Source organism: Poecile atricapillus, chromosome 13 (assembly GCF_030490865.1).
Source record: "Poecile atricapillus isolate bPoeAtr1 chromosome 13, bPoeAtr1.hap1, whole genome shotgun sequence".
NCBI classification, from domain to species: Eukaryota; Metazoa; Chordata; class Aves; order Passeriformes; family Paridae; genus Poecile; species Poecile atricapillus.
The window spans coordinates 11,695,674-11,766,882 of record NC_081261.1 but is presented as its reverse complement, the minus strand read 5'-3'; the positions used below and the strand labels follow the sequence as shown (position 1 = coordinate 11,766,882).

The 71,209-nt window shown below is 37.2% G+C and overlaps 1 protein-coding gene across 1 annotated transcript; it reads right to left on the bottom strand.

The window, feature by feature from the left end:
• Nucleotides 1-11,059: 11,059 nt before the first annotated feature.
• Nucleotides 11,060-52,081, bottom strand: GABRA1 (gamma-aminobutyric acid type A receptor subunit alpha1). The gene is made up of 10 exons (XM_058848573.1): nucleotides 51,853-52,081; nucleotides 49,466-49,553; nucleotides 45,692-45,804; nucleotides 35,948-36,015; nucleotides 31,168-31,388; nucleotides 29,513-29,595; nucleotides 24,897-25,040; nucleotides 19,188-19,340; nucleotides 14,919-15,121; nucleotides 11,060-11,519 (listed from the first exon to the last, which is right to left on the bottom strand). Exons 2-10 carry the CDS (start codon nucleotides 49,537-49,539, stop codon nucleotides 11,211-11,213), a joined length of 1,368 nt encoding a protein of 455 aa, XP_058704556.1. The 5' UTR covers nucleotides 49,540-49,553; nucleotides 51,853-52,081; the 3' UTR covers nucleotides 11,060-11,210.
• Nucleotides 52,082-71,209: the final 19,128 nt, after the last annotated feature.

Here is a 71,209-nt window from a genome sequence, read left to right as displayed (position 1 = left end):
GGCAAAAGCAAGAGTGAAACAAAAGCACACAATTGGAGGTTTAGCAAAATTGAGGGAATCTGCAAGTAAGTTCTAGCTCAAATGTTCTGTTAATACCACTGAGAACAGAATTTCCATGATTTATTATTTTAACAAGATCTGTCAAGAGTGAAATTCAATACATTTCAGCCTGCATGGGCCAAGACCCCAGACTGGTATAGGCACCCACATTTCAGTGGTTAACTGTGGTTAGGATATATCTGGCCACCATGTGCTCAGTCATCACATTTGACTTAACTTCCCCAGTTCATGAGAACTCAGCTTGAAAAACAGCTTTGTAGAAAATCTCAAGACTGTAAGGCAAATGATGCCAATACAGTAAGAATTTGTGGAGAAAGGAGGAGAAAAAGGTGGCAAGTGAGTGAAGAGTTCTGCCTCTGTATACATACTGAAATATCCACTCAGAATCAGAATTCCAGGTTATGTGCATCAATGTCATTTACACATTTGAGTAGCTCACCATTTATCTCCATGGGAAATTGGAACAAAATTTTGGGGGTTACTGGGATGGACATCACCCATGAGGAGCTTGCTCTGGCTCATTTAAAACCGTGGTTATGTTCTACATATGGCTTTAAGTAAAAAAGAAAGCTTGAAGTGAGTGTCAAACCCCAAATTTTCCATTGGTTTCCACAGTTGAGGAGGAACTGTGGTTCTGTGGTTCTGTTCATCCTTCTCAGGAAATTCTGTAGTGTGGTATCCTGTGCATGAATCCTGTTGTGTTGCAGGTGTCTAGACATCAAACTCTAAGTGCAAATTAAAGTTATGGCAGAGAGAAGAATCACTTGAACTTTGGGAGAAAATTCATACATATGTGTATAAATTTAAAAAAAAAAAAATTAGCAGCATTTTAATTATTTGATTAGAGATTTAGAACTGTTTCATTAGGGTTGAGAGTTCCTCCTCATCATACCACAATTTAAGATCTAAATACACACATTTAAAACATAGTTATTTTTCTTCAATGACTTTGTGCCCTTGGCAGGGTCCCAGAGCTGATGCAAATTTCTCTAAGGGTCAGCAGGTTTTGCACTCTTTCTATTATGTTAGCCATATAAATACTGTATTTTATAATGTATTTATAAAATACAGAATGTATTTTATAAACAGTCTACCATGGCCCCCCCACCCCACCCCAAGCAAACAGTAATTAGGAGCAATGAAAATAGAAAAATCCAAACTCTAACTCACCCTAACACTGTGTTTCATATTTATTGAACAGCAGCCTCACAGTGTCTTCCTTGGAAGATTCAAGAGCCATAAGGCAACTGGTTGTATTTAGTAATCTTCTGCATCAGTAGTTTTGCCTTTTGGGCTCCAGAATTGATTTTCCTCATCTTGGCATGGTTTTACAGCTCTGCCCCTTGACCTCTGTTGCTCTGTGCTGGCCAGCAGTGACATGAATGGCAAAAGAAATGAAAGTCAGACTGGTGGTTTCTGGAACATCAGAAGTGACAACTGTAAAGCGTATCTGATGGGTAGAGTGAGTTAAGACAGTTATTTTGAAATATATTACAGCTGGGAATCAGTCACCACAGAGAGACCATTCAAACTTAGGAAACTTCCTTCTTTATGAAGAAATTCACTGCAAGAAAGGGAATGTGTCTACCCTGCAACCACAAAACCCAAAGGTGTTGTCATGACATTGTAAGCTTCCACTAACAATTCCATAAACTGTGTGAGAACCATCTATCTCAAAAATCCTAATGTCTTTGATTTTTCACTAGAAACATGCTGGGGTGAAAAAGGTTTCTACAAAATGTACTTCTGTTTAATTTAGAATTCTCTTTTAAAACTTACTTAGCCACAATGTGCTTGTATGCTATTGCCTGGTACAAGGTGGAATTTTGGGTATTAATAGCACATTCCAGTGCTGAGACTTCTAATGTACATGAACATTACCATTACTGTGGTGAGGTTTCCAGCTTTTCCTGCCTTTTTCTCATTACCTGCCTCTTAGCTCTTTGTACAGCATTCACTGCTGAGAAGTTCCAATTACACATCACAGATCCTAGCTGCTGTTAGAGCTAATGGCAGTAATACCTAGTTGATACCTGACTTTTTTTTCTCAGCAGAATATAAACGTCATTGAAGAAGCCTGGGAGAGCAAAGTGAGTAGATCCTTGAATGATTTTTTCAAATCTGGTGAACTGAAAACAATTCTTCTTCTTAAACTCTTAAATTCTTCTTCATTTTTTTTAAAGAGGGAAATATAAGCATCCATTAGCAGCTCAACTTTATTATTTACATTTCACATTATTGAAAAAATGACTTGTCCTCATTCACCCAGAAAAAGACTTGGTAATTTGAGTCCTTGGACAGTTAAACCATAGCTAAGCCTTTGGGTTTTATCACCTAAAATATGGTATTGTGACCATGGTGAATATTTTTCTCTTGACTGTGCAGAAGTGGGCTGAAAGTTATGTTCAGATGAACAGTTTCCTAAATCTCAGCCTGTTGCACTCTGGGGCTGCAGGATCTTGTGCAGGGAGGATACAGTGACCAGTGACTGACATGGGACTCCATTCAGGTGGCCTTCTGCTCAGGAAACCATTCATTCAGCACAGGAACAAACCCAGCTTAAATCCAGAGACAGAAAGCCCAGAACAGAGGCTGGGTGGTGGGTTTTATGGGACAGAGCCAGGGTGGAGTTTAAGGTCAGGACTAATAGGGGCAGAGCAAGGGAAAAACCCCAGGGGTACAATCCCAATGAGAACCCCTGGGCTGACACCCAGTTACCAGTTATTGCAGCTGTGGTTTTTTGCCTGCAGAAGTCTGAGTTTCTTGTACAAAAAAAAACTGTTGGCATACATCCAGTCTTATTGGTTTAACTGTGGAAATAATCAAATTAATCCAATTAATACATTTAAATCAGAATTATTCAGAGATAAGGAGTGGTATTTCCTGTGAGAACAATTTGTCCCCCTTAGGAACAAAGAGTGCCCAAGGACAACTTTGTGTCCTTGTCAAGCTCACTGTTCAGTGGTGCCACAGTGCTCCTTCAGAGAGGACCACAGAGACAGCCCCACACCCAGGCTGAGGATTCTCCCCAGAAATCTGTGGCCAGACATTCCTGCAGGGAGACTCTTTGGGTCAGGGGCTGCCAGGCAGGGCAGTGGGCAGGGGGACATTGTTCAGGTGGCTTGGGCATGCAGGCACTGGTTCCTGATGAAACCCAGGAGTTACAGATCAGCAGCTGTGCCATCATCTCCTCCTCCCTTCTTACAGGGGCACATTTGCTGCTTGCCAGCCTCCTTCAGCCTCTCTTAAGCTGCTTCAACTCTGACTTTACACCTTCCTTACTTCCAATTATTCCCTCTGGTGTATTACAGGCAAGGTCTTTTTATTTTTCTCTGTGTGCACTGAGGAGAACAGGGTGTCCATTCTAACTATGCAAAGAACACTCTGTAATGGGTCAAGTACCAGAGCTGAGATCTCAGGCAAGATCTTTGTTCCAGTATAGAAACTAACAGTAGTAGAAACAAATTATGTTTTCCATCTGAGATTTTAATGTGATTTGTTGCAGTTCTGTTTGTTCTGTGGTGGTTTCTGTTCAAGATCCTTCACCGCACTGCCCTTGATGTAAGCTTGTTCTCCTTTATTCTTGCTCACCATCCAGCCACAGTTATGGTGTGAAAACAAATTGGTGATTATTTGCTTTTGCACTGACTGTGCTTTCAGATATTATCAGTCGTTTTATCTTTTAAATATACATTCCCAGCTATTAAATGCTAGATATAATAAAACAAAATAATAGCTAATAATCTGTGTAGCCTGCTTGCAATACAGAGATATAATAACTTGTCTGACATTTTTTAGAGCCAATATTTACCTTTATCACTGGAAAGTGCCTCCTGAGACTCATTATTCATGTAATTTCCATTAAGAGGCTGTAGTAAAACAGCCTGTTGTCTTACAACTCTTGTTTCTAAATACATTATTTTTAGTAATAAATACGTCAGCTTTTGTTACATCAGAGAACTATTATTATTTCTTATCCTAGACATTTATAAATAAATTAATCATGTTTATTTATAAACTTGTTTACATTTATTTATTGCACTAACCAGATAAAAGTGCTTTTCTTTAGGTAGATGGTTATATCTCTTGAAGCTTACTTATTGCTTTTGAACCTAAGGCTGTAACAAAATTAATATTCTTGCTTTTTATGTCTTTTACTTTTCAATTAACCAAGGGTGGTATTTAGGAAAAATAAAAGTTGTATTGAAAGATAAATTCTGTCAGTTTTGAATAATGTGATAAAAATAGCACAGAATTGAGTTACTTGAATATCTGTTATTCCTACTGCTACGACTAATGCCTGATATAGGAACATAACAAGTAACTTGTGTCTTTAATTTTTCTGATGAATGGTTCCATGCAGATCTATGAAAACCCTCAATATAAATTTCAAGCTCTGTTATATAATTAAGAAAATGTTTTGCAGCATTGTGAATATAACCTAGAATTCTTTGTCTCTTTCAAAGTCTTGAAACCCATGTTTCCATGGCTGGCTACCTAAGTATTTATGGCATTGTTCATCTAGCTGCAAGATGAAGATTTTTAGCTTCATGCTCTGGTAGAATTTTGTTAAATTTTGTTAGCAGAACTTGCTGCACAGTCTAGTGTTTTTCATGTTATAATTGTTTTTAGCATCATCAGTATGCTTTTAAAAGTCATTCTGTACATGGATAGAAATAATGAAGTTTTCAAAAGCATCAGACTCCTGCTTAATTCTGCACATCTCCAGTTGAAAGCATTTTTGTTGTTTTATTAACTCATTTGCTAGGAGCAGAGCAGCGCTGTCAGGGGATTGAATGATGGATGGTTAGTTATCAACTAAAGCTATGATAAGGATTTTCTCCTTTACCAGTTCTTTGTATTGTCCATAATGACCTTTCTCTTCAGTCTCAGTAGTCTTAAAATTATTCTTCTCTATACTCTTTGGGAGTTGAAAGCCAAAAATCTGTCTGTTCAAAAAACTGTTAAATGGACACAGAACTATTGGCCCTGCAAACTTTGTTGGAGAGGAAAGCCTGAGTTAGGATCAGAAATGAACACAAGCATTGATATTCAGAGCTCAGTGACCAGAACACAGCTTCAATACATTTTTAGAAAGCTGCTAGTGAAGTCATGGATGGCATCCTCTGGAACTGGAAAATACTTACCTTTTCTAAAAATCTGGCAGTCTTTGGAGGGATTAGATGGCATGTATGTAAAAGAAGTTTTTGCAGGCATGAACATTCTGGCCTTGTGGCCATTAAACATTGCATCAGTACATTCATTACTCTCATAGGTCACACTGTCCTTTAACTGTTGGAATGGAATACATTGCTCCAGTTACTTCATTAAAATTTTCTTTGCCTTCTTCAGAGCAGAGTTTGGTCAGGAACAAACAGGTAAAGGCCCTAATGGCCCAAAGCCCCTTTTTACATGGTCTAAATTAGCAGAGTTCCTACAAATCAGGGCTGGTGAGGCAAGGTAGGGATGTGCACATCAAAGGAAACCAAACCCTATCAAGCCATGTTTTTACAGTAATCTATGTATTGTTTTGTCATGTCCATGAGGTGTAGCTGAGCATTATGTGTAGCTACAAAAATACTTTTTACATGACCATGTTAAAGCTAATGTTTTTTGTAATTCTTCTATTTCCTGTCAAATACATCACCACCTTGGAGAATGGCGTACCTCACCTTTTCTTGCCTGCCACAGCTCCTCAGGCAGGAGAAAGATGAAACCAGAAGTTGAGTTTTGTGGTGTTTTGTACAAAAGCAAAATCAAAGCAAAACCCCTTCTGAAATGTCTCCTGAATTATTAACAGTTTCTTCCAAGAAAATAGATGAACTCTTACTTGATTATGTTTAACTGAAAAATGTTAGTTTTCTTTCTTAAATTTGTGTGCCTACAGCAGGTCCTAATAATCACCAGTGGTTTTTACTATGACCTCCATTGTCTTTTTCTCTGATTCAAAAGGTGTATTCATTTTAAAAATTCTTGGCAGATGTCCATTTTACTGCTTTTATAAAACATTTCATAAAAAGATAATTCAATTTAGGCAAAAGATCTTTCTATTTTAATTTCACTATGTTTTATATTTGGTTTTAGATAACCATAAAAGATTTTCTTCTCTTTCATTTTTTTTTTCTTGAATTTTTCATATCCTTGCAGCAAATTTGTTATATTAATAAATATCACTACGGAGAGCCATCCTAGAAGCTTACAAACCATTTCTTTGAAGTGTGGTTCTGCTGCTATGGGCAGTAATGGAATAGGATCTCCCAGTATGTGAGGTCTTTAAATAACTTTCATTAATTCTGTGGCAGCTTTATTATTTTTTTCCTATGAGGCACTGCAGGGATCTGGTGCTAATCAGATGATACATGTAAAATCAAACAAAGAGTGTAGCAAAGGTAGTGTGCTGTGCAGCCAACAGCAAATCACTGCTAAACAAATTTAACATCTTGGGGCTGGTTTAGATCCTTAGGCTTGTACCACTTGAGGCTGATCAGATAGTGCATATATAAGGACACTTGAAAAGAAATTAATTGTATCTGTTTGCATTCAAATGTCCTTGGCTGAGGAAAGAGTTCAGCAAACACATCTTTGCTCCCTTGACAGCACATTCAGAAAAGCTGTGCCCTTTGCTGGCTGATCTGCAAGTTTTGGAGGGAAAGTATCTCTAGTCTTTGGGTGAGATGCCTGTAACAGCTGTGCTGCAAGTGCAAAATCCACTCAGAGCCTCTTCAAATGCCTTAAAGCAGTTTAATCAAATAAATTCATCAGCATCTGTGAAGTCATCATGCCAGTTTGGATGGGCCTATGGCCAGAGAGAATGAGCCTATAGAAACTTTTTGTTTCAAGGCTTTTACCTCTCTTGTATTTGATTTACTTTGTAATCAGATGGAACATGACAGCAACAGCTTGACAAGCTGATAATACACTTCACTTGCAAAATTCATGTGCTAGGACTGTAACGCATTTTTATTTAAGCTATGTCATGTTTATGCATAGTGAGAGGATTTTTTTCTTCCGTGGATCTGCTATAGAAAGTCTGAGGAGATCTTGCATTTTTGTATTTCAAAGTATGAGTGATATTTTTATAGTCCATAAAAAAAAAATTGACTTTTCCCAGTCACCCTAATTTATTTGGACAGCCATTCAGATAAAAAGCACAGGCTGCAAGAAGTTATCTTATTTCTTGCTCCTTGAAGCATGTGTGCCCCATTTTCCAGACATTAGGGTGTTTCATAAGCTGTTATTGTTTATCATATTGATGAAAAATAGAAGGAGATAGAAAGAAAATCAGGTTTTCCAGGTCTTAGAATCCAAGAGAAAGAATTTAATTAGAGACATCATTGGTGGTGTAAAAAAGGTTTTTGATCACTGAGAAAGTCCTGCAGTAGCTTCTAGGGATGACTGAAAGGAAACAGAAGAAGCTTCTGTTGATGTAATATCAGAACAAACACAGAACTCCTGTGTCAGGGTGTGACGCTGGACTGACTGGAGGCTGTGAATCTGTCACCTGATGAGGCTGTTCTTCCACACTGTGAAACCGAATATTATTATATATTTTTTTTATTCTGAGTCAAATCTTGTTGCCTCTAGACATTTTGACTCATTTTTACTTGAGTGAAATTCTGCCTAAAAACGTCTGAGCAAGATGTGAGAATCCCCATGTATGCTCTGCATCTGGCATGTGTACACAGGAGGTGGGTGTTCAAACACCTCCTTCACCATCGTCTTCCAGAAAAGCCCGTGTGGGTTTTCATAGGGATTCATCTCCGTGGAGTCACTTGTAGGAGGCAAGGAAAAGGGATTCAGACTGCATTATCCTCATTCAAAATAGAGGAAAGCATAATAAATTAATAGAATCTGAGACCTTCCAGTCTTTCCTTCCATTTTGAAGAAGCCTTCTGTAGGACTCATGTTTAAGAATGCTATAAATATTGTTATATACAAACGCACATACATCAGCCTTTTGTGTCCTCTAGAGCTGTACATCTGTACATATCTCTCCCCACAGAAGACCACAAGCCTTGCTTTCCAGGATCATTTCCAAGAAATTTTTAGGGCTGAATGCACTGGATTGACTTTTCCTCTCTCCTTTTTTCTATTTGGGAAAGAAAGAGGAGTTGAAAATTAAAATTTTCAAGGTATGCATATGCTTGTTTGAAAGGTACAACTCATTTAACAAGTGAAATATTATTTTATACAGCCTGAGGTTCTTTTCTAGTCTTTCTTAGATCTGTGTGTTTATTAACCAGTTAAATCTCTATCTTAAATATTTTTGCTCTCAGTCTCTGGTTTATCTGCCATTTTATCTGGGAGAAAATGCATTTTATTTTGTTCCTACCTTGTATTACTCAATGTTGTGGTACAAAACATTAACAATTGTTCATCTGATGCAATTAATTGCCTTACTGGGTATACATGGTACAGAGTGAACTATCTTTTCTGAATGTCAAATCAGATTTGGGAAACATTCCTGTTATATTTGCCCCTGGAAAACACTGGACAGAAAATCACATCTATTAAAACTGCATTCATTACCAAATCCAAGGAAACAAACTTTTTGAATGAATAGCAGCTAATCAAGCAATGTGTCATAAGAGGCAGTAACTAAAGAAAACCAAAGTAAAACATTCACTTGCATTATTGAACATTTTTAGCTTTATTATTGTAATAGAATTACAGTCTGACATAAAATAAAGAGCTTTTGCTAAACTCTGTAAAGCAATACATGCTTCTGCCATAAACAACCTCTATTAGATTTAGGTTTTATTGCCACATCACTGCACTGAGGTGCAATAAACATTCAATGTCATCTTTTTAAAATTATCTCAGGAGTAAACAGAAACTGTCCTCTATAAGAGTGTATCATTATTTTCAAGGAAGACTTACTATTATTACATGGTTTAGCAAAGCATTGTAAAAAAGCTACATAGAGAATACCTTGTCTTTGTGCAGTCAAGTTTATACAGTATAATACTATTGGCATAGACTAACTAAGAGGTGATATAATGCAATCATTGCATAGCAAAAAGCAGACTAGTTAAGTAATATTCACATCTAATGTGCAAAATGCAGACCAAAAGGTAGCTATGAATTGCTAGAAAGATAAAATGCCCTAAATGAACACACTAGTTTAATGCCAAAAATAACAAGATAAACAAGAACACAGAAGTTAAAGAGCCATAGTTTATTTTTTTCTATACATATATCTACACATGATACCAGAGATGAAACATCCCCTTTTAAATAAGATCCAATCAGATAACTTATCAAACTTATCAAGTTCAGACAGGACTAAATGTTAGACAATGAAGCATTATTTAAAAAAAATAAATCTCTAAATGAAACATTAAATATTTCCTTTTGTAGATGGAGAATATCAACTTTTTGATTTATTAAGAGTTTAAAAATCACTGCCTATTAAGCTTGACTCTCAGTAGCTGTTTCTCTAGAGACTCATATAGTAGTTTCAAAATCCATTCAATAGCATACATTTTTTAATTGATTCTTGCAAATATCCACCATTCTTCCAATCTCTTTGAAAAAACTTTATCTGAAAGTTTATTTCTAAGAGTTAGCAGTAATGATACTGACTAGGATTTTTTAAAGGGAGCACAATACCTGCAAAATGGACATCTTGTATTTAAAGCCCTTACATATTGTTCCTACAAATATATTGCTACAGTAAAAATGAAATGTAGTAAGTTTACTCAATAAAATCTATTTTCCTGTACATTCTTTTATGTATGACTTCTTTGTATTTAATGCTACATATATTACATCGCTTAATGTAACAGTTATGTTTCAGCAAATATAGCAGTAATATACAGGTGAATTCTGTCTTAGCCAATATTTCACCCTTTTTACCTACCAAATATAATCCCATACTTCAGTGTTTATGCATGACCTGAGAAGACCAGTCATTAATCTAATAGTATACATTGGATGACATTGTCAAATTGCAAGCTGCTGTACACTTCACCACTTTACAAATGGAAAAAATTCCAAGCACTTTCTGCTTATTTATTTTTGTAAGCTTTCCAGTACCACTGATTTTTTTTTTCCTTTAATTCAGGCTCTAAATATGTTTTATTGAGCATTTAACAACATATTAAGAGCTAAGAGGTGAATCCTACACAATGTTTTAAGAACACAACTTTAAAAAAGTAAAAAAATGTACAATCTCATGCTGCATATTTACAGATATTATTTAAATACTATATTTTATCTTTCTGCTATTCATAAATCTCAGTCTAAAGCTTCTTTTAATGTATCATTTTATAAAAGAATACATTCAACATATCTAGAGCTTGCAAAAATTTTATTGTTTGTTTTTTTTTTGTTTTAACTCTCTAAAACATAGTGATGAGTAAAAGCTATCTTTAAAGCATCCAGGAATTGTTTGGATTACACAGGTGATAGAAATTTGGGATCTGCACTTGGTTGTGCAGCTGGTTTTAAATCTAGTCTAGTGACAAGTTAATGCTTGGAACAAGCTTGCAGTAAGAGAGCAGATTAAAGCATTTGTTACCATTAGATCTTATGTGCTATACAGTGACAAACTGTACCTAGAGTGAGTAGATTTCCTTTCTCATTAAAGACTATTTAATATTATAAGTCAGGTAGTTTGAAACATAGAAGAGAAAAGGGATTAGGAAAATAACATATTTTATGGGATTCAGCAAATGGAAAGCTTTACATCCTTGAAAAGATTATAAACAGTGGCTGAATAAATGATACAGTCTAGGATGTGAATCAGGAATGTTGTAAAGAATATTTCCCCCCCTCCCTAACAATCTTCTGAATAAAAATATCTTTTTCATGTACATATACACTATCTTTTGGGGATATTCAGTACTAAGCTTGCTACAAATAGTTTCTTCTTTTTTTTTTTTCTTTTTTTTTTTACCTTTCCAAACAACTACTCTACTACTCTTTTCCATTTCCAAAATCACTTTTCCAAAGTATATAGTTTATAATCTTCTCCCCCTCACACACAGTTTTATTAAATATACAGATATATTTTACCTTTTGCTAACTAAGGAAACCTTTATTTTCTTTAAGACAGAGGCAATGGAGCAAATGGGAATTACTGTATGTGAAAAAGGGAAGCAATTCCCAGAGCAAAAGACAAAACAGAACTACACGAATAAATGAGGTTATTGATGTGGAGTTTGAACTTTTAGCTGGGGCTCTCGGTTTAAATAGGTAGCCCAATAGACTAAGTTAAAGATTCCAAAAAGCAATGGGAAGGCTATTCTTGATAGCCGGTCAATTTTACTGACACTGTTAAAAGTTTTCTTGGGTTCTGCAGGTTTTGTTTCTGGCTTAACTTCTTTGGGCTCAATTGTTGCACTTTTAGCAATGGTTGCCAGCCCAGGGTCCCTTGCAATATTAGGGGTGTAGCTCGTAGCTGCAGCTGTGTATGTGTTGTTTTTCTTGATGAGAGGATCCTTCACTTTCTTTGGCTGAAGAAAGAAGAAAAAATTTCATTCTCAATACCTTCTCAACTGATGAAATTATAAAAAAGCACTGTAACATTTTGCAATTAGTTCATACCACAAAGTGTAATAAGCTGTAAGAGAGAAGTTAGTTCTGCATATATAACTCATGCAAAATATTTAGGTGACAACAAAGACAAAATCATCCATTTGTATTACTTGTATTAGGTAAACCAAATTAGATGACAGATAAAAATAATGAGACCTGATAGCTAGGCTCACAGGCAAAATCACCTTTAATGATAATCAGCAGTGACAAACCACTCACAGTTCAATATTCCCATAAACTGTTTCCCTTGATCAGGATAAAAATTTACGTGATGCCAAATTCTTAATGTAGCCTAATGAACATTAAGACAAATATTGTGATACGAAGAGTTTTAATATAATTTATACACAAAAAGACACACTAAATTATCACGTAACCATGCTCTAAAGGAGTGGTTTATTCAATAAGATGCAAAGCTGTCAGTATTCTACTAACGAACGGTTTACACCAAAGGAACATGCATTATGGATTAGGAACTTAGTTTTCATGTTTGAATCTTAAAATGGGATCATAATGGCTGAAATGGAATTCCGTATGCAAAGACTTTAATGTCTGTGTGACTTCTTCATCCACTTACTTACATTGCTAAAGCAAGAATATATTGAATATCTTTTAGTGGAGGAGGACTTATTGAGCTTATTTAAACTTATTTTATCCCTAGGTCCTTATATTTTCTAGTATTCTATTTTTGGGATCTAGTTGTAGGAAAAAAAAGTGAATTTTGACACATGGGCATGTCCCGGTTTCTGGCAGACTAAACCCTTTCTTCTGCCACTGTCCAAGGATAAACACAGAAGAAAGAGGTAGTGGGTCATTAAGAAGGTGTAAGGATTCCTCCAATTATGAGCAAAAAACCCAACAATAAAACATAGCGCAAAAATTCCAACAGCTAAGAAAATATAGCTAATTCCAACAGCTTAGAAAAATCTTCAGGTAGTATTTGCCACAAAAAGGAAAAGCTAATTTTATCCAATTTATCCCCTTGGGATGGGGGAAAGATATGGTTGAAGAGAAAATATCGGTGGAATTTAATCTATTATGTCGTTTTCACAAGATAGCAAACACAATTCTCTGTTTTCAAGAAGCAGCTGTCCCAAGGAGGCAATATTTTTTATGTGGTCACAGTGCTTAATGACAGATCAGCTATAGGTTAATGGCTACTTTGACCCCCTAATAATGGAGTTTTGATTAAAAAATTCTTGTTCAAGATGTGAACATTTCAGGGACTTGGCAGACTTCTGCTGGACATATGAACAGGAAACGAAGCTGCAAAAGCCTGAGAGCAAGTGGGGAGATGCTCGTGGAGGAACAGCTTGGAGCCCCATGCTGGAAAGAAATGTAGGCTCAAATGTTAAAATTATGCTACTTAGTAATGAAAGGGATTCACCTAATGACTCTGATGTAGATGTTTTTTAATTCATGGCAATAAAATTCTGAGCTTCAGGCCAAGAAAAACTTCAAATCTTTGGAATAAACAGGTTCAAGAAATATACCAACAAAAAGAGCGTGTCAGGTTTTTTGTTTTGGTTGTTTGTTTTGTTCTTTTTTTGTTGTTTTGGTTTTGTTTTTTTTTATGGTTTTTCTTTGTTGTTTGTTTGTTTGTTTGCTTGCTTGCTTTGCTTGCTTTGCTTTGGGGGTTTTCTGGGTTTTTTGGCTGTCCATTTTTTCCCCTCCCAGGTGGGGAGGCTGCTAACATGGTTGCTGAGTGTGAAGGCAGTCCTGTTTACTTCTCATTCAGATACTCTGGAATCCATCAGACAAAGAGCAGCTTCACTGAAGTCTCAGAGGAAACCCTTTCAAATAGATTTAAATGTCACTAGAAATCTGATCCACAGAAAACCCTGATACCAGCCTGGGTCTTAATATTTCATGTCAAATTCAACTTCATGAAAAAGCAATATGACAGCTAATTAGAGCTCTAAATTTGATTAAGCTGCGATGCTCTAATCATTGTGAGCTTGCCTTGCTCGCTTTTCCTCACTGAAGAAAACTCACACCACCAGGTACCAACAAATGACACATAAAGCCCCTTACCTGCTAATGAGCACAAAACCATAAATCTTCAATGTTTTAAACAATGTTTATTGATGTAGGGTTTTTTTTAGAATGTAATTTTCTTTGTAAAAAATGAAACAGCTCACTATAGTAACTACATTACAAGGGAGGATAAATTAGCAAGGTAATATTTAATATTTAAGGATACAGTTCTATCAATGCAGTTCATTTTTAATAACAAATGTCATGAAAACAGGAAAAATATTTTAAAAATTATTTTCAATGATAGTATCAATAACTGAAAACTCAATATTCAGAAGCAGTTGTGCAGCTCATTAGTGTAAGTTTGTTTTGTTACTTCACTCTCTCTACAATACTTTCATAGTACTTGTCATTGTATAAGTGCCCTAATTTAATTTGGGGGTTTTTTTCACTGACTTATGCAACTAATATACATAAATAATATATATGCATATAATCCTGAATTAAAAATATATCTTTGCATACCAGTGAGTTACATCTCCTCCTCCAAGTACCTGTTCTGTTGAATCTCTAGTCTGTGAATGTTCATGATAACCAGTTCAGCAAGTTAACCCAACTGAATGAGCTTGCTCACAGAAGCAGCTGATGTGGTACCTCACAATAAATGGGAAACTTCTCTTTCATCCCCTAAATGTCCTCAACAATTTCTTGATGCACCTTAGGGACCAGCTCTGATCCCAGACCCAAAGGAATCAGTGTGAGTTTTCTCTCATGCATTCAGGGAGGTACAGATCAGGATTGCACACTCCCAGCACAACTCTCAATTCCTCCTTCTAAACAAATAAAATTTTTCTTATGGCTAAGAAAGGAAAAAAATAACTCCTGTGATGATTTATTTGGTCATGATAGAGCAGCCCTTCTGAATTTCATGTTGGGGAGCACTATACCTTGGGAACTATCAAATACTACAGCTACAACATTTTTTTTCCTACATTTACACTGAGGCATGCACACTTTCTCTTGTTCAAAGAGAAAAAATTAATTGCCTTGCTTTAAAATAATACATATACATCTTTTTTTCTGCTCAGTTGCAGAAGTCAAAATCTCAGTAGAGTATTTCATTATTAATAGCATTAAGTATCACCCAATATGTCAGAAGTAGTATTAAATGTCTAAGTAATCATGGCATAGAAATGCTGTATGTGGACACAGGAGGAAAGTCTTTTGGAGTAAAAACTGTTCTACATAATAAGAATTTTTATTGTGGTTAAACCCCCTCCCATAGAGTGACCAGGCATGGCAGAGTATGATCTTTTGGGATGGATATGAGGCGGTGTTACCTTTTCTGGAACAACGCTCTTGCCATCCCACGCGTATCCTCTCTTGGTGAAGTAATTGACTGTGGCGAACTCGATGAGTGCCGAGAAGACAAAGGCATAGCACACAGCGATGAACCAATCCATGGCCGTGGCATAGGCCACCTTGGGCAGAGAGTTCCTTGCGCTGATGCTCAGCGTAGTCATGGTCAGCACAGTTGTCACTCCTGCAAAGCAAAGAGTTTGTGTCTTCAGGCCAGGGGCTTCATTTGTGCTTCATTCCCCAGCTGCTAGAGATAGGAAAGCCTTTTCTACACCCTGGTTCTTACAAACTGCCCCACATGAGTTCAGTTTCTAAATGAGGATATCAGGTTTCAAATTCTGTGGAAGTTGTTTGATTTTCAAAACATTTTTTATGCTTTTTTCTTTGATGTTGTTATAGTAGAATACTATTTTTAATATTGGAATGGCAATATAATTTGTGAATTACTTTACTCTTCCTGGTATTTGAAAGATTTTGTTGCTGTTCTTTATTCATGCCCTGCAAATTGTACTACAGATATAACAATTTAACATCTTTAGTTCTTTCTCGCAGCAGTTCTCAGATACTTAGAAAACTAAAAAACTTGTTTCAGCTTATTTGGGATATTATACTTCAAAGATATATTCAAGGGAACCAAGATTTATGTGTTATTTTATTTTTTTGAATCAATGGTTTTACAGATGTGCTGGTTTTGCATTAACTGATTTTTGGTGAGGAGGGAAGGAGCCAGCCCATGGAAGTGATTTTGTAAGAGAAGCTGCTGAGATCTTCCTCCATGTCTGGCAAAAACAATTGCTGGCTGGTTCTGAGAACAGGCATGCTGATCAGCCAGTTATAGAGCTGAACAAACCTCTGTGAGATTCACATTTTAAAATGAACAGCCCCGGGAATGGCTCTTGTTTCTGGCTTTTGAACAGGTAACGGCGCTGGCTGGGCCGGCCCCGCTCCACAGCGTGACCCGTGGGCCTGGCGGGGCCGGGCCCGGCCTCTGCTGCAGCCCCGGCCAGGCCGGGTTCCCCCACTCCCCCAGCACAGCCAGGCCGGCTGCAGCTCGGCTGAAATTCTGCCACTGCTGAGTTTCACCAGGAACCACCGGGCAGGGGAAGGGAAGGGAAGGGAAGCCATCAGCTTGTGGTGTGCTGCTGCTGAGTCCCAGCCTGGCTGCTGAGATCCCAGCTGCCTCCCAACAGCGTGGTCACCGTAAACAGCTCCAGCCGCCGTCCGGCAGAGATCACTTGGACATCAGCGTGCCCGGGGAGATATTAATTCTTTCACGGCACAGATGAAACTTGAAAACATCAATCCTCTCTCAACTGGGAGAAGAGGGTGAAGACACGTAGAGAAACAACACCAAGACACCAAGATCAGTAAAGGAGTCAAATCTCAGATGGACAGAGAATGAGGAGATGCCTTAGTTGGGCTGAAATTCTTTTGTGAGGACTATGATACACTAGAATATCCCTGTGATTCGTGAAAACGCACAAGGGGATGGAGTGTTCAAAGGAGACATGAGTAAAGGCACCCATGCTGAAGTAAGCATTTGTTGAAGTAGCTGTGACCCAAATGAGAAGCTTGAACAGAGAGAGACAAAAGCGATGAGGACCCTTTGCTCTCAGGGAAGAAGAAAACCTCTCTTCCCAGAAATGAAAATGATTTAAGAGACAGATGAAGAGAACCTTTGCTTTTGAACAGCTCATCCTTAAAAAGTGGTATCCCATTAGCCCAAGATTGAGCCCTCGAAAACAGTTGTAGGGAAAGCTGTAAGTCAAGGGGAGGGACTCTCACATGTGAACAGATTTCCATCTCCTGGGTGGCTGATTCACTGTGACACTGAACCACGAGAGAACTGTTTCTTGTGGAGAAGTCTCCATGGTATGGAAAGAGAAACTCCCTAAGTGGACTGAAGAAAGATTATTTTAGAGGTGGTAAACTGACTGTTTTACCACCTCTAAAGTTGGGGGAGGAGAAATGTTCCGAAGGTTTATTCTGATTTCTTATTATTTTTCTTTTATTTCTGTTAATAAAGTTTTCTTTATACCCTTTAAAGTTTGAGCCTGCTTTCCTCCAAAATCTTATCTCTCAGCAGAAAATGAGTAAATAATTCTAATAGGTGCACTGCTATTTGGCCAGCTTTAGACTCACTACATTTAATTGGCACATTGGCTGGGAAATTTCAGATTGGCAAACTAAAACCACTACAACAGATTTCTGTCCCTTTATTCACTGACACCCTGAAGTTAGCAAAGATTTTATGTAAGAATGACAATGTAATTTACATTTCTGACATCAGAGCTTCTCCCTGCTGAACCTTTCCTCCTACCTGGCCCAGAGAGGAAGCAGAACTATACTGAATTCACTCTGCTTGCAGCTGCTTGGAAAAATGAGTCTCTGAGTGCACACCAGGCATTTACATCAAATCACACGTCCACAAGTTACCTTGACAACTGCACTGTCATGTCTTGAATGTGCCTGGCGAGTTCATTTTTGCTGCACTGAGTGTCAGTGGAAATGAACAGTGGTCTAAAATAGGTCAATTAATGAACAACATATTTATGTGGTAGTGTGAAGTGCATGAATTATTAGTGCCTAATGAGGAAGCAATTTCTCTTTCCTGACATGAAACCAAATGTTTTCTTTGACTTATTACTAGTGAGCTTATGTTTCTCTTACATAGCAGCAGAAGAAAGATTTATAAGTTTTATTATCTGTGGTATTAAGTGGGCTAAAAGATGAAAGCTGTGCTTTGGTGTGTATATGCATTCAGGCAAGGTGTTCTGAAACTTTGTTTCATTGCCATTTTGAAATGAAAAAGTTTTCACGGTACATAATGATGGAGTAAACCCAAGAGTATTTACTAAATAACTGTCTTCTAAAAGGAAAACTGAGAAATTTGTGGGTTCTTGAGCCTGTGAAGACAGCAGTTTGAAAACTGGGCAGTATTAGATATTATCCATTGAGACCAGGAAATTCTGTTCTCCATCTAGTGACAGCGAAGTACAGCTTTTCAAACTGATGATCAGACATTTATTTTTAAATGGTATGTGCAAAAGGAGGTAAAACAGTTACCATTTCAATACTTTGACTATAAAAGTCTGTAGTAGATTAGTTCTCAGCAAAGCTGATGTTAAAAATTCAGAATTAATTATAGTTGCTAATCTAAACAAGAATATTTAAATCAAATTTAATTATACTGTAGACTAAAGCACTGTCCTGTAAGTGCACATCTGTATATCAACAGAAAGCCACTGCTTGGTTCTTGAGGTCTAAGGCTACGCAAGTTGTGGTTGATTTCCAGAGAAATTGGGGAACTAAAGCACAGCTGTGAAGGGTGCAAGAGAAGATCCATAAAAATAGCTCTTGTTCAACAAGAGCTTCAGAGGCCGCATTTCTCAACAGTGACTCTCTGGCTTTGCCATGTCCTGCATAAATGGGTTAATTCTCTTTGGCAAAGCCAGAGGCCCAAAGCATCCTGCCCTTGCAGTGCCCTCAGGCAGCAAAATGAGTGTCAAAGCCAGCTTGGCTGGGGGTGCTTCTGCCTCCTGCCAAAGATCTTCAGCAGTCCCATCTGGATATCACCAAAGACTAGGTCACATAGCATAAATCTCAGGTTCTAGCTTTCCTAAATCAAAATTTGTTGCCTTTTTTTTTTTTTTAAAATATGTACTTGATTTGGATTAATATCACCAAAGAATATGATAGAATAGAAGAATTTTAAGATAAACATTTGCAAGCAGTGGTTAAACTCTAGGAACCAGCTGTTTCTGACTTGAGAGTCTGTTAGATTGCCTTCTCACTATCTTCCTTGAGTGCATGTAATCACTGCTGTAAGCACAACAAATTGTTGTTGATCTCAACAGTAGCCTGTAAAAGGGATTAAGGAAAAAAAAATTTAAAATAAGAATTTTCAGAGGTTCTAAAGATGTCAAATGATGGATACCCATTGATTAAAGCCTTTTTGATAATCCCATGATTAACGTTATTGCCATTGTCAGAGATGCTTTACTCATAATCTGATTGCTTTGGAAAGTTCAAATGGTAATGGATGTCTTGAGGTACTTTCAGTCAAACAATCATTCAAAATCAGTTTAAAAGCTTTGGACCTGTATCTTCACAATGTAATTTGTTAGCTCTTGTGTGCTGCAACATGTCCTGGCTTACACTGTTCTCCAATGCTATGTTACACATAACTACTTTTAATACAACATTTCTGAAAGCAGATCTCCTCATGATTGCCAGGAGGTCTTTCTTACCAAATACAGTTCTTGCTGGAACAGATTCTCTGTTAAGCCAGAAGGACACCTGTGACAGTATCACTGTCATGATGCATGGCAGATAAGTCTGGATGACAAAATAACCAATCTTCCTCTTCAAATGAAAATGTGTAGTCATAACAACATATTCCCCTAAAACCAAGAAAAAATAACATTAAAGCCTTTATAAATACACACATCAGAGGTCTTTATAGGAAGTATTTTTTCATTACATTCATCCTTATTATAAAATAAAAGTCCTCAAATCAAAATGGTTCAGCTCTAGAGAAAACATTTAATAAACCTGATGGGTTTTTAAATTTTTCCCCAATAATACAAAACTAGATATTTCTGGGAAACGCTAGTTAAATTTACAAATTATCATATTTGCTGAGTAGTGAAATGAAGGTCTGCATTAACTGGTGGCTGATTAAAGCTCCTATAGAAGTTCTTATTCTATTAGAAGATGGAAAGCTACCACAGCATACCCATGTAAACATCATCTAAAAACTAAATCAAGACAAAAAAGACACTCCCAAAAGTGTTTCTGTTGGGCCAAAGTTAAGATGTAATTGCTGATGCAATGGTGTTTGCATTACCACTGTCGGTGCTTTATGTACTTTGAAGTGTCCCTGTTCTGCAAATTTAGTATCTTAATAAATTATTATTCTCTCCTGCAGTAAATGATTACTACAAGAATGACACAAAATATTTTAATTATCACTAATGCTTTTAGAGCTACAAAATTGTATGAGCTGGGTAATCCAAATGCAATGAAAATTAATTGGTTTTTAATATATAAATAAATTTTATTTATACTTTAAAAATAAATATATTTAATATTCTAACTTACTAATATCATTCCATAAAGCCTTCTTGCCAGCAAAGGAAATAATGCTAATTTTCAGATTGTTATTTATATAAATTAAAATGGATTTTGGAAAACAGTATATTCTCCAAAGACTGAGAAACTTTTTTTTTTTTTTAAAGTAGACTGATTCTTCTTTATTATGCAACAAACATCTTAGGAATGAAACAAGTAGACACGTAACGGAATGGAAACGTCTGTCTAGATTAGAGATGACATGTGAAATTACTGTAGTTCTATTTTAAAATGTAGGCAGCTGGAAGGAGAAAACTGCTCTTGTACAGGAAAAGCTTAAACTTGATTGAAAAACTATGTCTAGACATTGACTGCTTATGCACAGAGCATGTCAAATGCCCATTTCTGTAATGCAGAGTCCAGAAGAACATTCATTTGAGCAATCTTGCTCAATTTCTAACCCTAAGGAAAACTTATTTATGAAATGTGACAATACCCTTTCAATATAGAAGACAGTAGCAAAGAGGGGAAAGAGAATAAATTTTAAATTGAAAGGTAAAACAAAGGATATACAAGGATATTTTTTTATTATTTTAAAAATAGGAGTGGCTGTAGTATAGTGGGAATTATTACCTGAATTTTGCTCACCTTTCTTTAACTTTCACTGAAACAACCTCCTTCTCTGTACCAGAGATTATGATCTTACAAAAGGTGCCAGTCTTAGCTAGGAGAGCCAATAATTTAATTTCATCTACTTAAAATATGACGTGAGAAACTATTTTAATGCAATCAGATATAGAATGCGCACAATGGTATGTCAGAATTAATTCAGTGATTGTAGATGGCAAGCTAAGAATACAGAGTGAACACGCCACTGTACTCTGAAGCTTTATTTAGCTGCTTAAATTATCAAAGTATTTTTAACCTCTGGAAAATGAGAACAAGATCCAAAGCATAAAGGCAATTAAAAAAGACAGGGATTACTCTCATCTGTTAAGCACTGCAGCAGGTCTGAGCTGGGAGTCAGATAAAGGTAATGCTGAGAGGAGTGAGTTAGGCAAAGCAGAGGCCTGGAATAATGCTCTGCACTTCAGTCACAAGGCAAAAACATGTTCTTAAGTTTCCACAGTACCAATGGACTGCACTTATTGGGCAGTCACTTATTAAAAGATAGTAGATAAGATTGATTGAAATGACTGCAGGAAGTGAAAGCGCTCCAGTTATTTACTGCATCTTTAGCATTCCATATTTCATGGCTTTCTTTAATTGAATAGCATTGCCACATTTGTGACAGCTGCTGATCACTCTCATAACTTTCCAATTCCTCTGTGATTCTATTCTGAAAGCATGTACTAAATTGCAATACAACCATAAAATTCCCTACAGTCTAAATTTCAAATAGCTCTTGAGCAAAATATTGCCTATATTCAGTGTCTGATTGCTTTCACAAGTTGTAGCTTATACATCTTATATTCTCTTATCTCTTATCTTTTCTTATCCAAGGAAGTTAGAAGAAAGGTATTTTTTCTTAGCTAAACTGTAATTCCTGAAGTCGTCTACAAATAACTGGTGTGCAGATAAATCTGGTTTTCCTTTTATTTATTCCAATGTTTAAATTAGTTTATATGTAATACACATTATGAAGCATTTAAAAGTCGTCAAACAAAGTCTGCATCTATATTAATTTTTGAATGACTCTCCACACTGGAATAATTCCAGAGGTCTGGAAGAGTCTGTACCTGTGTTCAGTGCTTCTGTAGGTGCAGTTTTTAACTCTTAATTAGCCCTTAATTCTACAGTATAATTGCAATAATATAGTTATTATATTATACAATACAGTATATTGCAATAATTGAGTCAAATGTCCAGGTGGTATAAACTAACCTGTGCCCATAGAAGATAGTTGATAATTCAGTAAAGTTACATTACAGCCACATCTTAGTGTTCTGTAAACTATTTGTAAAAAAACAGATTTATCAGTGCCTAAAGTTAATGTGCACCACATCAGACGTAAGGTTTGCTGTGGGGACTTATTTTGAGCTGTAACTACTTTTTCTATTACTGTAGGTACAGAAGTAAGGCTTTCCTTGCCATTAATTTAAAATAAAGTATTTATCATTTGCTATCTATACTATTTAACTCAGTAAAAAGAAACTCTTAAGAACAGTATCATCTCTGCAGATTTACAGAGATAAGAAAAAATTAACTGTTTTGAGTATAAATCCTGATGATTCTCAGTGCAAAGCAATGTTTTCAAGGTTGCAAATTCTCTATAAATAGAACCTTGCACAAGCCCTTCAAGCATTTGTCAAGGTGCTTACAAAAAGGATCATTTTTAAATCTTTCTGAGTCAATATGAATCAGTGGCTGGAGAGTAACAGTAATTTTACATACAAATAAAAAATGGATGATTCTGCTTACAAAACAGCAGCAGCAATAATTATTATTTCACTTAATACTATTCTTAAGCCTGTAGTACCTGCATATTCCATTGCTAGAATGGATGAATAAACTATACCATAAAAAAGTTGTAATGTTTCAAACTTCTCTTGTCATTAAAATATTGGTGTTTGTAGTTATCTTGTTCTATATCCATAAATAAGGATTGCAGGTGGCCCACTTGCCAAGGAAGAAATTAAAGGGAAAAAAAGCCCTCTATAAATCCATTAAATCATTTAATGGTTTTTAGAATGTTTGAAATAACGTGGCTACACCCAGATCCTTGGGAAAATAATTATCTAGAATTCCACACAACCATGAATATCATCTTAAATTTGCCCAAGATGTTGTAGATTGCTCTAAAGATCCACAGAATCAGCTGCAAAAGAGCTTTATTTTCTGGCCTAATAAAGGTGTGTTGAGAACTCTTAAGTGAAGATTGACTTCAATTCCTTTTGCCTTTTTGTAAGATGAGTCACTATCTACAACTGTGAAAGCAGGGAGGAATTTCATAACTTTCATTACATTTGTCATATATTAACTCAGAGGTGATCAGAGGACAAAGACATGCTGGAAGATGCTGTTGAGACTACCTGCCCACCTTCCTCAAGGAGGAAAAAAGGGCTATTAACCACTTCTGATCCTTACCTTCAGTATGGGGAAAGCAAAGCATTCTTCTTTCCAAAGCAAATAATGAAGGATTTTCCTTTGAGACATTGAATTTGCAAGCAATAAATATGTTTCTTGCACAATTGTGTATTCTTATCAGGTAGTAATTAAAGAGGATTATAAATTTGTAAATACTAAAAAGATTCTGTAATGGGATTGTTTTCAGTTTTGGTAACTATTCCATTTAGTTCTCCGTACTGTTTTTCAGCATCTAGACAACAATATCTTCTTCTCAGCATATTTTATGTATTAACTGTACTGTATTTAACTTTATAGATAGCAATGGTAAAGAGTTTCCTCAGATAGAAAAAGGAGGCAGAATTCAAATCTTTGAAATAACATGGGAAAAACAAATCGTTTGTTTCTTCATGGAAATGCAGGAAGAAATCTTGAATTTACGTTTCAGTTCTGTTCAAAAATTTCTTGTCTGCCCTTTTTAACAGTTTATAGCATGCTCCTCACATTGCTATCTAATGAACTGTGTCTGGCATTTCTATTTGGTTTAGTTATGTTCCCTCATGAGTCTTTTCCGATTATCCTACTGCCCTTAGAGCACACGCAGCAAGAAGGGAGCAAAGGCAGCCCCACAGGCTGGGGAGGTGTCTCTGAGAGAACCAAGAGCTGAGATCCCTGCAGTTCCCCTCAAATCCTATTGATTTTCCAGCAAAGGGCAGTTGGGGTGAATTATTGGCTGCAGAAAAGCCAATGGCAACATTTCCATCTGTAGGAAGGTCAGGAGTTCTCCTCTTTTTACCTGCTTGTTGCCCACCTCTGTGCTCAGCAATGGGAGGATGCTGATCTTATGGAAAGTTCTTATTATTGCCCTCCCACTTACTTTTATATCAATTTAACAGAAGTGTCCAAGCAGTAATCTACAAACTTGTCTGTGAGAGCTTTTCTTGGCTTAATAGAGCATATGAATAAATTTTAACAAGCTTAATAAAAAATTCAGACACAAATTACAGTTCACCTCAAAGTGACTCACTTTCCCTTAAATGTTCATTGACTTTAACAACAATGCATTAGGAAATTCAGTTTATGCAATTATGTGTATCCAAAGCAATACGACCACTTTGCCTAAAGCAGTGCTGCTTTTGGTCCACTGACCAGTCAATCTGGTCAACAGTGCTCTTGTTCATACCCTGTACTCAGTTTCTTACTGCATTTAGATTGTCTGAATTATTAGAAAATAAACTTTAAGAAATTCTAAATAAGCACTGCAAAGGTAAAAAATAAGGAGCTGTAGCCAGCTTCATGGTTATAGGTATATCATACTATAAATGTCAGCTGTATTTCTGTATCTCATTAAATTTTTGGAGTTAAGCTGGTGCCAGCATTAAAGGAAAACAAGTTTGGATGTTTCAGATGGTTTTTTTTTCATTCTCTAAATACTTCCTTGAGAAACTAGGTACTGCTTTTAGCGACTTCACTACCTCCAGAAACATGATCTTTGAGGATTGTTATGCTATTGTTATGCTATTTTTATCAGCCTATATAGTAAGCAGATAATATGAGAAGAACAAGAGGAGTGCTTCTTTATTACATGAATTGTTGTTTTACCTGGCTAGATCTGACACTGTACGAAGCTTTTTAATTGTTTAAATATTTTTACCACCAGTTGATGTAGGAAAATAATCCCAGGATGTATTATCTTTTCAGAGTCATGTTTTCCTAATCTGAATTTAGGGTCTCACTGTTATATCTTTGTATTTCTCAATCCTGCTCTGAATTACATCCTGACAGTTAAATATCACCCTCCCAAAGCTTTTTTCACAGACCTGTACTGGACTGCACAATTCCAGAGTCCACAGTTTGTCCAAGCAGATCGTACTGGTTCAGTCGAGAGCCATCTTCAGCCACAACCACTGATCTTGCTGGTTCCCGTGTCCACTCATACACAACCTCTGCTCTGGTGTAAGCATCTAATTGAAAAGAAATACATTGCATTTAAGCTTTGCACTTTCTGTTGCCTTATGGCTTTGTCAGAACTATGTTTTGAGCAGTAGTTGGAATATTTAATTCTCTTTAATTATCTGTGGAAACCCCCATCTTACTGGAATTTATCTATAAGGAGTTCAATTGATTTTTACAAAATAGCTAGATATCTGGTGTGGGGCTGGATTAAGGTTGGTCCTCCACGGTATGAAAATATTTCTCTCTTATATATTTCCAGCCTATGTAAAGAAGTGAGAGTGAGAAGTGGAATTTCATGAGCATGCAAGAACCCCACTGCTTTTTCTAACTTCTAGCTATTGTAAAGAAAGATAGGCCCCATTCTTTTAAAATTTTCATAGTGTGATGTTGTCTGTGAAGTCCTTCTCAGAGTGGCTTCAGTAATCTTCTCATCCTCAGCCTGGCTACAGCCAAATACGATGTGGGGATTTGGTCATGCCCCCATCACACTGTTCTTGGGCCTAGCAGACATTTCTGAGGCTGCCTAGGAAAGAGTGAGTTTAAACCACAATTACTCTATTTATTTTTTGGTTTTGCTTTGGTTGTTTCTGAATAGTCCTCACACTCAAGACTTGAGTTTGGAACAAAGCAAAAGAGAAGTACTGTGGGCTCTCCAAGCCCCAGCAGTCTGGTGTGTTACACAGATAATTCAGTAGCATCTACACATACCATTAAGGGGCTTTGTGCTCTTTCCAGAACTGAGCTACACATAAATATTTTTAATCCTAACTCCATAGTAAAATACTGCTGTCATTTTATGAAGTCTGAAATCTGGCAGCTCTCACTCGGGACAATTGGGTGGGAGTTAATTGACTACGCAGAGGCATCTCCTGTAATTCTTTACACCTAAAGGCATGAATGGGAATGAATGTGTGGCCAGAATCTGCATCAAGCTTGCACCCACCAAAGGCAGCTGGAGCTGATGGGACATCTAAGGGCATCCAACATGACAGCAGGATTCTGCCTACAAGATGAGAATTTACCTTTTTTCAGACTGACAAGCAGGAAGGGAAAGGGAGGAATCTGATTCACTTAACCTCATTTGTGAGTTAGTAATTTTACCTTATCAGTGTAAGAGATAACAGCTAGTAATTGAAGAGTTGGTTGGATAGAATGTGCTGGTAAATTAATTCCATGACATTTGATTTTGTATTATTGAAGCTGAAGGGTGCTTTTATCCTCAGGCTTCATATTCCCTAACCACTGTAACATATCTTGGAATAAATTTTTGGAGTCAATGGCAAAAGCAAATCTACATCTTAATTAATTGTAACTTTAAAAATAATGGCCACAGTAAACACAAAAATTGACTCACTAATCTAGTCACATAAAGACAATAATAAAATTAATTTTCAAGCATTTTTTTCTGGAGTATGAGAATAGCTTAGAAGAGAGAGGAGTGCTTTTCTGAGCTACTGAGAATGACTGGATTGGTTTAGAGGGAAGGGGGTGCACTGGGCAGGGCAAGAAATGAGCTGCCAGATTTGGTGCTCGATTCAGCTGCCCCCCTCAGCTTCCAATTCGTGTTACATAAGCAGCAGTGCAGCTGTCTGCTCCCGTCACTGCTGCTTTCCAGAGCGGCCTCAGTTTTAAACTGACAATCAGATGTTTGTGGTAAGAGTTGAGGAGAGCATCTGCCTTTCTGATTTTGTTTGGCCAACATATGGCATTTTGTTGTTCCAGAATTTCTTTAGCATTTGTCACATTAAATTTACACTGAAATAACCTCTAGCTTAAGCTGCTCTTTGGCAAATCACTTTAGTCTTGGAGTCTGGGTCAAACATTTATTGGTCCCTACAGTAAGGGCAGAGTCCACAGGAGATGTGCAACTCCTCTATTGTGAGTCATTTAGGAATTCAGCTCCAACAAGTGATGAGTAACAGTGGAGGATGTAGAAAAACTCTTATCCAATTTAATCTAAAACAAATGGAGCTAGGCAAACACTACCTTGGGGAGCTAAGTGTTAGACTGTAGTCTGCATTTTAAGCATGGATTTTGTGACAATTAAATGCATTTTCCAGTAAATTTTCCAGTCCATTAAGATGATTATAATTAATTGCTTTAGTTTGACAAAAATGTCCCAAATGTATTTAAATATGATTCTCACTTTAAAAGTGTCAATTAATTATAAGATCTGTTCTTTTTTTATGTATTACAGTGAGTCCCACTTTCATAACTTACCTGGGTCCTGCCATTTGTCCTGTTGGAGATACTTCTATTTATACCAATAACAAAATATTGAAATAAATATTCTCTAACTTCATAATTATGGCATACGATCTGATGAGAAGGAAGGGAGAGATCCAGCTTTAAGGGCTGTTTCAACAGTGAATTCTTCGTGCAGTGTTTGCAGTAAAACCATGTTACAGAAGGAATTCCTCCCCATGAGCATCCCAGATTAGGATCTTGCCTGAATTTAGTGGGTGAATGAAAAGTTTCCTTGAAAACTCCTTGATTTTGTCCAATGATCCTTCCAAACATTTGTTGTTATTTGTTTTTCTAGGGCAAATTTGGGACAGTTGCCATAGAACATTAGTGTTCAAACCAAAAAAAAATAATGAAAAAATCCTGTAAAACATGACAGTCCACAGCTGTACTCTGAGCTTAGAATGTCAGTTATTGCCTTTGAGTGGTGTAAGAAATGGCCTTTCTACCAGATATATCAGTAATTTTTTTGTTCAATTAAGAAATTTAGATACATTATGAAAATATTTTTTTAGGGATAAAAAAATCAATTTAGACACAAAAGATGCAGATACACTTGCATGCTTTTCTGTTGTCTTGTTCACGCCTTCTGGTGTGGTTCTGGACTTTTATGCAAATCCACATTATCTATCCCTTTTACTTAATAATTTCTGCAAGTGTTGGTCATTTAACTGAGGTGTAATGTGGAAAGCCAAGCACTTTGTGAATGAAGAATACATTGGTCTGGGACACAGTGAGCCAGAAAGAACTCAGTGCAGGAGAACAATGAGAAATATTGTTCATACTAGGGAAGATCTGGTGTTTGGCCTATGGTTCAGTGATGCACAGACATGATAGGTGTCTTGTCAAGTCTATAAAATTCCGTCTAGTAAGTAAAATTTGTTCAGAAACTGTTCCTGGTTTAAATTGTCACTAGCAGGTTTTTTTTAGGATTACCATCTTCCTACCTTGTAGTTCCAGCACGATGCCTGCAGGGACACTTTAATGAGCACATCAAAACCAACTCAATCCTGCAGCCACTCGTGATTTCACTGGGAGCACAGATCTCTTATTAGCCAAGAACCCACTGCAGTATCTGTAACTTATTTATAACTGTCCTGTTATAAACTGGAGTAAAGCTTCCCTGCACTCCACTCTGTTTCACAAGATATTTGGGAAGATTTATTGGCAGTGCTCACCAAGAAAACTTAACATTCAAGGAGCAAACTATTCTTGTCAGCTATACTCCAAGGCTGTATGAGCTTTTTCTTCTCTAAGCCTTATCTAGGAGATTAGCAGCCCTTTAAAGACAAGACATCCATGCTGTCTCATGGCAAACATAGAACTATTCAGCTCAAAGTAAATTATCACCCTGTCGTGTACCTTGTGAAGAATGAATTGGGTTTTTTGTTTGTTGACTTCAAAAATTGATCAAGCCACTAAGTAACCATTGTCAGTAAGAGGACCCATTTCTGTAAGTAAAAAAGTAGCCATTGAGGAAACAATTTGCACACTATTACATCTTCCATGTATTTTAACTTCCTTGTTTGTGTTAAACAAACTAGAGTAAAATAGATCTTTACTTTTTCTTTCTTTATATTTTATTTCTAAAAATACTATGTTTAGCTAAGTGTCAGGCTGGTTGCTATTCAAATTGAAGTTGTGAGGAAAATTCTCAATTTACCAAAAGCTTCGTCAGTTATTGCACTGATTTTAATTACATGACTTTGTTCAGTATGTTCTCTCATCTAGGGCTATACATGCTGCAAATGTAGGACTCTATTTGGAGATTTCTGAGATTTTTCACTTCCAAAAATGTTCCATGAGTGTATATGAGTATCTTCTAATCCTGGGAAAAATGTTGATCTAAACATACCAAGACTACAGCAGCAAAACTGTTTTCATCTAGACCAATTCAGTTATCCATGGCATGTATTGCTTTCTTTAAGACTGATTTTGGGTTTTAACAAAACAGAGCAACTATAAGATTAACAACATTTTTTGTGTGATAAACTACTTTTCTAGATATTTGAAGCATTGTTATTTTCATCTTTTGGGAATGTCTAGGCATCACACTGTAGGCTATTAAAGACACATAAAACAGATCATTATATATATATATATATAAACAGTGAAGATACAACCCTGACAAAAATGTGAAAAATACACAAGATTAAAACCTTGATGTTTTATCAACTGCAAAATATTTTTTAAAGTGGCCTAAAAATGGGAGAAACCTCAATTTAAAATAACTTACAGCTTCCAAATTTCAAGGGGCAAGCATGTGCATCCATAGGAAAGTCTTCTAAGTGCATTGGACATTCTGCTCTCACAGTCAATCTGTAATGGATTAATGAGCAAAAGGACACATTTATTCTAGTTTCACAGAAATAGCAAATAGACTTCTATTAAGACACACACCATAAGTACAGCACAGTATCTGTTATGTGATTAATTAGCAGTTACAACTGGACCTGAATTGTCTGGCTGAGGGTGTGACTGCTCTGCCCCTCTGCCCTTCCTCGTGGTACATCAGAGGGATCCTCAGGCTTCTAATTTCGTGTGAGGATTAAAATCTATTAGCAGCTACAATTATTTCCTTGCTGCCATCATTAAACTGGCCCACTCTGGGTGCTCAGGCATCTGCTGAAATCATGTTGCTATCAGCTTGAGTGCAAACGTGTTTCTCAATAAAAGAGATTAAATGAACTAGAAACAGTCACACACATCACATGTCAGCAGAGAATGAACAGTAATACTTGAAGAGTAGGCTGAATATTGCATCAGGGAACTTGCAGAGGTGAGGAAATCAAAATGGTTATGATCTAAAGAGACACGTGAACAGCATGCTGCCAAGGTAGTGTTCTTGTGGATTAAATCTCTAACAGCTGAGCATTTAGAAAGACAAGACAAATTGACCTGGACTTGTGTAGCTACCAGCCAAGATGATTCTACTTCAGTCTAGCCAGTCTTGAAAGATGTTGCACAATAAATTGAACATCCCAAATGCCTGGAGAATTTGTTTTCTCCAAACACTGCTACTGATTTTTAAAACATCTTTAATTTTTTTAAAGAAAACTCAGTGTTCACCTGTGCATTAGTTATCCATCTTGAATTGAAGGCAACAGAATCTTTTTTTACCTTGTTTTGAATCCATGGGAGACAAAAGTGATGATATGGAGCTCATTAGAGACAATATACCCTTTTTTTCGTTTTTTAATTTGTAGTTTTTTAATCCAGAATGTTTGCATGACTGTATATCATCATTATTTCAACAGGATTTATTTAACTCCTCTAGCAATTGGACAGCTAAAGTTCAGTTATCCATGAAGAGAATATATATTTCCAATGAATGCGGTCAACACAAAAATATTTTTTTTCTCCAAACTCTCCCAATGCTTTAATCAATGAAAAGAAATGTCTGCTTTTATTCTGTCATGCTTTATAATCCCAAGCACAAGAAATATTAGGAATGGTCAATGAATTCTGTGTACATCTGTTAGTTCTTAGAATCTGCTTTCTATAGGATCCAAAGATTAAAGACTCTTGCACACAATTTAGAAGTACAGATTGTATTAAACTTTCAGGCTTTATTATACTTGCTGATGGAATCCTTGAAAGCAATGCCAAATTAAGATCCTCTGCAAACTGATGGATTCCTAATACTGTAAGAACCTTTTTAAAATCAAGCATTAAGACGTATCCAGGGATTGTAGAGGTAGCACAGCAGGAGATGAAAAATAAACACTGCAAATAATTTGGTTTGCCCATCATCCCAAGGCCTATTGTGAAAATAATTATTAAGCAGGAATCAAATTATGCTCAAAAAGGAACCAGTTTCCTATCTGGAAAATATTCTTTCACAAGTTAAATTGTAAAAGTAAATGAAAGATATAATATTTTAGGGCTCACCTCATTGTGTATAGCAACGTCCCATCCTCTGTAATTCGTAATAGTTTATTTGGCATTGTCATGTTATGAGCCACTGATTTCTTTCCATTGTGGAAAAAGGTATCAGGCGTCCAAATTTTGCTGGCCATTAAATTATTTAACCGAAGAACAGTCATAGGTCCTTTGAATTTTAATCTCTCATCTTTCCAGCTTTGGCGGAAAAATACATCTATAGTGTATTCCTACATCAATTCAGAAAAAAAGGGAAACACTTATGATGTCATATGTTGCAATATGAGAACTTGAAAAGTATGTTCTTACCATTCCCTAGAAGCAAGATGACTATTAATGAAATTAGTCATTATCAGAATGTTTATTTTTCTGTATTACTTACAATGTACCTGAAGCTGGTTATTAAACAATTACGATATTATTACTGTTTTCAATGGAATAAAAATCAGGAAGTATTTTAAAAGTCGCCCACGAGTTAGATGTAATAAAATGGAAACAAAATAAATCACATTTTCCCCACTTGAACTGTAATTTGAAGCTGCAGATAGGTATGTGTGGCACATGAAATGTGTGTCAGAGCAAAAAAAGTCTTGTGGGACAGGGTCTTACTAGAGCCTTTTGTTCTAAATGTCTTGTTAGCATAAACATGCAGAAACTGCATGCAGAAATAGCACAAACTGCAGGAAGCCCACAGTTCACTAGGATTACATGATCTGATTGATGAGATGTGGAATGGTTCATTGGGCTAAATGGTTGGACTACAAAGGGCACAAGCTGAGGACGCCCTTGGACCAAGAGTTACAGTCTGATTCCACATGGACTGGGCCAGTGGGGAAGAGAAGCAGAGGCTGCCTCAGTGGCCATGGGGACAACCAAAATACCCAACACTCAGGATAAAATGAAAGAAATATTTCTGACAAAGCAACAGGAACCAAGTTAAGAGGGAGAGGGTGAAAGTAACAAAGATATGTTGGAATATAATACATAAAATATAGATGAATTTGGGGCAAAAATGTGAGAAACTGTGAATGCAGTATAGTGCAGTGTTTTCCCAGGAAAGAATTCCTTCCTCACATGAAAGTTCAGTATGGGATTATCCTGCCCCTTCCATCTTCGATATTGTGATAAACATCAAAGGCAGTTATCCAAATGTGATTCTGAATTACTCTGAATGAGACTCTTTTGGCTGAGAAAGGGAACCTTTGCTGAGATCCCCTGTGAATGGAGATGCCAAATCCTGAAATAGAGAGAACCCCTGTGTGTGAAGGCATGCAGAGCTAGCTATAAGGAAAAGAGTTGTCCTGACATGTTAGTAATGAGAAAAACTCTGGAAGGAGCATGCAAAATGTCTCCACAGCAAATTCCTTTAGATTTGTGGTTTTTTTTCTTTTTAACAACCAGCAGCTCCATACAACATAAGCACTTTTGAGCTGTTTACTCCTTGTATGACTATTAGCAAGAAAGAATGGTTATTCTTACTGATGTGTGTTTTTCCTGCTTTTAGCGTATGAAATGCTTGAATAAATTTTTTGTTGACATGGAAATGTAGTTACACGAGGTGTTCCAATTTTGGGTTTGTTTGGTGGATTTTTTAATTTAATTCTATTTTATTTATATCCCAGACCTGTGAGTCATTTGGGTGCATACTTAGTTGTATTTCCATTTTTTAATCACTTGCTCAGTGAGCTGCTGAAGTCTGTTTATTCAGCTTCAATGAAAGCTGTTTGCACTTGTGACCAATTACTTGCTTCAGAATTTTGTTGGGTCGTGGCCTTAGGTTGAATTGTGACAAAATCCTGTCCCAGCTGTGCAGTAGAGTAGGAGAGGAGGAGGTGTAAAAGACAGTATCCATCATTAAAATTTTGGATTTCCTCCATGTTTTACTAGCACCAAAAAAAATTTCCTCCTACACACATGGGAAAGGTAAAAGACATGCCCAGAAGATTACATCATTTCAGCATGCATGTAAGCCATTCCCTTCTTCTCTTTCAGCTGCAAAGGGGGTGAGTGGGAGGTGGTACAGGTTGAGAAAAGAGTCTGGTTTTTCACTTCATACAAATACAAGGTTCATTTGTTGGAAAAGAAAGATTTGATAAGGGTCCTGACAGCATAAGATAAAATTCAATTAGAAAGTAGCTGACAGGTCATGCCTAGCATAGACTGAATCTTTCCCTATCCCAGATCATCACATCATATAGAGCGAATTAATTTTGGCCGAGATATCTCAGCTCTTCAGCTTTCACTACCCACTTAAGCATGTACATTAATTCTCCTCAAATGAATCCTGACAAACAGCTGATCTTTAGGGCCAAGCCATCAGATACTCTGATTAGGGCTTTCTCTATAGCAGAGGAGCATACAGAACAAGGGAGCAGAAGGATTTTCTCTAGACTATGTACAATAGCAGTAGCCTATGTGCAGACATAGGAGTGAGGTGGAATTTGGAATAAATTCTCCACAGTGGAGACTCTTCATTCCAAAGTGTTCAGGTTAAAACAAAAGAAGATTCCTATCTGTACTTGAATAAATTATATGGTATTGAATATTCATAACACTTTGACTTAAATGTTCTCTAATTTACTCTTCTAATACTTCTCCCTAGAGATTGTTTATTCACAGGGTAGTCCACTCTGTGGTCTGCATGAGGTTCTGTACAGGAAGATAGTAAGAGAGATAATCATTCCCAAAAAGCTAAAAAGTACAGAAAACTGGGAATAAAAGTTTACTAGAAAAAAAAAAAAAATCTGTCTTTATGAAAAAGTTAATTTTGAAATTATTCTTATTCCAAATAATATACATCAAAAAAATTCACAAAAATGAGAGTTTCTATGAGAATAGCCAAATATCTGTTGTTCAGTTCAATCCACCATGTGAACATGCCTGAAAACCTGCAAAGTTCTTCCAAAAGAGATGATATTAGTTTTTAAAAGTGCTTTTCTCCCATTTAACTTTATTCACAAGCATAAGAGCAACCCAAGGCAGTCTATTTATAGAATAACAAGTTATTCTAATTATAGAATATTTATAGTCTATTTATAGAATAACAAGTTATGTCTATACTGTTAGAAGAGTGTATTGAGAGTGGGTAGGAGCACCATGCACTCCCTGCCTTATCCATGACTGGATCCCTGCAGACAGATGATGGCTGAGGTGTGCCAGCATCTCGGTGTGCTTCTGCTTTCCTAACACTCATTGTGAGCTGGAAGAGCCCCTGGGCAGCCCCAGCCCGGGCTCAGGCACAGCACATCCTCCCCTTGCTGCCAAAACTGCTGCGTGTGCAGCTCCCACAGCCTGGGCTGCACACAGGGAAACCTGTCAGGGTGGCTACTACCAACCTGTCTGTGCACATTTCCCTGTGCAAAGTGTACAGTGAAATTAATATAAACACTGTATTCTGGTCAACTCTTCCATTTAGCTTTCTGTCTCTGATTCCACACCTGGTTCCTCAATAAAAGGTTTAACATGAGTAGGCTGCACACACGTTATTTTTTATGGGAGGTGAGTAGGAGTTTTGCACCAAATACTTTTCTGTGAATTCTTTAGTTTTCAAAATATATGAACACCTGCCTCTGTGTTTCTTGGTCACACATTTTATTAAGAGGATGAATTCTTTCTCCTGTTTAACTGGCAGAAAAACAGGAGTCAATGTGGTATGGGTATCATGGCGTTGGTTGCAATTATAAATTTGACTGTAGTTTTATAAATGCTTGTGCAAGCAATCAAAAAATGGTGTCTTTTCACAAAGTTCACTTAGAAAAATAAACTGTCTTGTGAAAGTTATTTTTTCTGGTTTTCCATTCCTTAACACGAGTAGTCAGAAACTTGTCATAACCTGGTGTGTAAGGCCTGTCTACATTTTAAGTTCAAATTAAGCAGCTGACAATTTTGCAGTCAGAAATGGAACTTGTTCCCTTTCCTCTACTTATTTTTTCTTTTTTTTCTTGAATCGTTCTTGTGGCAAGTGTATTTAGCTAAATGTATCCACCTACAAGTTTGAACTGCTTTAATTTCTTCACTTAAATTAATGAGGATGTTTCTAGTATTCATCCTAATACAGCATCCAGCAGATACTGGTGGCTGCAGACCAGGCTTTATCCTTCTCAATAGCAGCCTACTTGTGAAAACCTCATTTATATGCAAAAATTTAAGTACCTTATCCATATTTCTACACAACTCTTAGCATCTCTTAAGACCAGGGCTCACAACATCTTCATTCAGTTTTCTGAACATCTCCATTCCCTGCAGTTATCTGGCAATTTGGCTTTAATATTCATTCCGTAAAGAAGTGACACTAATTCTCTCATTAATCTTCTCTTTTTAGCAGCCAAGATCTAGGAAAGTCACTTTCCATTGATCAGTAGCTTTTAATATAAAAATACAGGTTAGACTGTACAGATGTCACACCATAGGCATAAGTGTTAATTGCATTTTAAGATGATGATCTTTCTTGGCAAATTGGATCAGTGATTGTGCCAGCAAGGACCTAAGCAATCACTCTCAGAAGAATACAGATCCAAACCCTATACATTTCATAATATATTATGTAGTAAATATAAAGTCTGTTAAAACACGTTATTAAAGTCACTGAGGCTTCTAATTTCAGGGCACTTAAATGCAGTCACAGCAGCAGGAATGGTAGCACATAAAAGCTGATGGCTTTTTCGGATCAAGGGCTTAAAGAAAGCCCCAGCCTTAAAAGGAGTAAATAAGTTATTGCATAGATCTTTTATCCTCCAAATTAAAAAGACAAGAGAAAATGAGTGCTGTAGAAATATAGGCCATCACTTACCATATCATGGTCTGAAACAGGCCCAAAACTGGTGACAAAGATGTCAGTCTTCACTTCAGTTACACGCTCTGATGAAGCAGGAAATTAGGACAGTGAGTGTCTATAAACAGCCTTCATTAGATCTAACCACTAACAATTCTCACAATAAATAGAGAAATTATTGGCTTTGATTAGCCATTCTGAAATTGTTCTGCAATACGATCCTGAGAATTTACTGTAGAGGTATTTCCAGAGTCAATATTGGCAGCAACCATTTTTTTTATTACAGTTTTTCCACAGAACTTTTTGAGATGCAACAGTACAGCAGCTGCAGTTCCGCTGTTGTGGAAATCTTTTCTTTCTTTGACTGATAAATCTTGTCTGACACTATAACCAGTGCTGAATATTGTACACAGTACTCTATAACCTCATTGTGTACTCAGTTCCTGAGCAAGCTAAAATAAGGTCTCTAATAATTAACCCTGAGCTTGCAAGTAATGTATTTTGTATTGAGACCAAGAATACGGAAGAAAGAGAGAATACATTATGGTGTATACAACCATGAATATATTTTATTGGTATAAGTTGGAAATGGCTATATTACCCTTTATTTCAATAAATAAAAAGGAGTTTAAACTTTTCCAAATAAACATCAGCTAAAATTTTGCACTGAAATCATGGCAAATGTGCAAATGTGTTCTGAAAATGAGCTCTCCAGTCCTATAAGCCTAAATGATAGATTAGTTTAACTAATACTTCAGAAATCAGAAAACATGTACATAACATAGATTATATGCATATACTAGATCATAAAGCTGGACCCCTCTGTGATTTCCAGGATGTCCATCTGCTCCATGGCACAACAATATTGGACATTTCAGAAGAAACCAGTGATTTTAGTGGTCACAAGTGCTGAGATGCCTAAACTGGTGCTGATCTCATCAAAGAGGTCAGACATTTGACTTCTTTAGATGGCCTGGCAAAAGACACTTTGAGAAACACCCAAGCTTAACTTCCCCCCTTCCTCTCCTCTCCCTGTACACACACAGGACCTTCTGAGCATGCTGGTATTTTCTAGGGCACACATAGCAAAATATTCATCCAGAATGCCATATATCAAAATACCCCTGTTGGATTAAATATAGCTGCAGGTAGTAACACCACCTGGAGGCAGGAATCCCAGCAGTGTTAAATGCAGCTAACCCTTTCCAAAGTTAGGGTGACTTGAGTCTGAATACATTTAGTGTTGTGCTCCACAAACCAGCACAGGGATTTTGGTAGAAGTTTCAAACATGGAACGAGTGATAACATTTCTGAAATAACTTTCAAAAATAAATAAATAAATTGAGCAACCTGGAATATTAAAAGTAATCCTAAAGAAAACATTACAATACACGTATAGTAAGCAGACATACAGCAGACAAGTTTTCATAAGACTAAGAAATATATATGTAGCTATTTGTATAAAGTTATTTAAATATTGAAAAATAATTAATGAAATCCCCCTAATTTAATACAACAATCTGATTTCAAAAGACTTTGGACTGTTCAAATACAATTTGTTCTACCTGACAAGAAAATTGAGACTGAGGGCAAGTAAAATAAGGAATCAGGGTTAAGCAGCCAGTTACAATATACATTTCTGTATCAGTGCAGAAGTTCTGATGAAAATCAGTGTTCCACAATGCTGATACAGGTCTTTCATTCAAAAAAAAAGTGTGCAACTTCTAAATATGTAAAAATGGAAACAGTTTCCTATAAATATCTAGTATAGATACAGTAAAATATGTCTTTTTGTGAGACAGCAAAAATCAAAAAGCAACATTAGATATGATTCTACTGTCGATTTAGGAATGCAGTTGATGACTCCTGTCAATAAATCAATGCAAAAATTAGGTGGTATCAAAAGTAATCCTCAGGACTCATTAAAATTATGACATTTCCAATGTATTATTCACAGTCAAGGAAAGTAAAATACTGTGATGTGGCTGAACTGCTTAATATTATTTTTATTCTTTATAAATGTGTGTAAATATAAACATATTCTGTGACTGAGACATGAACAAAAATACAGTGATATTAAGAAAAGCATTGCATAGGTGAAATTTCCTCCTTGGGTGTCCAGTTGAATTAATATGTAACCTAATTGTTATTTACAAACTTTTCAATTGACATAATGAAAACTTCAAATGACTTAAAGAAATTCCAGTATTTTCATGACATCTAATTGTCTCTGGACTTAAAGAAATTCATGGTGAGAATCGGAATTTCTGGAACTGAAAGAGGCATATGGTTGTTCAGAAATTACTTGGCTTGGGAGGAAAGGATTCTGTCCTTCAGCCCATCTCTTTCACAAAAGGTCAAGAGGCTGTGGTCAGATATGAAACAGTGGACAGAAAAATGGAGATTCCACAGGGTCCAGTAAAACATTGCTGAATGGACTCCAGCTACTGAATCACCTTTTCTTAAGACTGAGAAATTGATACCATCCTGAAATCTATTAGCTGTTTACAGACTGAAAAGTGAATCTCAAATGGCTTTTAAAGATTTTTCATCCTTGTTCCTCACCCCTCTTCTCTCCTCTGAGGTACTTTGGAAGAGAAAAGATTCTAGAAGCTCTTCAGACAGGATGGTCCTTAAGAGTCCCAGCTCTGAGCAAGGTTCTATTTAATATAATTGTTCTATTTAATATAATTCAGCTGGTTTGCCTTGCACGAGCACAGAATATGCTCTTTGAATAAGCAGCATATCATGTGCTATCCTCAGCTCTGGCTTTGGGAGACATGCAGTGATAAAAGAGAGACTGAAACTTAAAGAAATCAGTTGAGGACACAAAATGGAAACTTAAGACTTTTGCACTAAGAAGGAAGATTTCCAAGTCAGGGAAAATATAAGTGATGCTTTTTGTTTCTATATAATGTTGAAAATAATTTAAGTGGTACATAAATCACATGAAAAACAGAAAATTCAGATTGTGAACTCAGAAGAGATTATGTTATCTTCACACTGATAACACCTTTGCAGTGCACCTAATCCCTTCAAATGCAGATAAACCAATTTACAGATTATCAAATTATTTTTTTCTTTGGTGTGTACCTCACTTTCAAGACCAATGAAAAAGCGCGTATCAAAACACAGAAAAAGATTAGCCACTCCAAAGCCATATGGAAGTTTTGAAAATTTTGTTTACTGTTTTACTAATTAGATGATTCAACTGTGCTTTGTTAAGTGCTTCAGAAGTTGTGAGTCACTTCGGCACAGGACATGTGTTTACTCATACAGTTGAGCTATATATTTAGAATCAAGGTTATCCATGTTCAATTTGCATCTTGATTACCATGGGAAGGCTTAAATTTGTGCTTCAAATACTCAGAAAGTTTTTCTTCAGGAATTGCAAATTCTGAGCTGTATTCAAAACCTTCACAATATCCCTGAGAACTAGAGAAAAGTCTTAGTCATTGAGCAAAACAGGCTCATGTCAGGAGCTGGCTGGATTGCTGAAGAGAAATACAGCAGTTCTAAAAATGCATTAACTATGTCTCTTGGCTATGACATCTATCTCATGAACCAAGAGTCAGTAATATAGGGATACCTGTAGAACACGTAACAATTTCAGTAAAAAAACCCTAAGAAAATTAATAATGACTTACTGGTTTGACTGTGAGGCAGCCACAGGGTCCAGGTAGTTACTGAGCAGCACAAAAGCAGCTGAGTACCACACCCAGACACTCTGGAACACAGCTTTGGGCAACTGATCCATGTACAACTATGAAAGCATCAGTCAGCCTCAACTACTGTAATTTTACTCTTTACAAATACTGTGTTTTGCTAATGATGCTAGACTAGAGTAAACTCAAAATTAGTAACAATAAATATTTTGATTTAAACTTCCAGGGATATCATTATTTCTAGAATTGTGACTGGATTATAAATTGAGAACAAAATCAGAAATACAGAATTATTTAAACAGCAGGAAATAAGCCTATTTATCAGGAGAGACCACACATAAAATATTTCCCTTTATGATCTGCCTATACTTGAGCACAAGGTTTATTTGAATTGCACATTTTGGTGGTTTAAGGTAATTCTAGTTTTTGGTAATGCACTCATTCTTCCTGCATGTCTCATGTCTGTCTTATTATTCTATAATTATTAATATGGAGGAGACTTTTCCTCTGGCTTTGAATGAAAGGAATTTTGATATCTGTGCTGAGTACACTTAGACCAATCAGCCCAGCTTTGTCCTGTGAGGTGGTTTGATTGAAGAACCACGACAGATGCATTCAGAGGAATTTTGTGCTGTTGCATTATTAGGAGCAGAGAGCAAAAGGGAGAAGCGTGAGCTGTCCTGTGATCACCCACTGCAGTCTGTGCTGAGTTCACTGGGACTTGCACACGCCAATTCACAGCTCAAAGCTCTCACATCCTACCTACCTCCCTACTCTTGTATTAAATCAATTCTCCTAGGATTTTCTAAGGCTTTTTACAGTTGTCTTTACATTAATCTGGTGCCTACGGAGTGAAAAAAAGACGACCAGAATCAGCCTCTTCAGTTTTATGAAGTGTAGCATCTGGTCCTCCTTTACTTACAGAATAATGTGTAGGGGTGAGGCCTTCTCATTCAGAGTAGAAGCATTTAAGTTTAACTTTTTATTATGCATACAAACAAAACCCTTATTTTCCCTAAACTTTATATTAGCTCAGATATGTTAAAATCCAACAATTTCCATTGGGACCTCAATAACCAAGAGGAAATTTTAATCATGTATATATAATGTTCTCATACCAACTGAATCTTAAAATCTAATTAACATAGCACTGTTAGGTTCGTTTCCCCATCCCTTCCACTCTGGAAGTAAGGAATTGCCTGAGATTGAGTGATGTTCTACTTAAGGACAGTTCCACTCAGTTTTGATAAACATCACATAGGAGACATCAACAAATGACAGCATAAAGTAAGTATAATTCTGTTCAATACTCAAGTTGATAATCCACTTGAGGTGATTTATTGGGCATTCAACCCAACATTAAAACCAAATTTAATTCAGGAAGATTCTGGTCTGTCAGATCAAACCCATTGTTTTTTTTTTTTTTCTTTATTAATCTTTCTGCTACAAAATCCCTCTCAAAGGGATAAGCCACATTTATCATTATTCTAATTTAAAATGTCCCAGGGCAAGTGGTATCCTTTAGTTTTAGGGAGATGAGATGTGCCAGGAAAAGGTGAAAGTCTTATAAAATCTGTAGCTGCCCCTGATTTCATGTTAATGGATCTCATCACCAAATACACCCTGCCCTAAGCAAGTCTTCCCTGTCTGCACTGTGGCACTTCAAACCTGCTGTGGTGCCAACCCAGGGATCATCCCCACGCCCCACATGAAGACAACTCTGTACAAAAGGAAATGGCATATCCATTTACCCAAGGAACTTATTTTATCCACTCTTTTTCATTGCTCTTCAATTTTTTTAACTCCCACTCCAGACACAGTGCTTTACTAGGAGAGATCTCTACACACCAAAGTGAATTTTGCTTCTTATTTCACTACTCCCCAGTACTATTTGATCCTTCTTTTTCTTTTTTTCAGGATTGTGTATTTGAACAGAGATCAGCACCTTTATTATTTAGGCCATTTTTGATCACCTCTAGTTCTTCAGCCCAGGTAGTTTCCACAGAAAATTATGCCATTATCTCCATGACTTCCCTCGGGTTTTTTTCCCTAATGTCTGACATGATTTCCTCTTTTCAGCTTCAATGTTAGCCTCTGCAAATCCTCCCCCTTGCCTTTTGTAAATGATTATCCACTCATAGAGTCAATAGGTGTCCTCTAGTGTCATTCACAACATTTTTACATTCATTTTGGAAGTTCTATTTTCCATGCATAAATAATCAAATCTAACTATTTGTTCATGTTTATGGATGGGTACAACAGATGCTATTTCCTAGCAGTGTCTGACTAAGTGACTAAGCCCACATATGAAGGAGGCAAAACAAGTAAATAACATAATTTATATCGATAATTATTGATAAGAAGTGCGAAAGTGCTAATGCATAACATGATGTTGCATGCTCTTTTAAAAAAGAATCAGATTAATTTTATCAATGATGCCATTTTTTGAATAACAAGCATATTCAATCACTATAATTTTTCCCTTTAGGTCACCCTCCACTGTTTAATATTCTGGTTAATGAGAAATAATTCTTTCTTTCCCCTTGTTTAATGGCAAACTGCTCAGAGGTTCTCATTTAATTTCAGATATGGCCTTATTGGGTTATCTGATGATAATTTCCATTCCAGTGCTCTTTTAAGAGCCTATGTGATTTTTAGTTTTCCTTTTGAAGTAATACCTCAAAAGAAGATATAAAAAAAGGCAAAGGCAGAGTTAATTTTAATCTAGCATATTCTATGCATGCTCAAAGAGTGACTCAAAATTCAACACCTCTACATTTTTCATTATCTTAATGCTCCACCTTTTATCCTGGCTTTCCCATAATACATGGTATAGCTGCTACAATGAATCTTTGTAAAGAGATTTCTCCAGAAGGTTGTTCTTGGTTTCATGGTGCCTCATCAGCTGCACCAGAATTCTTCTACCAAACAGTAAAACCGTTCACCACACCAACAAGATGTTTGCAAACTTGGGATTGAGAAATATCACGCTTTTTATTTCAAAAAGGATGAATTTACTCCTCTAAGTAAGAGCCAAGATCAAACCCCTCTCACAATTCATTACAATTTTTCAGTAACTAAAGATAGCTTTTCATCACTGAATTCTTCATGCATACACATAAAGGCAAGGAAGGAAAACCAAATAACCTTACTGAAGAAACTATCATCTACTTTTTATTCCATAGGTGAGAACGAGAGAAATTGGTCTCTTTTCTGTTTCTGTTCATGCACACAATTCTGTTTCTGTAGGTGGAGAGATTTGAAAACCTGCACTACGGGAGGAGAGGTCGTACTGGGATAACCAGAGTTTTCTACAATGTGCCCTTTTCTGTAAGACAAAGTAACTGCACCACACATTGTTTTACTTCATCTGCTGTTTCTCAGAAGGCACAGAAAGAATAGAATAGACAGTTTTGGATGATTGGAAGAGTGCTATAGTGCACTGATACACAGATTTGCACTGTGCCCAACTGCATGAAATTTATCAACGTAACATATAATGAGGGTCTCTTAAATTCTCTTAAATTCTCTGATCGTTACATCACAACTAATATGGAAGGAATGAGTTTTAGAGCTCATTCTCTATATCTAAAAATTTTATTACATCGGTAGATTTCTTAACTTTTGCTTCAGAGTGGATAAAAAATGTGTTCTGATCAAAATATTTAACAAGAAGCCATCACTGGTGATGGAAGCCACTGCTTTTTCATACATTTTGAAATTCCCAGTATCAAGTCATGCTATGATGAAAGGCTACTGAACTTCCAACTCCAAAACCCATGCTATATTTTATATATTGATTTAGATTTCTCACTGAATATTTTTATGCATGGAACATTTCAGAATACATTTCCCCATTACACCAAGATTCTAAATCAACTGTCAAAATTGAGTCATCCTGAGGTGCTTCACTCAGATTTAGATACCTTAGGAAGAAGGTTTTGAAGATGTGAATTTCCAAATTCCTGAGCACACACTTTATTATAGGTTTCTACCAGGACTGAAAACATCAGCCTAGCTATTTGTCCCTAGTTTTTGAAATCTATAATTTATATCTTTTGAATAATGCCTTATTCAATAGTCAAAATAGTATTATCTGCTTCTTACTATACTTGTTTTCAAACATTAATTTACTGCCCACAATTTAATCAGATGTGGAATTTTTTTTTTAAAGCCATGGAACTCTTATTTTTAGTGTTCAAAGCTGACAAACATAAGAGAGAAATTTGCTGAACCAACAGTATGAAAATACAGTATACTGTGCAGAAGGAAAATTGGATATTCGAGGTTCTTGGTTGTAGGCAGGAATAGGCAACACAGTTCAAAAAAGGAAGGATGCAAAGATTATTTAAACTTCTTTAACCCTTAGTTAGAGAAAATACTCCAATCCTTCTTTCCCTCCACCCCACACTTCCCATCAATCATTGTTACTTTCAAAAGACATACAGATTGCTATTTAACTTTGCTATTTAACTTTGTGAAAAGAATAATTTCCTTTCTCTCAGGAGTAAGTCTCAACTGGACCAGATGATCCTTTCATGAGTACACCTTTGAAGCCTGCATTCAGAAATGTATATATAAAGACACAGACATAAGACTTTATACTGATGTGCTTAGTTCTCTAAATTGCAATTCAGAGAGTGAAAATCCTTTCCCTGCATCTCCCTATGTTTTCCCTTCTAGTATCTGTTTAAAAAAACATAATAGCCATAAAACTCATATAATAAATCATCATATGCTCAGATTTTTTTTTGTAGATATGTACCAGACTCAATTTACAGAGTGTCATTTATTTATTATCTTCTGTGCTTTATTTACTCTGATAGAGTAGCTGACTGAACTCTACAGTTCCATTAAACAAAGAATAGAGGAGCATTTATCCACCCTAGGTCAAGGGTTCACAAGAAAGCAGACAATAATACTGGTAGATAAAAGTAAAAAAATACTCTTATTTTGTTGTCTATTACTTGAAATTGCACATGAAGATTTACAGACCAAGACATTTTTAAATGTGTTAATTAATACCTTTTAAACAGAATTTTATCTTTAGCCATTCCTCAAACTCAGTGAGGTCAATGTAGTGAAGAGTCTGGCTCACAATTCAAGAACAATTGCAAGATGGTAGCCTCAAACTACAGAACAACCTTATGCTTAATCACCTTCCATTTCATCCTCAGAAGATGATATAAGAATTCTTCATGTAATACCCCTTTATATTGCAGTTCCTCTGAGAGTGATTATAGGAAAAGAGTCTGAACTACACTTTGTGGGGTAGGTTGCTCTGTTTCATTTTATCTGAAGAGTCCAAAAGGAAAACAGAAAAAAGACATCTGAAAGAAGCAAAGCCAACCTCTCCATGTACTGGAAAGAAGAGATTTGTGCTTGTCCATTTAGAATTTCCATGTTTGTGAACAATAAGCTTTTAAGACCCAATTTTGGGATCATGTCACAGTACAACAAATCAAAGAGTGAACACAGTGATGTTGATGAAGACCAGGCTTTGTAACAATGTTTTTATAAAGACATATTTACTATGCATGTGTGGTTTTATGCCTTTCTCTGGATTCAGCACCAAGAGCAGAAGAAGAAAGAGACTTTTACCAAACTGTGAAGTAAAAATGTTACAGAAATAAATCCTTACATATCTAAGTTGGAAAAAACATAATCTTAAAAATCTTTCTATGAAAATCTACTAGGGTAGATTGATACTTTCACTTCTAAAAGAACAAATCCTCATGAAAATAGTCATAGATATATGGGCTATTTAGGCCTCATTCTTCAACTTGTCATTTGTGAGGTCACAGGTTGTATTTTTTTATCTTTTTTCTTTATACATTCAAAGTTTTACTACCCATTCAGAGATCTTCTTGAATTGTGAACCAGTTTCTTCTTTTTTTGGGTGTAAGTGTGAGAAAACCAAGTATGCAAAAGACAGCGAAGGTATGGCTTTTGAAAAAAAAAAAAGCTATATATAAGCATTACTTTATGTGTATATATAAACAGAATTATAACAAGTATATTATGGAAAAAATAATAATGTTTTTACTGACTTTTTATCTAGCGTGCAACATTGAAAATCATAATATCCATAACACACCTCCCAGTCCTGGTCTCAAGCGGTTGTCATAACCATCCAGAAGACGATCCAAAATTCTGGTGAACACTGTGGTGTTGTCCTTAAGTTCATCTTGTGATGAGGTTTGTCCATAGCTGAAATACACATCAGTTAGCACTGAAAAACATTAATCCACCCATAACCTTAGAAAACAGTAATTCCAAAATCTGTTTAATCTCACTCATACTGGTTTATGGTCACATAACCTCCTCCATATAACAAGATTGTAGTGCTTTGTAAAGTTCTTGCTTATTTACATTTTTCTCCTTAAATTGTAAGATTTTAAATCATAAAAAAGTGTCCCTCTACAAATGGTGAGAAAATAGAATGCCAGTTCTTTAATGTTTATCTCATTATTCCTTAATGTTTATAATGTGCTAATATGTGTTTTCCTCAGGAAAATGCTCATTTGTCAGCAAAGAGTAATGTGTTTAATTCATAATAGCTATAAACGGTTTGCATACAAAGAAAGATACAGTAATTTAGAACACTGACAAGTACTGCCAAAATAGAGATATCTTCTTTTTAAATACAGAAGTAGATTGAGTGTGTGTACATTTTCATAGATCTATAAGTAATTTTGCTTTTATTTCTCATTTTCCTGTAGCAGTTAGATTTGGAGGAGGATCTCCATCTTTGCCTTTCAAATGCATAACAAAACTATCTGTTGATATGAAAATCTCTTGTGTCTATAAAGCTTCCCTTACAGATCCCTATGTATATCTCTAACTCAGTCAAAAGTCCCGAAATTTTACTTGAAGAAGGATAAAATTAAAGCTCTTTGAACTCAGCTACCACAATATTCCATCAATACAAATCAGAATGAAATCCTTAGGCTTAATGGTTTCTGTCTGCTGTAGATGACACTAGAATCAACCTTTCTCTTAAATCTGAGACCTTTACCTAATACCCTGTCACAGATGATTCCTTTAATCATAGATTACACTTGTCTTAAATCCTAACCCAGTAGTGGTTTTTCATTCATTGCTGGGAAGACTTCCATTACAAGCACATGGAGTCATCAGGGATAAAAGCAAAAGTGCTGCTTTTCAAAACATAATTTTATTGCCCACATTGCTACTGAACTGGAGAAACAAGACAGCACCAAAATCTTTCCTTAGGATCAGGTCTAGTGACAGAAGTGATTCTTCCACTGGCCAGCCTGGTTTGTGTTTGGGGTACGTGGCTCTTGGTGCCCTGCCAGTCTTTCCTGCTCTAACCACTAAAGACCCTCTCAGGAGGAAGATGATGTCACACAAAATGATCAGGTTTTGTTAAAATACCTATGAAATATTTTTTCTGTGAGCTGCATCAGTCAGACATCCTTTGTGTATTCCATGCTTACATTCCTCTGGGATCAAACACACAGAGAAGGAGGAAGGATACCCTGTATATAGGTACTCTGGAAATGCTTCCAAGTTTATTTTGTAGCACAGGTTTGAGTATTTAACACTGCAAATTTAAATCAGTTTCAGGACTGACATCCACGGAAGTTTTAAGAATTTTTGGTTTACTTCTACAGGGTGTGATGTTTTAATGCATATTAATCATTATTTCTAATGAAAAGGCAGAATACCTAACAGTTTTTAAAAAATATTCCTCTAGCCATATCATACAACTTCATTTAAGAAAAAATTAGATTGATTTATATTTATTGATCATGCCTACAATTGAATTTTAAGTCACAGACAATATTTTTATGCTTCCTCTATGTTACCAAGTAACAAGTTCTCCTGCTGTCACTAGCAAGCATTTTATCTTTTAAAGGATATTTCCTCATACACCTTCCCCAGAATTTTAACACAGGACCTTCAGTGGATTAAATTTTATATTAACACTCATTGTCAGAAAAAAGCTGCTCTTCATACATATCTCAAGGATAGCAGAAGGTCATGAGTATTAAGGTGGAAAAAGGATATGAAAACACTTCAGAAATGTTAATGTTAAGTAAATGAATATGTTTGTGAGGAGGCATCAGGAAGATGGGCTGGAGTCAGTGCAGTTGGACACCGTGCCCTGCTCCCATGCTGGAAATCACATTTGTCAGGGCCCTCACCTGCTCTTCCCACCATTTTAGCAAAGGTAAAAAGCACTGTGAGGGCTGGGTTTAACTGACATATGGTCACAACAGGAAGATTCTGAACATTTGCGCACACGTGGAGTAGACTGTAAGTCCAGAGGGATTGTGACTTTTAATTCAAAACACACATATTAAAATAGTCCTATTGCTGGGCTTTTTTTTGGTAATGAGTGACATAGGAAGACTGTCTTTCTGTATTTTCTTTATCTCATTTATCAGTTGTTTTTAATCATAAAGCATTATCAATATTCCAGAGGGAAAGCAAGGCAACTAACAACAACAAAATGTCTTTAAACCCAGATCTACTTTGTGTAAGGTGTGTATATTTTGAGAAAAAAATTACTGCATGCAATTGTATTTTCACATTAAACCCCAATCTCATAAAAAACTGTGCACGGACTCCATCTACAGGTCATTATATTCCTGACACACCATCGGATTTTCAAACTCTGGTCCAATGCATTTTAATTCTCACATCAAGAATGCACATGCACCCATTACAGCTACAATAAATGTATGTGCATAGATATATGTGCAAATATCTATACAATAAATATGTTTTCACAAAATTCTCTAGCTAGGTCAGACAAAGTACTTCAGGAATACTTCAAATCTTGTTTTAATATATTATAAAAAGAAGGGTTTTTTTTTTTTCCAAAATGTTGTTTGATACAGCAGCTGTTACATGAATCATCCACTCTTATTTCAATTTTTTTTTAAAGGAAGTGCTTGTGCAGATGAACCTTTGCCCATTACCACTCAACACAAATTTAAATCTTCAAGGCAGTCAGAAAATAAGTTTCTCTAGAACTGTGAATGCATAAGAAGATACGGTGGAGATCAAGGCACAAATAGATTTTTTAGGGATCACTACTGACAATAAAAATATTCTACTGCTTTTTGGTCATTAGGTAACATCACTGACAAGCACATTAATGTTTCTTGTAATACAAAAGCATATCTGAGAGTCTTCTTAAATGTCTTCACTGAATTTTGAATTGCAGACAGTACTTCAAGCATGCTCCAAACTGCTCATAGTCTTTAGTTAAGCTGCTAGTTGTTTGATGAGGTGTTGTATGATTACAAATTGTTCTTAATACTAACTTCATTTTTAGATTATGATTTCAACAAATATTCCACAAATACTCAGTGCTGAATGGTCTTTCAAACATAACTATCATGGGCTTTGAGCTTACAAATTCTTCTTCATGCAAGCAGTCTCCCTGATTTTCAATACAACTACTAAGTTAGCACATGGTCCTGACCAAGAAAGTTAAATTATGCCTCTGCTTGCAGGCACAATAAAGTTACTAAAAGCACTTAAATTAGATTAAAAATAATCCTTCATTGTTCTTTTTTCCTCTCTGAAGAAACATATTTCTGAGTAGTCATTATATAAGAATAGAAAAAAATTGTATAGGTGTTTAAGAGCAGATTAGTTTCAATTTGTTTCAGGAAGCTTTTGCTTATTTCCTTCATCATATTGAACAAAAAAGTTTCATGCAAACAAATAGTTTTCTTTCAAACTTCACTTAGATTTAGCTGGGACTTGAGCAGGGATTAACTGCCCCCAATACACTTAGTGGTAGTGCAGCCCATGCAGTATTCATCTTATGCTGCTCCATTAAATTAAAGATTCCAAAAATATGTTGGTGCAATAAATAATATCTCCCCACCTTCTTTCAGTCAGTGCATTCAAGAGGAGGCTCCAGGCCCAGAGGCAGTCACAAAGCACCAGAAATCTCTTCATGGTGGACTCTGGAACTAGAAGGAAAATAACCATTAACATCCCCCACATTAAAACAGGTATTAGGGGAAAAAAGAAATCTGACATTGGAAACTTCTGCAGAATAATTTGATGTCAGGCAATGACCTCACAAGAGTAGAGATGATGCCATTCCAAATCAGGGTGCATGGCCTTGGCTGTTCTTCTGGTAACCTTTTATCTTTAGACCCACAGACCGAGGATGAGGTTTCTTTTATGGTAAGGGTGTGTTCTTTATGCATTACTCTTGAACTTTAGCAAAAAACAATTACAAGTAAAAGATGCTGTCCCCAAACTCTGTGGCAATTCTTACTCAGTTTCCCTGTGCTGAAAATATGTCAAGGCGCCTCCATTGCATTTCCAGATAACCAAGTGTAATTGCTTTTTTGTTTGACTTGAACCAGCCTGAGCCCTTCCAAACCTCTGGGAAGGTGTCAGTGTGTGGTAGAGTGACTGAGGAGAGCGGTGCTTTCCTCAGAACCACTGCTTTGCTTTGATGTGATGGAAGCAACTTTCTTCTAGAGATACAACTATCCTCCCCTTCCCTGAAACACAGCATCAGAAAAGGACTAAAATGAGCAGATTCTAACTCTATGATCTGCTGCTACATAAGCACACTTTAGGGCTAAAGGGCACAATTCATAATGAAATGATGTGCTGACAGCCTCCACACTATCTCCTAAATCTCTACCAGTCTCTGAAAGCTGCTAGGAAATGCTTTTGCATTAGCAGCCTTCTCCTCTCCAAACATCTCCTGTACTCTCTCCAGACTTCATTCCTTTACTCTCAATTTACCTTTGAGTAAAAAGTAACACAACTCAAAAAGTTTCTTCTGCTTTCTAATAAACCATAAAATAAAAAGTTAGCTGATATTTGTGGAATCTGTTGCAGATTCAACTAATTGTCCAGGAGATGTTGCAGGTCCCTTTACATATCAATTCAATGTGTCCCAGAATACAGTCGATTTTTAGGATTCATTACATAAATAAGGTTAACAAATATGAAGCCTGTGTTTTCCCCCAACAGTGAATTGGAGGGGTTTTTAGGCGCCTGAGAAAATGAAGCACTGTACATAGAAATGTTGTTGTAGCTATAAATAAAGCTCCCCCAATTCAGTGCACACGCTCAGTCACAATTTAAATCAATAAAATACCGTTACAAAGCTGTATGTAAGCAATGAGATATAATTAATGTGTTTATAGCCAAATGATCGGCAGATATTCATTGAGTGGGGCTGAGCTAATCTAACTGGACAGGAAGGAGCTGGATGTGGCAGGAAAAGTGTGGATAAAGATCTTCAGGGACGAGACTGCATCTTAACTTGCCCTGTAATCAGCCCCTTTAGAAAGGGAAAGACAACATCTGTGGCTTCAAAAATCACCTTCTCCCGGTCCTGCCAACTTCTGCCTTTGCAAAAGGCTCCTCGGGATGAAGAACAGAAAGTGAATTATTCTGAACTATTTGATCTGTTGAGCTCCACGCTCGCCCCCCTTCTCCCAACACCACCCCCTGCATCGATAAACCCATAAACCCATCCAGGCACAATAAATCCCGAAGAAGGAAAGTTTCTTGCAGCTGGAAAAAGCAAATATTAATAAAGACTGAATCAGCCTTAAAGCCCAGCAGACCCCGGCCTCCCCCACCCGCACCGCCTGAGAAACCAGCGCCGGTTCTCCCATTCAAAATGGGAGCAAGAGCCACGCTTCTGGGAGCGTTTCAGCAGCGCCCACTAAAAAAAAAAAAAAAAAAAAAAAAAGGGGGGGGGGGGAGAAATTAAAAACAAAATCGGGGGCAAAAAGGGGGCATTTTGATGCATTTTGACTCACGGTGAGAGATATGTTCCTCTCTGAGGCTCAAATCAAGACTTGTTTTCCTCCCGGCATTTCAACTTTGCATCCCCCTGCCGGAGCAGCCACCCCTCCCACCGCGCCCGCGGGAGGGAAAAACCCGAACCCAAACAACACTCATCTGCGAGAGACCGGCGGAAATCAGTCCGCAATAAAAAATAAATAAATAACATCATTGACAATGCCCATCGATCGCTGCGGATTTTCAAGCTGGAGGGATAGAGGGGGGAAAAAAAAAAAAAAAAATCGCCCCGATCCGGCGGTACCTGCGGAAAGAGAGGAGAGGAGAGAGGAGCCGCCCGCGCGCCTGGACGCGGTGCCCGCAGCCGGGAGCGCCCGGAGGGTGCGGGCGTGCGTCCCTGTGTGTCCGTGTGTGTGTCCGTGTGTCTGTCCCTGTGTCTGTCCGCGTGTCTGTCCGTGTGTGCCCGCCGGGGGTGCGAGCCGCCCTTACCGAGCCCTGGGGCGCGGGTCCGCGGCGCCGCTGCCCGCCCGGCGCTGCCCTGCCGGGTGTCCGCCCGCCGGCGCGGAGGCTGCGCGGCTCCCGCTCCGCCGCTCACTCCGCCTCGGCCATCGCCGCCGCTGATCCGCTCCTCCGGGCACCCAAATTTCTCTTCCCAATATTCCGACCGCCGCTATACAACAAAAGCTTTCTCTTTACCAAGACAGTAGTAATACGTCCCAGGGTAAACCGGATGTGAAATAGGCTGTGACTTCATGCCAGAGAGATTTTATTTTAGAAAGGAAGGTGGTACCAAGCTCTCATCTAGAGACCAATCCGCCCATTTTTTATATGCAGCACAATTTAACTTCCAGTGCTCTCGCCCTAATCCCTTTCTCTCTGGCTGCAGACTCAAATCCTTCTACAATCTGCAGCATTATTATTACTGGGGGGGAGGCTGCGCGGCCGGGGGAGGCTGCGCTGAGCATCTTTAGACACTTGCAGTTTACAAAACAGTCTATTTTAAGGGTCGCACATTAAAAATATAACCGATCTGCGTTCGTGTTCAACCTTTGATCGAGAATTTAGTCGCAGCACAAATATGAATGAAGGCTGGCCAGAGGTGTAGAGGATGCAGCCCTACGCGCGTGTGCCTATAGACCGTGTGTACCTATAGGGACCTGGCGGCAGAGCACGGCTGTAACCAGACGGGGACAGAGATGCTGTGCAATGCTAATTAAACGCAGGTAACACGCATTTTGGGCGAGACCCGTAGGAAATCTGTTCCAGGAGCAGGCGGCTCTCCCCCACTTCCACACGCCGGGCAGGTGCCGCGTTTGCCCGGCGCGGTCCCGGGGCTCAGCTGAGGGCTGCCAGCCCCTGCCCACTGTCCCGCTATCCCTCGGGGCCCCCCCGACACCGGAGCCGAGACATTCCCGGCCCCGGCAGAGCCCGGGGAGCGCCCGGCTCGGTTCCGCGGCGGGGATGGGGGGCTTCAGCCGCCCCGCGGGCACGGGCAGTGGCTCTGCCCTGCCCTGCCCTGCCCTGCCCTGCCCTGCCCTGCCCTGCCCTGCCCTGCCCCACCCGCCGTCACCCAGGGGCACAGTCCTGCCCCACAAGAACGTCACTTTAACCCCTATCCAGACCTCCCCCCCTCAGACAGGAGCGAGCCGGGCGAGCCCGGCGGGCGCCTGCACTTCTGCGGAGAAAGCAGGAGAAAGTTGGATGCATCAGGTCCGGAGAGGTGTCGGTGTGCGGGGAACGCAGGCAGCGCTCACCTGCCCAGCACAGGTTATCGTGCCTTTGGCTCGAGGCGCCTTTCTCCAGCTCCAAGCCCTCTGCAAACACACCAGACACTGCTGCCACCAGCACAGCATGGTCACCTGTCCTTTCTCTGCTTAATGTAAAGATAAAATGAAGTCCTTCTTCAACAGCATCTCTTCCTTACAATGCACTACCAGCATGTCTGGGATGAAAAAAAATTCCTTATATCATATGCACCTACTGGATTTGAAATACCATCTGCTTTCCCTCTTCTCCACTCAACGCCATCACTGATTCAGTTTCTCTTCCCTCCTATGATGCTGCTCCAAGGGAGATCGAAATCCATATATCTTGTTAGAGATAACCTGAATTGCTATCTTATATTACAGTTAAGCTAGCTGTTGCAAGCTTTATGCAGATTTTTAAATTAAATATTGCACGTTCTTTGCATCCTCATGAAATGCATGATCTGTTTGTCTGTGTAACAGCACAAGAAGCTTTGCATTTGACCCAAGAAACCAATGACATTCATAGCTGAGGCTGGCAATAACTTCCAAGGTGGCAGTCATTTTGGATAAGTGCCTGATACAACAGTCTAAACACTGCAACGATTTCCCTAAGCACAAGGAAAATTGAAATTTTGTTTATCAAAGTCCTCTAGTGCACCAAGTTACCCAGTCATTACGATCAGCACTGAATAGCCACAGGTTATTTTAAAGGCTTGCAATGGACTTTTTGCTTAGTTTCTTGGCATTTCCAATACAGCTTATCTCGTTTTGACTCAAGGCTGTTAGCAGTGTACAGAAAAGTAGGGAACAAAAACCTACCCACTTCCCAAGGAAATTATAAGTAGTGACTTTTCAAATCACTATTGCATAGACACAGTCTATGTGGTTAGAGGGATTTTTTTCAAATATGCAATGTTTGCACCTTCATTTGCCTTTAGCTAACAAAATTTACTATGTTTTTGTTATTGTACTAATGCACAAGAGAACTTTGCTTGAGCAACAAGTAAACTGAGATCCTCACCTGAGTTTACAAAAACAACACAATGGATTTTTATTAAAGTACATGGACATTTTGTGGCTGTAAAACCACTGAGATTCCTGTCAATAAGGCATTAATTAAGTAATTACAATGACCTTAAACTACTTTTTCCAGATTAATAAAATATGTTTACAAAAATAAATAAATATTCAATAGTCGACATAGCTTTTCATTTTCATTTCAGCATATTTAATTTTCTCCTTCATGACTCATGAGCAAAGAGGTTGTAAGTTTACTTACTCTTTGTGTGTGTCTGTGATAGGTAACTGGACAGAAAGACAGGCTGAAAAGTAGGTGATTGAATGGACAGGGATTCATGTACCTCTGAGTACACTAAAGTAACACTAAAATCTGGAGCAGCTGAAAAGCTGAAGCAGTTCCAGAGCCCATGAGACATAGCCCTGCATCCTATAGTTTTCTTGGCTTATTTAATTAGTATAGAAACAATGGCAACTGGTTTTAGTTTACTAAAATGTCAAGGGTTACACATGATGTTCTTTGCCTTTTTGCCTCCATGGACACAGTTGGTGTGTGCCAAAGGATTATATGTTTCCCTGAGTTCTCACTGAGTGAAAATATTGACCTAAAATTGGAAGTTGCTCATTCTTTCTCTAATTCGCATCTGCTCAGAAAGTAGGACATGGCTGAGATTCCTGTCCATCAGTGCTCACATGTAACCCAGATTTTATCTTTTCCTTTCAAAAGCTGTTATTGCACTTATCATGTCATTCCATAGTAAATGCTAAAAATATTTGGATGTAATCAAACAAATAGGCTGGTTTATGATGGATTGTGTTATCAAAACAGCTGCTTAAAAAAATAAAATACAAACTGTCATTACCAGCAAAAAATGCTCTTTTGAAGGAAAAAAGCTAAGTGTCTTGCAATTCTTACTTTTTCCCTTTTCCATCTGAATTCCACTGACCTAATCCAAACATAAATAGGGGTAATACACTTATCAAATAAGTCCATCTGTGGATTTCAGGCACTTAACTTAAGAGAATATCTTTGAAAATCTCAAGCTATATATAGGAATGTGCATAGTACCAGTGAGCCTTAGGGTCATATGATTTCATCCTTGAACAAATTGTTCAAATGAGAAAGGAAAGATGCCTTTGAACATACGTCTCCAGGTAACTCAGAGTTAGGTGATGTGCATATCTGCAGTTTTACAGTCACATCTGGAAAAGGAAGATGTCAGGCAGATGTTTTTTTCCAGCCATCTTTATGACTCCATAAAGTTTTCAAAAAGAGTTTGTCTTTCATGTTACACGGGAATGTAGAACTATATCTTTTAAAAACAATATTATTAAATATAAACAGTCAGCCAAAGCAAGCCTGGCACAGCTCTGTGCAATGCTTTGAACCCTAATGTTAGTGTGAGTGATTAGTAGCAGTGAAGTTAAACCAATTGAATCCTAATTTGGTAAAATATGTTTATTAAATGGTGGATTAAAATTGACATAGCGAAAGATTTTCAGTGTAGATAGAACTATTTTTACTTCTAAGTTTCTAGTAAGTACTTTTTGAAGACTTGCCTATTCTTTTGGTATATATACATATACATATATATAGTATTTAAATAGGTCACCTGAAAAGAATACATTTTTTCAGTCTTTTGCTTTCTATCATAATTTAATTTGTGCAGGAAAAATATACATATGTTTTATTTTAGTTTAGGAATATATAAAACAACTGAAATTCCACAGCAAAATGCTTTGACACAATGTGTCCTGAATAGCCAAGGGATTTTGAATAAAGCAAATGAAACTCAGAGATTTACTGGCATACAGCAGATCAGATGAAGAATTAGAACAGAAAGACCATCTGCTCCAAAGCTTTGAGCTCTGTTATTTACAAGTCCTGCTCGTGTGATTGAATGGAAATATTTTGTAAAATATATGACTCCAATTTGATTTCTATTTTAATGTGTTTCAGTAATATATCAAAGCACAGTTGTTAACCCTGTAGTAGACATAACAAAGTTCAGTGGCTTAACTTTTTTTCCCCCTTTAATTTACAGCCACAGTAGAGAAAATGGGACATATACTTGTCACTTAGTGGTGGATTTTTGTTTTGTTTTGGTAAAAGGCAAGTGATGATATATTAAAAAAATTAAGTCTCTTTATGCCTCCTTTATTTTAAAATAAGGTTCTATTCATCATCTCTTTCATCTTCAAAAAATTAGAAGATAGAGAAAAAAGAGTAGAAACTTTCAGGGACATGCAACTGAGAATCTTCATGAAACAAGTTGCACTATTTTCAGAGTCAGTCTCACTCACAATGTCTGTTAAAGACATATGACTGCTCTTTCTAGAACTGTGTTGAAAATTGAAAGTGGCACTTCTTTGAACCCATTATCTATTAAAAATGGAATAACGAGATAAAATAGCTGGTGCCCAGAAACTTAGAGATGATGATTGTCTCTTGAGTTTTAAAGTCTTTAAGTACAGTATTTCAAACAGAAAACCCAGTCACTGATAAATTTCTCAGATTTTCTAATCCTCAGAGGCAACAATTAATTATGCCTTGCCATGCTGTTGCCAAACATCACCACAAAGTTTAATCTGTAAAGCCAAAAATTGAGGATTTTTTCCTAAACAATAACAGGATTTCTTGTTTGATTTCAGAAAGGAAGAATGGGATACTAATCTATTTTCTAAAAAAACCCATTGTGGAATTTATAAAAACCACCAAAAAGAACAAAGGTCACAGCTGGGAGCTTTTGGGGATTACAGAAGACTTGTAAATCCAGTGGTGATCATTGATGAGATCTTTGTCAGGAGGCTTTTCCTCCAGCAGCTGGATTTATCTGCAGAGGAATACCAGCACCATATGGGGTTATCTCCTGCACTCTCACTGCTGCTGCTGAGGGGAAGTCTTGACTAGAGATCTGCAGTCTTCTGGAGCTTTCATGGTACAACATCAGCTGTCCTTAAAAAACAAGGCAGCTCTCCCCACAGAGAGCAGTGAGTGGACTCCTGGCATCATGGTGTGTCAATCAGTTATACTCCAAAAATAAGTAAATAATTTTGTGGCTTACTGTACTGCCTGCTCTGCAGATGGAAGAAAAGATTTGTTCAGGACTCAGATCTCAGAATGATGACGTGCAGTTTGATATACTTAATGACAGTTCATGTTCCTATGGACCAATGAACTCACCTGAATCTTCATATTTTCTTAAGTAACAATTTTGCTCTGTAATGATGATTTTTTCCTAAAGTTGGATAAGACAAAAATCTATGAAAGGAGAAGCTCTAGATTATTCAAAAATCTTGAAGGTCTACACTTCTTTCCTTTAAAAAAATTTTCAAACCGTACCATGTTTAGTGCATTAAGAAGCCCTTGATACTGATTATTTGTAGATAAGGAAAAATAGTGTCTATGAAATGACTGTGAGTAGACTGAAATAAATATTTACAGAAATAAGAAACAATAAAATATATTTTTAAAAAATTAATGAAAAATCATGAAGAAAAAACTTCACCTGTCCTTCTGTAAATACTTGCCTTTGATTGAACTAAAAGTTGTAGAGTCAGAATATCTCAATCTATATTTAGATAGATGCTTAAAACATGTCCAAATCCATCCCTTTTCAGCCAAATATTTCAGAATCCACATAAGGCCATGGGTCATAAATATTCTTTAACTTAAATGTGTCCCTGTAGGCTGAATGTTGCTGCTTTGCTGCTTTGAAAGCCAAATACCCTGCTAACTTCTCAGGTGACCTTAGACACATTTACTTTCCTTGCCTTGGTGCCTTTATCTGGACTGGGAAGATTGCAGCTTGTGAAGTTCCATTAGCCCAGATGCCTGTAGATTTCAGTGGGTGCAGTGTTAAGCTGGAACTTTCCTGCAAATCCGGTTTAGAAGTCCCAGAAGTTTGTGAATCGAAGGTAACGCACACATTGCCTTGTCAGGTGCTGCATCCCACCCCAGTCAGAGACACAGTGTTTGACTCAGCCATTCCTCCTACTCCAGTACCTTCCTCACTTCCTAGAGATGGTGACAAGGAGACTCATCAGATGATGTTTTTCTTCCAGTTGGGAGCACCATATGCTTCCTGGCTGCTGCTGTCACTGCATGGAGCTCTGCTGGTGCAGCTGCAGTGTGCTGCCACAGCTCCCCTGCATGCACCGTCCTGTGCTACAGGCCCAAGGCTGTTCTAGAAACAGCCACCTGAATATTTAAGTGATATTCACATTTTCAAATTTAATTTTTGCATGACCTGCTTAAGTGCTAAAAATCCAAGTGTAGTGAGGGATAGAAAATGGAGATGGGGAGTACACTGGGGCAATTAACAAAGAGATGTAATTATATGATTTTTAGCTTAGCTTTTGCATTCATCTCTTTTTCAGTCCTTATCCAAAAGATAACTCTCCTTCATTTTCCTTCTATTTTAAAATTATTTATGTTTAGATTTATACCTACTGAAATTCCATGGGTAAAACCTGTGTAATTTTCCCAGAGCAGCCGTGCTGGGGAATTGAAGCTCCAGTTGTTAGTGGCAGACATTTACAGGCAATAGAAGAGCAAGGTATGGTAGATAGAAGCTTTTCTTCTGCCCAGGGCTCCTTTGTTTTTCCTCAGTTGCCCTCTAAGGTGGGTTTCTCCTGATTTATTTTCTGTTTTGTGTTGTTTGTTTTTTGCTGTTACAGATTAAATAATGATTTTTATGTTCTGAATTTCCTTGCAGAGCCCCTGGTGTGTGGAGGCTTGACATGGTGTTAGGCAGAAATGAAATTTTGATGTTAGCTAGAGAGCTGCTTGATGAACTTTAAATTTTTTTTTTCTTGTTCATTGAACCACACTGATTCAACTACTATTCATTTTCTATCTATTTAATTCATAGAAAAATACCTCACAGTTGTATTTATATGGCAAGCTCTGCAACATCAAATCTGCATTTGACATAGTTTGCATGGATGCTTATATTATACTAGGAAATTATTGTTTTCATCCAGAAACAGACAAAAAAATCACTGGGCTATAGAGTCAAAACCCCAAACAATTGAAAATCAGTATTTTTTGGACATTATTAATGAATGTAAATATTAATTGGAATTGAAACTGTTTTATAATGTAATTCTGCCCTTTATTCTAAGGGAGAGCTCTACCAAGACAATTTCTGAAGGTCTCTGATAATCCAAGATGATCCAAGTGATATTTTTGAATGCAGCCAATAGATTTTTAATGTTGGATGGTATCAACAGTTTTGTAGGTGTAAGGATTAGCTGCCCAGTACATGTAACCAGCCCAGCCAAGCTGAGTTTAGCTGAGTTGTTACAGTTTGATCTGGTCCCTACCCACCACCCTGTTCAAACAAACTGGGAGCTGATATAAGCAGGGAGGCTTGCTCAGGTAATATGTGAAATGGCAGCCAAATTCATATGGAGTCATGTTCAGCATCTTTACTTGCTGCTTTCATAAAAAGTCTAATATTTACCAAGACTTTGCTGCAGGGATATTGGTGTGCATTTTTACCTCTTTTGAGATTCCATGTCCCAATATTAATTTGGTTTTCATTTAGAATTTAAACTGTTGCTAATGAAAATTAGGAAATGTGTCTGCATAGAAACAGGGCCTCCTAGGTCAGCATTGGTTCCCTAAAAATGGTTATTGAGCCTTTTGTCTTTTTTACCTGCTGCCAATCAGGAGCAAAGCAATCAGAATTTGAGGAGTATTTGGGCTAACAGTTACTGGTATGACTGGGAGGGAAGTCACTTTTCACTTGTGTTCTGCTGTGGGGAAAAGAGGTCAGAGGTTTTTGGGAGTAACTTGCTGGCATGGTCCACAGAACCATCCTCTTGATTGCCATGGTCTGCTCTTAGTAAAGAGAATGAGACTGCACAAGCTTTGGACAAATCAATGTAATTATTAACAGTATTTCAGACACTGACAAAAAAATTATTTTGACTTTCTCACTTTGTGGTAAGGTAACTGCTGAAGCAGTAAGTTGCTCATTTTCAAAGTAAAACTGTTTTGCAGGTTACTGAAGGCAGGGTTCATCTCACCTATCTTCAGCTGTGACTAATTAAAACCTTAAAAGCCTCATGTAGGCACCATTTGTAGTGGACAAAAGATGAGATGTACTCTCACAATACCAATAAACATTAGCTAAAACTTAGTTGTTAAACTTAATAAATGTAATAAAAGTCTGTAAAGTCAGACCTATAAAATATTGCTTCTGTTTTGTTGCAACTTTGGTGGGTTGCACTTTTTACACTTTTTAATTTTGTGTCTCCTCAACTGAGTATTTGAGGACAAATATGCAATACAACATTTTGATATTGAGCAATGTGTGATGACACCATGACAATTTCCTCTGATTTTTCAGGACAAAATCCCCAAATAATATTGGTGTATAGCATCTCTTGTCAAGAGTGGAAATATGTTCCTCCTTCAAAACTATAAAACTGTCATTCACTAGCATATGTAATTCAAACATTAATTTGAGACACCTAAATGTTGAAATTACTTAAGGCTGTATCATATGACCATTGGCATGTGATATTTTTCTTACAGAAATTCCGTGACAAAACCTTCAGCTCCTCTCTAGTGGTGTCATGAATTTCTCTGATCAGTTGGGGATGCCAATGGCCCCGTGACTGCAACGCTGCTGGAATTTTCTTTAGTATGCAGAGTGGTTTGCTTTAGTAATTAAATTATACCAAGGTATGCTTTGCCTTGGATGCTAAAGAAAGAGACTAGAGGTTCTTTTCTGGAGACAGGAATACAAACTGATCAAGTGGGACAGCAAACCAGCACGTGCCTGTAAATAAAACTGTTCAGTCAACAGAATTGTAGTTACTCTAATCTCCTAACACTTGATCCTTGGCAGACAGAAACTAGAAATGGCTCAGCATTGGACTATTCCTCTCCCCAGAAAGAAACAAAACAGAACAGAGAAGCTAAGGAAGTCTCATGAAGGCAAAAAATTCGCTATCACAAAATATCTGCTGTAAAATATAAGTTCTGTCAAAATGGCAAATTTTGTTGTAATTTAGGAGAATCAGCCAGAAGGTGCTTAAGGAAATAATTCTGCCTATAATTTATATTTTTCTACCCATTTTTTCTTCAAAGAAAAGAATATTTACTCTTCACACTTTTACCTCCATGGTTTTTCTGTGAACTTTTTGTTGTTTTATCTTTCTATTGACCTTGTAATTAAGTAACATAGGAAAAAAGTATCAGTTACCCAAGCAACTCAGTCATTTTCCCCTGGTTTTGAAACATGTATTCATCAAGCATAATCATTTCTATTGTCTAAAGTTAAAACTTCTTTTCCATTAATATATTGCTGTAGAAACATGCAGGGAGCAGGTAATAGATTGTAGGTCAGATTTGTCCATTAAATCTCAAAGGTTTTTATTTTCTAGGTAGCAGAGCAAGAATACACATATTTTACAAGTTCTTACAATCTAAATGATGGAAAATAATAAGGACCAGAATATGCTTCTAAAATAGCCTTTTGTATCAATCCCTTATATAAATGAGGATTTATGTTAGTGTTTTATTTGTATCTTGTGGCCTTTTGAAGCAAATGTGGCTGTTCCTATTCCTTGCAGTTTGGCTCACATTAGGGAGGAGCATCAGAACATGAAAATTCAAATCACTGCAAATTAAGCACGATCAGATGATGGTCTCCAGGTGTGTATCTGATGGGGTCCAGTAGTAATGCATATTAAGCCTACAGGGCCAGACTAGAAGTCACCCTCTCAAAATTCATAAAGGTTGGGTAATGATCCACAGCTGTTTTGCTCTGGATACCTCAATTTCCTGGTTTATGGTACACATTAATGCAAAGCCAGCCTGGGATATTTAGATATTCATCATAAATTTCATTTTATATTAATTCACCTTATCTTTTACCATGTGTTTGAGGCTGATGTTACAAATTTTAGACATCCATGTCCCCAACACTCAGAATTCTTTTAGGGGGCAGATCTGCATGTATCAGTTTATGTTTATGTGGTTATGTCAACCATGAGTTTCTCTGATCTATAATGTTGCATCTCTGCTTCCAACATCAACGGATGTCCTTGGTCTTTTTCTGTTTTGACTTTTTGTTTTGTTTTATTTTTCCCTTCTCATCTCTGCAAGAATAGGCCTTGGCTGAGTGGAATAGTCAGTGTTTTCTGCATTATCAGATTTACATATTGTCCTGCAAAGGATTTTCAGTGAGATCCTCGTACCAGTCCCATTCTCCTTCCCTGCTCTATGCTGGCATTTTGATGTGTATTATTAGAAGAAATTAGGTAAACCATGCAGACTAACTGAGCAGTTACAGTTGAGTAGTTTAGGCAACAGTCCTTTAATTTCTTGGGGTTTGATTGTTTTTAAATATCAAAAACTATATTTTACAAACTCGGACTGCCTTGAAAATTATTTAAACCAGCAAAGTGAAATACTCAGAATGGTTGGCTCGTCCTCTCTAGCAGGTCAAGGAATGTAATCACATATCCCATCCTGCATCTCACTCCCATTTCCCTTGAGAGACAGAGCTGCCAGTTCCCTCTGTCACAGCAGGACTGGAGAAACAGGATTATGGAGAGCATCATGTGGAGTCATGTGGGGTGACTGGAAGGAGCCAAAATCAATATCTCCAGTCATTATCATTGTGTCAGGGGGTAATGAGGATCTGGGTCTATATTCAACAGCAGAATAAAGAACTTTAAATGTGACTTCAACAGTATACAGTATTATCAGAAATAAAATACAAAGCAATCTTTGAAAGCTAGGAAATTACCTAGCTTTTTCTTTATCAACATTTATGCACCTAATTAAAAATTATTTGTGTGATTTAGAATGCCATCCCCCTGTGAGCTGTTCCATCACGTTCTAATGAGAGTTGTGAGGGAGGAGAAGTTTGGATTTCCTTAACTTTCATTGATCTCATTAGAAATATAAAGAAAATACTTTGGTTTTTTGAATAAAACAACCCCACACAGCAGCTTCAGCACCTGAAATTAAATATCTCTTTAGAACTGGTCAACAAATGTTATACAAATACCCATTCTTAAGCCTGTTAGCAGTGACACTGAATTCACCAAGACAGCCTACTGTATATTCCTGTACTTTTTTAAATAGAAGCTCGACATTTTAAAAAGGTTTCTCTGATGTTTGGTGTAGGATTTTGCTTTGAGAGCCATCTCCTCTCCAATCCATTGACAGAGCTTTATATCAATGATTTCTCTTACTGCTGGGGAAATCATTAAAATGTCAACTACTGCAAGAAAAAAAAAATTTAAATTAGAAAAAAAACCATTAATGTCTATTTTAATGTTTATATAGGAAGCACTAGCCTTTTCTATACTGTGACTGAGCTTAATTAAACAATTCAAACTTAGAAAAAGTACAACATAGTTTACTCCTCAGTAAATTAATGTACAAGTCAATGTAAGACCTGTTCTCAAAAGAAATCTGCTAATGACACTGTTTAGTAGAACAGTTCATTAAAATGAGCTTGACCTCCACAAGATTTTATAGAGTGATATGCTGCAAACAGGAGATGCCTCACCACCCCCTCTTCATACATTTGAAACCTAATCAAAGCAAACATTTAGTGAAAAACAATCTTGGATTGACACAAAGCTCAAGTGGAAATTTCCATGTTTAATATGGCAGGAGGTGTTTTATGCACAAAACTTCTTTAACTGTACCTTCTAGACTATTTAGTGTACATGGGTGCACTTAGGGAAAAATATTTACTAGTACAAAGTCAGTGTAAAATAGCAGGTGCCAAAAGCACAAGATTAGAAGGCTAGTTTTGAGAGGTCTTTAGTGAAGAAACACAGGTCATACGGTTTCAAAAGTCTCAGGCTCTTTTCTAAGTTTTGATTTATTCAAAATACTATACAAAATTAGAAAAAGTAGGTAAGCTGAATATAATTGCTGTTATATAGTGAACAATGCTGCTCTCAACAATGAAAGGAAAATAATTCTGTTTGGAAAAATGTGAGCTAAAACTGGATTATAGCATAGAATATTATTTACCCAAACAGATTTTTTACTGAGTTATAAAGAGAGGCTGTTTTTATAATTAAGGTGAATGAATGTATTTATTTGAGTATTCCAAGTCAACACCTTTAGAGCAACTTCTTCAACAGAAAAACTTTTTAAAGACCACTGCAATGAAGAATGACTGACAATATGGAGCAGCACAGAAGGGACCTCATTATTTTTTTTACAGGAGGAAGAAATTGGAAAGCTAAAGCTCTCAGAGGGCAAGAGTCAGCCAATGTAACAAGGAAGTCCTTATCAGACCGTGTCTGTTCATCTGCTGTATAGCAACCACTGCAGTTGAAATTCAAGTGAGAGTTGTCTGCAGGTACTGTAAAGAAATGTGAAATATGTTTGTGAGATGTCCAATCCTCACAAACATATTTATTAACATATTTATTTATATAATAAATAAATATATTACACAAATATATTTATAAACATATTTATCTGTTAAAGAATTCAACATAAAAATGCAAAGATGCAGATAGAGCTGTCCTGATAATGAGTAAGAAGCAAATACTTTTTGACTATAAAGTGTTCTTGTTTGATGGCAATGATGGCATCATGGTAAGAATTAAATATCAATATCAGATTTCTCTTATGTCACTCATACAGTAGGAATCATTTGGAAGGCTTTTTTATGCTGTAGTTTGGAAGCTGTAGTAGGTAGTGAAACTATAAAGCAATAGCAAGGATTCAGAACTGAACAGGCATTTCAGGTAATTCTACTCAATTTGCATTAAAATTCAGCCAAAAAAAAAAAAAAAAAAAAAACAAAACCAAACCACCACAGAACAAAGTTTATATTGAAGCTCTTTAAATTTCCTGGAAAATATGCTGTATTTTTCCATTATTATAACCACAGAAGAGAGTTTTTCCAGTGAAGTGATAGGGAAAGGCAATTCAAAGAAATGCACAACAGGCAAGCTGCCTTCAACTTGTCTTAACATAGGTTTACTGCTGTGGAGGAAGAAATATTAAACCAATGAAAACTATAATTTTTAAAAGATCCTGAAGGGTGAATTGTCATCCTTTCTGACCTTCAAATATAGTATCTACATGTATTCTCTACTCCTTGATAGTTCTATCAGATTATTGTAGTGTGGAACAGTCCCACACAAAGGGGGTGGGTTGTGCCCAACCAGCACTGACAGAAAGTTTTATTTCAGTTTTTCTTGCCTCACCACCAGGAAGCCTTGGCCCCAGCATGGCCTGTGCAGAAGCATTTGTGCTTCTGCAAGGGAGCAGGACTTTCTATCCCTAAGCTGGTCACAGCAATTGCAAAAACAACTTGTGACACCCGAGAGTGTCCATGCATTGACATCTATGTTTCAAGTGTGCAATCATGAGACATAAACCTGCTAAGTGAAAGAAATTTTGTAGTATAAAGTATACCAAGAAAAATAAAGACAAGGGATTGCACAGAAAAGAATCAGCAGAAGTGTACCACTACAGGAGAAGCAAGATGTGAAATGCACTCCTGATGCAGCTACTGCTCCTTTGAAAATATTGGATAACACATGTGCTTCTGAATTAAGCTGAGAATAAATCTAAGCAGGAAAACACCTTATAGATCTTGCTGTAACAAAACGTGGAGAATTGAAAGTCAAAGCTATGAAACACTGTCAAATTTGTATTGGAAAAAAAAATATTGTAGCACTATTAATGGGTCTGGTTTTAAACTTTGCATCCATTATTTTTGGAAGGCAGAATGTTTGTTAAATTCCTCTATAGAAATTGCTCTTTAAAAGAGCATTAACATGATGTAATTTTAATACATGCATTATATGCTCAATTCCTAGTCTTAATCTCCCAGCACCATTCTTCAGCTATTAATATGTTTAGTTAAATAACTTCTTATACAAGGCTAGAGATGTAGTGGCTGTATGCCATGGATGAATTATGGAAGCAATTTAATATTCTAAACATTTATTTATGTTGTGACATTTTTCAGAATTTGCAATTGTTTGCTTAGAATAGAAACTACTTACAAATCAGCAAGTAAATCAAGGTTTCTGAAATCCAGTGTCATGGAATATGATAATTGATGTTTAGCCATTACAAAGGATCAAGACCTCATTCTTGGCCTGGTATTGATGGTGTAACTGTAGTTGCACTTGTATTTTATGCCCTAGGTTACTATGGATCTCTCTAAATCAAAGCTCAGCGAGCTAAGTTTGATTTATCCTGGATGCTCATTAGGCATAAAATGGGTACGAACCTGCTCTTAATGAATGCATTTGTAAGTGTCATTTCTGCTTCGGCCTTTTATGTGCATTTCCCAAGTCCTGACTTGCTATTCACAGGAATTAATGTATTGACTTGCTGGGGATATTGACACTTGTCTTGCTGCCACTTCAAAGCACCTCTCAAGGCTCTTCAGAAGAGTACAGCAGGCATGAGCAGATAGATAACTAACCTTCCCAGGAAAAATGTATGTGTGTTTTAGGAGCAGCTTTTCAGCTTTTGTAATTGGTTTGGGGCTTTTTTGTTAGATTATCAAGAGAAGTATAAAAACACCTGCACTCAAAATACCCTAATTTTCAGCTTCTCCAGGATTTCAAGTCATACCTCATAAACAAGACAAGCTCCAGCATTAAGTCAATCCTTACTTTTTCCAGCAAAATTATTATCCTGCATCTACACTTTACAAACACAGCTTTTGACCAAACACCTAATAAAATAAATCAAAAAGGAAATACATGAGTTTATAAAACAAATTCTTTATAATCTACATTTATTCTTTTTTAAAAAAAATTCAAAATAATCTTTTTATTCTTCCTGTTAGTACCAGGAGATCTGCTAACAATCACATCCAGTCAAAAAAGTTAGTAGGCAGAAAAAAGCACAAGAACTGACAGAAAATGTGAAACTTTGTTCCTATTCCTTTCCCTTGTATAATCACATATTTACATCAGCCAAACCCTTTTTTTTGTGTGGGTTTTTTTTTGTGTGTGTGACTGTTCTATTTCTCACAAGTTCAAGGAAGAAGATTCTTCACATACAACATGAGACACACAACTGTCAATACCAGTTATTTGTGTGTCAAGATGAAAAACTGGTATGGATTGTCAAGCTAGTTAATGGTCTCATTTTTTTATCTTCACAATGAAAACTTATATTAGGAAAATAATATGGATGAGATTTCAATAAGCAGGGAAAAATGTCAGCTTTCTTCCCTTGTTAAAATTTAAGGCCCAGGTATCTGATCTTATTCTTTGACAAGACTAGTTCATTGCCATTAGAAAGCCAAAGAAACACTGTGTAAAACTGAACCATGTGTCTCTGGACCTGGAATTCTATTTTCAGGAGTTTGTCTTCCTGATGGGATTATGACCAAATTAATTGAAAAGTGTGTGTGCACTCAAAGAATTCTTACAACAATTACTTAACAATTCTGATAACATTTTTTTTAGCTCAAGAACATTCAGCAAAGAAAACTAAGTCTCTGCGTATAAAATGGAAAGAACTTTGAAGTTCTTTACCAAACAAACTTTACCAAACTTTACAAACTTTACAAACTTTACCAAAGCACAAGATTAAAACCAAATGAGATTAGAAATTTGTGCCAAAAAAAATTTGATATGTTTGATTTAAAAGAGGCAAAGGGGGAGGGAAAGAAGGAAGGGTCCCTCCCTGCCATTGCCAAAGATGTAGAATCCAGTGGATTTACACACGTTTGGGCCAGGTGGGAATGGCCAGGTGCCTCCCTTGCAGGGCCCAGTTTGACACTGTCCCTTGCAACACTGAGGATCTGCTGCATCATCTCTGCTGCAGGGTCTGGGACCCTTTGGGGGGCCTTTGATGGGCCATGACACCCCCTGTGCTGTCCTTCACAAGGATGTGGATTTTTCCCTGGGTGAAGAGGCTCAGCTGGGCTGTGCAGCACAGCAGAGCAGAGGATGGGTGTTCACTGCCTCCCACCAGAGGCTTTTCCAACACCCACCCAAAACCCCTCCTCACCCCACTCTGTGAGGGTCTGTGCAAGCCTGGCAGCTGATAACCCCAGGGCTGTGGTTACCACCCTGAAGGTGTTAAGCTTGTGCTATTCTTCCCCCAGCCCTGAGTTGTTACTTTATCTTATTTTCATCAGCAAGTGGTGAAGGCCTATTCAAGACGTGGTATTCTCTGAAGATTTTGTAATACTGTTTTGAAAGTCCTTAATGAAAATATTTACGTTATAAGCTATAATATTTCAGTCTCTGACAATACAGGAGGTATTCCTGACGTGGCTGAGAAGCTAACACAGCTGGTTGCAGTTGCAGTTATGTGATGGCTTTAAAATGGCAGAGCTCCCTCTTTCCAGGGGCTCAAGCATGGGGCATTTTGAAGGACACAGCCTACACTAGGATCAGGCAGCACTCTGAGAACTATTTCACACTTTAATGAATTCTGAAGTGTAAGTGTATCCTTAGCTTTTGCATCCCCAAGAGTCTTAATACTGTAACATCAGGGATCTAAGGGGAGCATTCTTTTCCTAAGCAGCTCACTGCCTTATGCCCAGGGCCATGTTTCTTGTTTGAAATTTGGCAGTGGTGGGCATATTCTGAGATCCTTTGTGTAAGGATAAAAATATAGTTCCAGATTTAATGTCGGTATCGTATTTCCAATATTTCTTTCTCTATCTAACTTTAAGCAATGCACTCACTAATACCAGGCTTTTGTGAAAAATTATATTCTCTATAGGGTTGTTCTTTTCCTGACCTGCTTAGACATATTCACAGGGAAACCGGGTTTTCTGGGCATATGGTAAAATTCGTATTAAAAAAAAAAATGACCCATCCTCCCCCAAGCAAACTAAAACCCCAGTGCCTAAAAATGAGGCCCAGATCTCCTAAGTGTTCTGGTAGTAGATGCCCCCAGCGATGTTGCAGTGTGTTTCTTTTTAATGGTATGTTCTGTTATTGCCCCAGTTGATGGTTTGGTCCAAATGAGACCCTCCCACCCCACACTGTCAATCTACCCTGAGTCTCCTGTCAATCCTACCTTATGCTTGGAATTCCACTTTGGAAATCCCCTAAATTTAGATATTTGATTTGTCCACGTGACCTAATTTCCTCCCCTACCTCCCTCACTGGATGATGATTTTGTGAACCCTGCCTTTTACCCTCCCCAGGATATCTGTGATTAGCTGATGCTTTGTACCCTCCCTTTGAACAGCCTCCCTATTTCAGCTGCTGCACGCTCCCATTTTCTGTCTTTTGCCCCCAGGATTCCCCAGAGCAACAAATCCTCTGTTATCCCATGCAGAAGAGACCTCCCTCTCATCCTTGTCTCCTCAGAGCACAGAGTGACAGCCAAAGGCCACAGAGTGAGAGCTCCAGTCACACCTTGGGTCATCCTGCTCTGGGCTGTGACCCACTCCTGGAGCAGGCCAAAGGGATAGAGCCAGGTAAGACAGAAATTATAAAGCCAGATAAAACAGAAGTGATAGAGCCAGGTAAGACAGAAATTATAAAGCCAGATAAAACAGAAGTGATAGAGCCAGGTAAGACAGAAGTGATAGAGCCAGGTAAGACAGAAGTGATAGAGCCAGGTAAGATAGAAGTGATAGAGCCAGGTAAGATAGAAGTGATAGAGCCAGGTAAGATAGAAGTGATAGAACCAGATATGACAGAAGTGATAGAGCCAGATAAAACAGAAATTATAAAACCAGATAAGACAGAAGTCATAGAGCCAGATAAGCTCCAGCCCATGCATTACAGCAATGCTGGGGCTTTCCAGCCTTATCTCAGAGATGCTGTTGACAAAACATTTAATGTAATATCTCTAAGTCTTGAAAACTTTCCAACCAATTAGGTCACCAACACAAGTGAAACCGAGTGGAAAAATGTTCACTGATGTCAAAGGCAGAAAGATTTGCCTGATTTATTTTTAACCTGCTTAAAATATGAAGTCCTCCAAGAGTATGTGTGAGGGCACTGTAATGTAATTGAATCCATTTTGAGGAGAAGATATTGGTAACAAAGGTGCTAGGAAAAGATTTTTATATTCAAAAGGATATTTTAAAAAAAGACTTTCATTTTTAAGCCTTTTAGACCTTCCAGTGAAGAGTACTTGTATACACTGGCTAAATATACTACAGAAATTGTAGCAGGTCTGGATGTGATTGTGTAAACTGAATACCAAAAGTAGCCTATAGTCATGCTTTAAGCAGACTATCAAGATTGCTACTTTATTTAGGGTCCGTTAGAGCCTTTTATGTCTATTGGACATAAAAACTGAAATAAAATGTAATGCATATTTTTGACAGGGTAAATGTTTAAATGTGTCAGAAATTCTCCATTATTGCTGAAGTTCCATAAACATCATAAAAAAAGGGTCTTGCATGTGTCATTATAAACGATTCTGTTTTTAAACTTAAAACTTAATGATGTTTTACACTAACATCTTACAGCATAAAAGCATAACAATATTAAGTGGAAAAATACCCTTTAAGATAGTTAAACCCACATTTTTACTAATATATTCTGTTTGTAGATATTGTGGTTTGACACAGGCACCCACAAAAGCCACTTGCTCACCCTTCCCTGCCACAGCTGGGCAGAGGAGAGAAAAAAGGGTTAAATAAAGGGTTCATGAGTTAAGGACACAGAGAAACATGTCAAGGGCAAAAAAGGCTCAGCTTGGAGGTACAAAGAGAATTTATTACAAAGAGAATCAGGGGAGGTTAATGAGAAGTAAAATAAGCTCTTTAAATGCCTTTTTTCCCCCCTCCTTCCCCCCAGCAGTGCAGGATGACAGGGGATGGGGGTCTTGGTCAGTTTGTTACTCAAGATTTTCTTCTGCTGCTCTGGGAGAGGAGTCCTTCCCCTCTGAGGCCGTGGGGTCTCTCCCATGGGAGACAGCTCTCTGTGAACTTCTCCAGCGTGGCTCCATGGGCACCTCTGCCACAGGCTGCAGGTGGATTGTCTGGATCCCATGGGGTGAGAGTGGATCTCTGCATCCCCCATGGATCCCCCTGGGCTGAGAGTGGATCTCTGCATCCCCCATGGATCCCCTTGGGCTGAGAGTGGATCTCTGCATCCCCCTTGGATCCCCACAGGCTGAGAGT

Coding starts and splice junctions, on each gene's coding strand:
- GABRA1 (XM_058848573.1), bottom strand. CDS start 49,539: ATGAAGAGATTTCTGGTGCTTTGTGACTGCCTCTGGGCCTGGAGCCTC. Junction 29,596..31,167: donor ACGTTGCTATACACAATGAG/GTGAGCCCTAAA, acceptor AATCCATTACAG/ATTGACTGTGAGAGCAGAAT. Junction 25,041..29,512: donor CCCCTTGAAATTTGGAAGCT/GTAAGTTATTTT, acceptor CTTTTCAATTAG/ATGCTTACACCAGAGCAGAG.